This window comes from Pinus tabuliformis, chromosome 5_2 (genome assembly GCF_031772625.1).
Source record: "Pinus tabuliformis cultivar Carrire ecotype Pingquan chromosome 5_2, CPIR1, whole genome shotgun sequence".
Lineage (NCBI taxonomy): Eukaryota > Viridiplantae > Streptophyta > Pinopsida > Pinales > Pinaceae > Pinus > Pinus tabuliformis.
The window spans coordinates 215230502-215302590 of record NC_142306.1 but is presented as its reverse complement, the minus strand read 5'-3'; positions in this window follow the sequence as shown (position 1 = coordinate 215302590).

Genomic DNA, 72089 nt, shown 5'->3' with positions numbered 1-72089 from the left:
CACTACTCCAACACACTGTAAAACTGCGCAAATCTCAAGGAATGAATTCCTTCTGCATGCAAGAGATTTTATTATTGGAAAATTCTTGCAACTGATAGTACACTGTCCCTACCTTTAATCTCAACTGGGTCTTTGTCTGAACTGACATGCGCGACTTATTTGCGAGAGAATATTCAGTTATCTAGAGTACACTAGTTTCATGAATGCATGCATTAACTGACTGAACTCACAATTAGTTCCTCAAACTGTTTGGAATTAATTTAACTGGACTTAACTCAATTAACTAAGATAACTAATTAAAACTAAAATACAACTCATCCTTATCTCCTTAATTAAGGGATAACTTCCTTAATTTAAGGGATAATTGTTGTATGACTTTACAAAGACTTCTAGCTTGAATTTCTCCAACTAATTAACTCAAGATGAATTAATTAATTATTTTTCAAGCAGTTAGTGAGACTAAATTCGAATTTTAATTCTCAATTTTAATTCAAGGACACATCAAAATTGGAATATTCTTGTTGCCACATTTCAACAACTGGTTACACCCCACTACTGCAGGTTACACCCCACTATAGTAAGTTACACCCCACTACAGTAAGTTACACCCCAATGATGCTGGTTACACCTCATTGCTAATAGTTACACCTCTCTGTTTCTGGTTACACCTCATTGTTGTTGGTTACACCCTACTGTATCTGATCTCCCACTAATTCCTCCATCAGTTAAAACTAGTTTAACTGAATTTAACTCAGTTAGACTGAATTAAATAATTTCAACTCAAAATTAACTCAACTAGTGCTCCTAATTGTAGGATACACTCTACATGACTCTAGTTAGACCCTCAACTCGAATTAACTAAGCTAACTAAGTCAAATTAACTTAGTTAACTATTACAAGTTTTCATGAGATGTGGAATTACAATTTAATTCAAGGACAATTTAAATTAGGATTTTCTTGTTGCATTTTCAATACTCCCCCTCAACAAGAAAAGGATTATCTGCTACCTCGATCTGCTTCTATGAAACTTAAATTTGCATCTTGAAAATGCCTTTGTCAAAATACCTAAATCGTGCCCCTCAGTAGGAATGTACTCTAGCAACATGATTCTCCTCTGCACACAATCTCGTGGATGGTGATACCGAATGTTGATATGCTTGGACCGATTATGAAAAAATGGATTCTTAGAGAGTTTGATACAAATCTAATTGTCACAGTAAATCACTGTAGGATCCATATGCTAACCAAATAACCCAACAAGGATCTTCCTCATCCATATAGCCTCACAAGCTGCTTAACTAGCAACCATGTACTCTGCTTCTGCAGAACTGAGTGCAACTGTTCTCTACTTCCTGCTGTACTAAGAAACTGCTGCTGACCCAATACTGAATATTCCCCTTGATGTGCTCTTCATGTTGGATGGACTTCCTGCCCAATCTGCATCTGTGAAGCCTTGAAGCTTCACTCCCTTTGTCCATTTGTACCAAAGAACAAACTGGGTGGTGCCTCTGAGGTATCTCAACACATGTTTAGCTGCCTTCCAATAAACTTTGGTTGGATTAACCATGTCTTGAATAATTTGGTTAACTGCAAAACACATGTTTGGTCATGTGTTCACCAAATACATAAGTGAACCCACAAGATGTCTATTAATAATATCCTCCACTACTTCACCTGAAGTAGCATCTTCCTTCCTCCAAATACCTACTAAAGGAGTCTCCATGGGTTTGTTGCTCTCCATGTGGAACTTCTTCAATATCTCGTTGGCATACTTTCCCTGAGAGACAAAAAGTTCCCCATCTCCTTGCCATACTTCCATACCAAGAAAGTAATGCAAGAACCCCCCAAGCCCTTCATCTCAAATTCTCTTAAAAAATCCTCTTTGCAAGATTTTATCAGATTCTCATCACTTGTTAGAATCAAATCATCGACATATAATACTATAATCAATAATTTACCTTCAACCACAATATGGGAAAGTTTCGCATCTCCTTCACTTTTGGTGAAGCCCAACCCAGTGAAATAACTATCAATCCCGGTGTACCAAGCATGGGGTGCTTGTTTTAGTCCATACAACGATTGCTTGAGTCTGCACACATGTGACTCTCTGTTGAAGGTATCAAATCCTTCCGACTGCTTAATATACACCTCTTCCTCAATCATACCATTGAGGAATGTTGTCTTCACATCCATCTGATGTATCTGCATTGATAGTGCTAGAATAGATCTGATTGAAGAGTACCTTGCTACTCGAGCAAAGGTCTCATCATAATCAATTCCCTCCACCTGAGAAAATCCTCTGGCCACAAATCTGGCCTTGTGTTTCTCCACACTCCCATATGTTGCTTACTTTACCTTGTAAAGCCATCTGGAACTCACCACTAACTTGTCTGTTGGTCTTGGGACTAGTTCCCAAAGACTGTTTCTAATAATGGATTCATACTCCTCAACCATGGCATCAACCCATACTAGTTGATGCACTGCTTCCTCGAATGAGGATGGCTCAACCTCTATACTCTCGCTCATCAGGGCCACGTAGCCAGTGTACCAATCTGGTGACTTCCTTTGGCTACGTTGTGATGTGGGTGCTCCCACATTCTCTCTAGCATCATGCATCAATCTGTCAGCCTCTCTAGTGCGCTTCCTTCCATCTCTAGAAGTCTCTGCATGAGTGTGTGTGCTTCCACTCTTTGCTCCTCTATATGTGGTTGCTTCGCATCATCCTAAGGTTCCTCCTTTGGAGCTAAAATCTCCTCATCTGCACATAACTAAATCTCCTTCTCAAGGGAACATCTCATGGCCTTCTCTTCATTGAACTTCACATCTCTACGAACCACTGTCATCCTATTGGATGGAAGGTACACCCAATAGGTGTGAGTTGTATCAGTGTACCCCAAAAATATGAGCAAACTCAGTTGTTGGCTCTATATTTTTCTGTGCATCCTTGGTAACATGATAGTAGAATGATGAACCAACGATCATGAAGTGTGCCACATCTGGTTTCTTACCTAAAAAATATTCTTCTGGTGTACTCATCCCGAGAATTTGAGGAGGGTTGTTCTGCAAATAAACAATTGTGTTGCATGCTTGAGCCCACAAGTGCAGTGGTAGGCCCTGATCATGTAACATCACTTGTGCAACTCCCACAATACTTTTGTTCTTCCTTTCAGCCACCCCATTCTTCTGTGGGTTATGAGGTGCTATTAAGTCTTGTCGAATGCCTTCTGATGCACATAAGTTATTGAATTCATTCAACACATATTCTCCACCGTTATCACTTCAAAGGTCCTTAACTTTCCTGTCAATATCTTTCTCGACAAGTGCTTTAAATTCAAAAAATTTAGCGAACTTTTGATCTTTCTTCTGCATGAAGAAAATCCAACATTTATGAGAAAAATCATCAACAAATATTACATAATACCTATGCTTGGCCATGGAGGCTATCAAAAATGGTCCACACACATTTGGGTGAACTCAATCAAGGATTGCTTGTGCTCATTTGTCTTTATCTTGAAAGGAAGCTTTAGTGTACTTCCCCATTGTACACCCCTTGCATGTGTCTCTCTACTCTAGTGTACCCTTGGGAAGTCCTGTAGAAAGTTGTTACATGATCTTCAAAGTTTCATGGTTCAAGTGACCCAATATTCTATGCCACAACTCACCGATGTCTCAGCTTTGCAACTTCTCTACTTTAGTGCTTAAAGCAACGCAGTTTTCTACATCCAATTTTTAGAGGTTCTTCGCCTGAACCCCGGTCTGCTTCACCTGTCCTGAACCTATGTGACGAAGGAAAGCCTTTCTCTTCCTAAATATCACATTTTAACCACGATCCTCCAACATGGAAACCGAAACGAAATTCTTCTTCAAAATTGGAACATGCATGACATATTTTAATGTGACAGGAGTACAAGACTCCCTTTGAAGGGTAACAATACGATGTCGGCTGCGTTATACCTCCCATTATCTCCTAGCTCAAAATGCACCTGGAGGTCCTTCTCCTCCAAGTCAATGAATAAATATTTTTTTTTGGTCATATGGAATAAGGCTCCACTATTTAGGTACCACACAGTACCCATCATCAATGTCACCATGCAAGAAATGAGGGTGAAATCCAACTCGAATTGTGAAGAAAGAGCTTCACCTACCGATCCTCCCGAGGGATTCTTACCGGCCTTCTTTTGCGGACACTTTGTGGCATAGTGTCCCAGCTCATGACAGTGAAAATATTTAATCTTCGACAAGTCCTTCATCTTGCCTCCCTTATTTGAATCTGATTTCGAATGGGATGACTTCCTCTTCCCTTTCTTCGCATTTCCAACTAAGGCACAGTTCTCCTCATCATCTTGCTTGGATGAGGATCCATCTCTGGTCTTCCGCTGAATCTCTTCTTGTACCAAGTCATACCACAATTTATCCCACTCTGGTAGCTTCTCCCTCCTATTAATTGAGTCTGGGTAACTGTGGTAGCTCTTAGGAAGGCCTCGAAGTGCTAGGCTCACATATCGTCTTCAACAACTATAACACTGAAACTTTCAAGCTCATCTTGACATTGAGTGAACTTAGTCATGTACTTTGGTATTGAGTCGCCCTTCTCCATCTTGATCTTTCTGAGCTTGTCCTTTAGTTCCAATTCTCGTGGTCACTATTATTTTGAAACATATTTGTCAAGGCATTCCACATTGCAAATGGAGTTTCCTTACTGTGGAGGTTTGAGACAATATGATCTCGAACTCCTTCTGGGATAATCCTTCTCGCCTTTGCCACACACTTTCTCCACTCTGCCAAATCCTAAGGATCAACTGGCTAAGGAAATATCTTTGTTTATGAATTCCTTAAGCATGTTTTCTTCCAACACTACCTTCATCATGTCCTTCCAAGAAATATAGTTCGAACTGCCCTCAAGGGCATATTCGAGTCTCAATCCGTAGACGACATCCTATTGGCTCTACAGTATGATACTGCAAATTCGATTTCTCTTGCAAAAGACAAACTCATATTATATTCTTTGATAGTGATTTCAGCTTTGATACCATGTAGAAATTCCTTGTAGATTCAAACTGCTAATAGTAATTTACTAAAACAAGTTAATCTACTCTACTCATCACCAGAAACAATAAACGATCGAAGAAATCACGAAGCATATAAGAGAAACACTTCAATCACACATAACATAATGATTTTCTTTGGAAATCCACAACTAAAACCCCATGCTATCTATATATTACATTAATAAAAAATATGAGAAGATTACAATGCTTTTCTCAAGCCCAAGCAACCTCTGCACTATCTCTATCTATCTCACTGCTTCCCGCACAAGCTCAAGCCAATACTTAGCCAATTTTGTTTCCTTCCAAGCTCCTATTTCCTTGTGTTGTTCCCTTGGGACTTAGCCCATATTTAATTGGGAAATCCCACAATTATGAATTTTGCAATCCTCATAGGCATTTTGTTGATTGCATGAAACACCTATACAATTCAAATGATTATACAAAAGATAGTACATTGTCTCTGAACTTTAATCTCAACTTGGTCTTTCTCTGATTTGGCATACATGAGTTAATTATGAGTGAATCTTCAGTTTACTAATCAGTGTTGGTTACACCCCACTACTGTAGGTTACACCCCACTATCGCAGGTTACACCCCACTATCGAAGGTTACACCCCACTATAGTAAGTTACACCCCACTATAGTAAGTCACACCCCACTACAGTAAGTTACACCCCACTGATGATGGTTACACCTCACTGTTGCTAGTTACACACCATTGTTTTTTATCTCCCACTAATTCCTCCATGATTTGGAACTAGTTTAACTGAGTTCAACTTAGTTAGACTGAATTAAATAATTACAACTGAAAATAAACTCAACAAGTGCTTCTAATTGTAGGAGACACTCTACATGACTCTAGTTAGACCCTCAACTCGAATTAACTAAGCTAACTAAGTTAAATTAACTTAGTTAACTATTACAAGTCATCATGAGATATGGAATTACAATTTAATTCCTAATTTAATTCAAGCACAAATTAAACTAGGATTTTCTTGTTTCATTTTCAATAGTCAGAGCGTGTGGGTCCCTCAAGGCATTCAACTGTTGGTAAGTCAATTAGCCCTGCGACCCTTTGTGACATGTTTCAATCTATTATGGATCATATGGAAGCCTATGGCATGATGAGAAAGGAAGAGCATGAAGTTGTCATCATCACTCTCAATCAGTTGCATTACTTTCAATGCCACGTCAGAGAAAGAATTGTAGTGGTTTGGCGAGGGTAAAATTTGCTAGCAGAAAAGGTTGATAAGCTCGAAACATGGCTTCCTCACTTCGAGCAACATATCAACTGCCCATATTTCCCTCCTCCCCCTTTAGGGACTCAGCCGAATAATAGAGCGTTAATTACTTCCGATGATTGAATATGGTAATTGGTTTCCTTCTGGTTTTGTATGTCTTTTAGTGATTTTGGCCTGCTGGACTTTGTATTACTGGTATGCCTCTCTTTTTGTTTCTTTGTAATATGGTAATATCAATGGTCAATAAACCTAGTCGGGTTGAGACCATTTTCATTTTGACATCTATGTACTCGTCTTCTTTTAATGAATGAATAAAAACTTGACTTACAAAAAAAGTACTTTTTAAATTTTAAAATATTTTCATAAATCACACACGCACACAAACATAATTTGTTAAAAATAAAAATTATTAAAACATATTAACATAATGAACTTTTCTAAACGTTTTATGACGATACATTTATGCCAAGAAAACCAACACTAATCAGTTTGAAATCCTCATCAAATTTCTATAGCTTCATATCAATTTTCTATAACTTCATTTGAATTTTACAGAGTAATATGTTTTATGGAAACCTTAGGAAACATATAACATGGATATGATAAGAAAAAATGTTTTTGATATTTTATAGGAAATTTAAAAGGACATTCCCTTGCATATCAGTACATTGGATAAAAAAGTAATTTTGATATTTTATAGGAAATTAAAAAAGACATTCCCTTGGTTGCATATCAGTACATTGGATAAAAAATATTTTTGATATTTTATAGGAAATTAATAAAGACATTCCCTTGATTGCATAGAAGTGCATTAAATGATTTAAAAAAAACTAGCCTAACATCTATTAAAGCTTCCTTAGATAACATATGAATGTATGAATAACTTTCACATCCTCATATTGCTCTCTGGACCATATTTTCCTTTGCCACATTTCTAGATGAAAGACCTTAAAGGCAATTGTTCCATTGAGCTAGTCCACAAAGGCTTTTGAATCCCCAATACTTTAACATACTTCTAGAAGGAAATTTTTAAATATTTTCATAAATCATTCATTCATATATATATATAATTTATTAATTTTTTTAATTAAAAATATAAATTATTAAAACATATTAACATAATGAAATTTTCAAAAGGTTTTATGACGATTAGAAATAAAAAAATTTATGCAAAGAAAACCAACACTAATCGTTTCAAAACAATGATCAAATTTCTATAACTTCATATCAAATTTCCTTAACTTTATATCAAATTTCCTTAAATCCATTTGAATTTTATAGAGTAATATGTTTTATTGAAACTTTAGGAAACATATAACATGGATATGATAAGGAAAAAATATTTTTGATATTTTATAGGAAATTTAAAAGGACATTCCCTTGGTTGCATATCTGGATAAAAAAGTATTTTTGATATTTTATAGGAAATTAAAAAAGACATTCCCTTGGTTGCATAGAAGTGCATTGAATGATTTAAAAAAACTAGCCTAGCATCTAACAAAGCTTCCTTAGATAACATATGAATGTATGAATAACTTTCACATCCTCATATTGCTCTCTGTGTGACATATTTTCTTTTGCCACAATTCTAAATGAAGGACCTTAAACGCAATTGTTCCATTGAACTAGTCCACGAGGGCTTTTGAATCCCCAATACTTTAACATATTTCCAAAGGGCAATTCTCATTACACACCACATAGAAAGGAATTAAAATTTGTGCCTTAGCCAATACTTAATTTGTATTTACACATTAGATCATAAAAGAAGAAAATGACTATACCCACACCACAAACCTTCCTGCCACTACTACCCACCATCAGAGAATCCCCATACTATAACACTAAGACACTCAATTTCAAATTCTGGCTAATTGTTTGACCAATATCATTAAACAAATCTACTCTAAAACCCTCATTGAAATTTCTATAACTTCATTCAAATTTTGCAGATTCATATTACAAGTGACAATATAATTGAAAAATAAGAATCCTTATGCGATGTATCCAGAAGATAATCTAAACAATAATGAAACTCATAAAAACCTCAAAGACAAGATGACAATACATTGTTCCACTAAAACTTTAAAAAACATACAATATAAACATAATAAGAAAATTTTGCAAAACCTCAATTTTTACCAATTTTTTACCAATCCTGACTGATTCTTCAAGCAATATCATTAAACATATTTGATTTAAAACCCTCATTCAAATTCCGTAACTTTGTTCAAATTCTACAAATTCTTATACCCACCTCAATTTTTCAAATCCTGACTTATTATTCAACCAATATCATTAAACAAATTTGATTTAAAACCCTCATTAAAATTCCGTAACTTCATTCAAATTCTGCAAATTCATATAACCACGGACAAGTACATTGTTCCATTGAAATCTAGAAATCAGAAGTTTCATTTCATTTAATTACTGCACACGAATAAGACTACTTGCCAATGAAGCATTTCTATGAAACCATGTAAATCAAACTGAATGGGACAAAATGATAAAAATAATCCACATAAATCCTTATATTAAAATCCAAAGACATGAGAGCATTGTATCAACACACAAAAAGTTGTGTATGAGAGCATTTGTCAAACCTAGCATTCATACAAAACACCATGAAAAATCCAAAGACTTCATTCCACTGGAATGACAAAATGTCTGAACATAACAAAATTTTCCACTGGGTAAACATTTTTCTGACGTAAGATTCAGAGAAAAAGACTTAGGACCAGATCATATGACCGTGCAAAGTTTTAATTTCATATGAAAAACCATGAAAGGTGGAGAGAAGGTTATCTGATCTTGTGCTGCATTTCCACTGGACAACCTCCAGGCTTGGCTACCTTCATCGGACGTCGTCCACTCTTTGGTATCCAAATTCAAAAATCTCATCTTCCACCCCCGAGTCTTTGGAATAATTGTGACGTTCTGTTCTCCATCGTACGCCGCTGCTACCTCCTCGTAGGGTGGCTCACGTATTGAAGTAGCCAACGTCTCCGTAGTCAACAGATTCCATATCCCAGTATTGGGAGTTGCCTGCCATAACCCTAACAAAGTAGCGTAAAGCCTTACAATATATTTATACCCGAAAATGATACCTAACATAAACACTTGGCTCTTGTGAACCAGCAGCTTAACGGGTTGCACCTTATACATTACCATGCGTAATTGCCACCGCCTGCGTAATTGCCACCGCCCCAACGGTAAAAACATTTGTTCAGGAGCGAACAGGGCGGTCTCTGTATTATAAGTAGCCAGAATAGCTCGATTTACTGACATGAAGAAAATGGTGTCGCCAACTGCGGTGGAGTGGAATGGTCCCCTGAAAAATCTGAAGTTGATATCTGGGCACGACCTTACAATCCATTTGTCTGTAGATGAGCTGTAAACAAGAGCGTGCACCATATTCGATCTCAGTTCTCCCCACACCATCACTTTAAATTGGGCGGCGTCTACAACCAGGTGGATGGACACCGACGACTGCACAACCTTACTAGGTGCGGAGTTGTTCTTGTTCTGCCCTAGTTTTTTCTTCAAACTCGATTGGAGCCCAAGGCGCGGGCTGACCTTTGTATCCGGCAGCAGTCTGATGTGTTGCGTTAAGAGACTAATGACCATAATTTTTCCTTCGGTGCTTACGAAAAGCATAAGCCCATCCGCGGCTGCCTGGAGACGCCAACATTTAGTGCGATCTAAGTGAAAGAGAGCCGGAGCCGGGATGAAATACCACTTGCTAGGGTTTTTGTTGAAGAGACCAAAGTCGTAGGGATTCTTGGGATCGCTGGTGAGAGCAATCCATGACTCCCGGTTTCTTTGGTCGTACAACAATTGGAATATCTTGCAGGATGAAATGGTGTGGTGCCAAGCGCGACAAGTAGCCCGAGCGTTCAAGAGGTCGCTGATGGACATGCGAGACAGAATGTCTTGCACAATGTCTTCTGGTAGACGGTCCAAAAAGCATTCCGTTGATTCATCTTCGGGCCGCAGTTTCTTGACAGGGTTACTGATCTGCACCTCATGAAGTTGATGGGGGAGTTTTTGATCAACTGTGCGTTCGCAAATCCTAGGGCTTTTAGGGTTCCTGCGAATCGATCTGCTGCAGAATCTCCCATCACTATTAGTTCTCACATTCTTGTCTTTTTGCCCGTCATCTTGAATCTCAGTAATCCCAATGCCAGTTCTCATCTTTCAGATTCAAATGGTTGCAGCCTTAACCCCTAGCGAGAGAAGCCAGCGAAACCATAAATCAACTTCAAGATCAAGCGAAACCATAAATCACCACTAGGTATCGATTTACTTACACAAACATGTTTATATCAAGGCTTTGGCATAAAAAATAGGTTAGATGGGCAATAGGGTGATCTCCTTCCGGAATTGCCGGATGTTTTAAACAGTATTGATTTGACTATGTCAATGGTTTTGGACGCTGTATTTATTATTTATATTGGTTTAAGGTGTGGGATTAAAGGATAATAATTTAGTTTTAGTTAAAATTATTATTATTTTTTTTTAATTTGGTTTGAGAAACTGTCTATTTAATCAGTCAAAATCATCTAGGATCACACTTTGTTTGGGCCATACCACAATTAAGTTGACTAGATTTTTTATTTTTTTAGCATGTCTCCACGCTAATACTTGGGCAACAACCTTAGTGAGGTTTGATTTTGAGTAGTCTTACTAAGGAGACCTATCCTCAATTGGTTGTGCTCGTTTATTTGATAAAAACTATTGTTTAATTTAATAAAAATGACTTAGTGTATATAGACCAGACAAAGTTTTTCACTGGAATCCGGTAAAACAATTTCAAAAAAGATTGTGATTTTTTGTTATTTAAAATGTTTTTTTGAATACATAAATAGATTCATCACCTTAGGAAACCACTAGGGCACTCCAAATATACAAATTAGACAACTTAAAGTAGAGTTTTTAAAAATTTCTACAGAATTTTAGTTACAATTAACCAAAAAATTTGTCATGAGTTTTTTGTGTATAAATTCAACTACACTAATAAAAATTATATCAACTATAAAAAAAATGAATTCTTATTTTTTAATATATATATATATATATATAATTTTAAAATAATTTAAATTATTATTATTTTTAAATATTTTAATTACAAATAAAACCATTTAAATAACTTAGGATAATATATTTTTTAAACTCTCTTTTCTATATAAATAATCATAATTTTACATATTACTATTTCTTTAATGGAAGATGAAATAGTCTCTAAATTTCCCTCCAAATTTATTAATTGATAACAATTTACATATTTTATGATATTATTGTGCAAATTTTAAATTTCAAATGAAAAATGCTGAGAAGGTTATCTGATATTGGGGTGCAGTTCCATAGGACAACCTCCAGGGTTGGGTGTTTTCATCATTAAATATCCACATTCAGAAATGTCACCTTCGAGCCTGCTTTTTTGTTGTTGGAATAATTGTCACGTTGTTCTCTCAGACTCCATATGATGAAAACTGTAAACTGTGTGTAGTCAAAATCTTCTGTTACTCACCAACGGGATTTGTCTGCCATAAACCCATGAAAGCACAGGAGTGCACTCCAGTAAAATTATGATGGGGAATGAGATGTAACAGAAATACTTGCCTCTTGTAAATCATCAACTTAATGTTCTGCACCCCTTCCAATATCAATCGCAAAATTCTTTCTTCAACAACGAACATGCCGGTTTTTATGTGATAACTCACCAACATAGACCAATTTAATTATTAAAAAAATATAAAAAAAGGTCTTAGTCTAGAAGGCTAACCATTTGGTAAAGAAAAAATGGTTTTCCCTATATAATTTTGACAAACGTTTCGAGGAATTCTTTGGAAATTTAACTTACAGCTGTTATGTTTTAAAATTTTTGGTGTTTTAGATATTTTTGAAAGTCTTCAATTTATTTCCATTATTAATATTTTTTTTATAATATCAAATTAAAAATATAAAAAAAATTAGGTACTACCAAGGTTCTTGGGTATGGTGAATCCATTTTTACCATTACAAAAATTTAAATATTCCAAATATCCAATTTAAAAAAAAAACACAAAAACAAAAGAACACCCCCGTTTTCAACTAGAAAATGATAGTAATGCCTAAATTGCTGTACAATTAAAACAAATAAAAAGCTGATTTATTTATGAATATTCATTTTTTTCTTCTTTTCTTATAAATAAATGAGAAAAGAAATAATATTTTAATGACATACAATAAGTATGACCAAGCTTTAGTCCCCCTTCCCCCGGTAAGTCTCCGAGACTATCAATATCCCCAAAGAAATATATATAAATTTTGATGGTTTTTTTTTTTTAATAACTGTTTTTAAGATTTTTTTTTTATTAAGAAAGTATACATGGTTATGTTAATTGTAGAGGAGATTTGAAAATCGATCGGAACATAGCAATACTAAAATCCCACTCCAAGAACTAGCTAAAGTAGGGCGAAATTGAATAATGACTCTAAGTATTACGGTTTCTTAGTATGATTACATGTTTCAAATAAGTTTTTAACTACTCAAAATACAAAATTAGGATTTGGAACATAATGACTATTTACATGAATGTGTACATTCAAAGAATTTACTTTTAACTAAAACCAAAAGAGTGACTATAAAATAAGTGTGATTATCCACTTATCCCATGCCCTCATGACCCTTATTCATCAAATAATCTGAACAAGATTGAAGATTTTCCAAGAAGAACAAGAGAGCCACTGCCGTGGCGGTAGTCCCTGCCGGGGTCTGCCATAACAACAGAATACAAAGGCTATGTGCAACATGTCTATACACTCTATATAATTATCATATGTCTAATTATTAACGTTATTCATCAAAATTAGATTACCAACAATATTTCCTATGTAGAAATTCTAGTAATTCATGCTCATAAGTTCACTCTATTACTGAGCATATTAAGAGATCCAGAATTTTGACAATCTCTCCTCAAAAATGTGAGCTGTAACTCAAATATACTCCATAATCATTGCGCAATAACCATCCAGTTGCTGAGACTTATTGATTTTTATACAATAATGAACTGACAAGGAGGGATGTTGGCACTAGAACCGAGAAAGAAAGAAATGGCAGGGCAGGGGACTTTTATTGCTAAGATTAATGGCGTGCATCGCTGGCTTGCATTACTCACTTGGGATTGCTCGTTGGTGCGAATCTATTGCTAGCTGCTTGAGTTTCTATTCCATATCTAGTTGAGCGAGCATCTTGCACAGTAGTATCCCTTCCATTTGGTAACCTTTTCAAATGAGCTGCATAGGAAGATTTATATTCCGCATTGCATTCCTTCTATTTCGAGCATTTACTGCTGGGATCTACCATAACAACAGAATCCAAAGGCTCTATGCAACATGTCTATACACTCAATATAATTATCATATGTCCAATTATTAACATTATTCATCAAAATTAGATTACCAACAAGATTTCCTATGTAGAAATTCTAGTAATTCATGCTCATAAGTTCACTCTATTACTGAGCATATTAAGAGATTCAGAAATTTGACAATATCTCCTCAAAATTGTGAGCTGTAACTCAAATATACTCCATAATCATTGTGCAATACCCATCCAGTTACTGAGACTTATTGATTTTTATACAATAATGAACTGACAAGGAGGGACGTTGGCGCTGGAACCGAGAAAGAAAGAAATGGCAGGGCAGGGGACTTTTATTGCTAAGATTAATGGCGTGCATCGCTAGCTTGCATTACTCACTTGGGATTGCTCGCTGGTGCGCATCTATTGCTAGCTGGTAGGCTGGCTGCTTGAGTTTCTATTCCATATCTAGTTGAGCCAGCATCTTGCGTAGTAGTATCCCTTCCATTTGGTAACCCTTTCAAATGAGCTGCATAGGAAGATTTATATTCTGCGTTGCATTCCTTCTATTTCGAGCATTTACCCGTAAGGAACCACATTACCTACAATGGCAGCTCCCTTCAAATTAAAGAAGCATAACCTCGTATCAAATCTAAATTAAGTCATTATTTTTAAATCTATGAAATCAAAAAATAAAACAAAATTCCTTAAAGTTTTGTAATCCAAGCAAGTAAATACGAACAAATGTGAAGATGATAATATCACATTTCTTATATCTGTCAAAAGGACTCTGCCACGTTTCATATATTTTTCATGCAGTTCGACGTAAAAGAGCATGTTGTTCACTTTTATTCGAGTCTGGTTCATAAATCTCTCTGCTTCTACGTAAGTGCTGTCGTTTGCTGCACTTCATCCCTGCTTTATTGTTATCTGTCTGTAAATGGACTCCATCAATGCCCCTCACCTTCTTGAGGTCGGCTTATGGCAGCTATAGAGGCCGAAGTTAGAGAGGTTGCATATCCAGTTTACCGAGTGAAGGAAGAAGGCATAAGCAGGCGCGTGACGGTTAACCCACCACCGCAGAGAATTGCTTAAACCCGGTAAACGATGAATTCTTGGTCTATCCTATACCTATAGTGTGTGGTCTGGTTGATGCCAGTAAACTGATAATTCCCATCCCCTATTTTTGAAAAACTTGTTCTCACAACAGGTTTCTGGGTCATCGAGTGCAGGGAATTTTTCTTTGTGATAAACTCGGGCTATCCATGAATTCTTGTTTGTCAGAGCCGTGTTATTAAATTGACCCTGTTCCGTATCATGCAGAAAATTGCACCTCTCTGTAAGGACAATTTCCCCCCAAAAAGAACTTACATGGCCTGGTCTTGTGAAATCTCTGCAAATTCACCAATCCGGCAATGTTTGACCCCCAACCCCCAAACACAGTCGGTCTTCGGAGCTCCTTCGCACCATGTGCAAAGCTACAATTGTCATTGAAGGTGCACGTCCCGGTCTCGAACGTCGTGCAGAGCTTGGTCTTCTGTAGGGAACTCGTGGTAGAGGGGCGGGGCTTGGGAATACATCCCGCCTGCGGATTCGGAGAGCCGAATGGGAAAGCAGGCTGGAGAGGCGGGGATTCGAAGGTTTTCACTCTTTTCTGCGGCGGTTCTGAGGGTAAATTGAGCTGGTGAGCTCTGGGCTTGGCGGAATTGTTGACATTGTCCCACACATGGTCAGGGGTGGGATTACACCCCTGCATCGGCGGAGAAACGGGCTCGTACTCTGGCTCTTCCAATGGTCACCCATCAAGGTTCATTTCTGTGAGAGACACAACTTTTAAAAAGAGCGGTTATTGCGAGAGCTTTATGGCAGATTACGATGGAAACGCTGATGATATTTTGATGTGGAGAAGCTCATTCGACTAGATTTCCCCTCATATACGACGACGAAAAGTATAATGAGAATTAGAAAGAAGTGTGTGCAGCATGGCGATATCGGCTTCTTCGATTTTCAAGGGCCATTTACGCGCAGGTGTGTACTACTTCCCTGGTTTTAATGGTAGCTCATCACTACATATTGTTTACCCTGCCTTTCGTTTCTGCATAGAATACAATTCATTTCATTAACAATAAGGTTGTAGATTAAGGAATATAAAGCTGCTACACTCTACATCCCAAAACGCTGTTTCATGCATTCTTTTCTTTAGCATTTGAAATTACAAATAAATCTTAGCTGACAAAAAACTGATATGATATGACTTTTTAGGAGAATGAGAGCTTGCGAAGATGGAAAGAGCAACTCCTGGGTAGGTCAGTATGAAAGTCTGGTATAGGACTCTTGTCCAAATTATGTATATTGATAAAGATTCTAGCTTATTCACTGAAACAAGAAATGTTGTATCAAATAATTTTCATATTTGTACCGGTTCTCATGTTGCTTACCTTGTTTGCCTTGTCTTCTGTGGTGCAGGCGCAGATGAAAGGAGTCTCCATTTCTGCCACTCCTCCATTGCTGCCACTCCTGCCATTGCAGACTTCGGCTGACAACGAAAACATTTACTGGCTCTGAAGCCTATCCAACAACAGTCTCACCAGAAACCTTCCTCCGCAGACGGTAAAGACTAATTTCATATTGTGTTTGGTGGCAAGAAGTTGAGAGGCGGTGGTAGCCAACTACCTAAGACGTGGCAGACGGTGGTAGCCAGCTGCTTGAGAGGTGAGAGGTGGCAGCTATATAATAAACTTTGCATAAAGTGCCAACAGAGATGTTCCCAGCGCCTAAGTTTCATGTTTGTCACCACAATTTTCCAGATTTTGCATAAAATATAACTTGTCACCACATATTTACATTGGTATAAGCGAAGCCTGCAATAAGAGGTCCTTTCTTGCCCAGCCAAAAACCTTCGTTAAAATTTTGATAGACAAAAATTGTCATTCTAAAACATTGGTTAAACAACGATAACGCAAAAAAAACATGGTCAACGAATGAATTAATGCGGGGTCAACGATCTATCGATCGCTATAGTCCATGCTCTGCCGTAAGCAGGGACTAATAAAGGGTTATAAGTTTGTAAGATTTTGGTTCAATTCCTTAAAAATGTGAATACATTCACTCAAAGATTTCAATAGTCATTAATTTGGTTCAACATGGAGTGAAGATGCAATATCTAGAAAAGTATCTTCAATAGCCACTAATTTGGTTCAACCTGGAGTGAAGATACGATATCTACATCTTACTTTTCTAGTTGGAAAGATATTTATTATTCTTGAGACTCCAGTAGCCTATAACGTTGTGAGTTTTTGAAATATCTACCATAGAGAAAATGAGAAATATTTAAGTAAACAACTACAACTAAAATGCCTTTAGCTTGCTCCATCAAAAAAATCCCAAAGTATATAGAAATTCAAAGGGGACATAATCAAGTAACTAACAAACTTATCTATATATATATATATATATAGAGAGAGAGAGAGAGAGATATATATATATATAATTTCAAGTATTAATAATAATCGTAATCAAAGAAACCTTATAGAAATATAAAGTGGACATGGCAATTTGACTAAACCTAACAATATTATAAAATATACTAGCATAATCATGTAAATTAATTTTTTGGTTAATATTGGTAAGCATTTTAAGCATCAATCTATTATAAGAATCAAAACACTTATTTCATGGTACATTTCACATTGCTATGATTAAAAAAAATCATTAAAATGGATATTGTTACAATACCATGGGCCAATACCATGGTTTATCAATATTACATTCCCAAAAAAACACAAGTCATTTCATATGACATTTAATCAATATAATTAAAAGGGTAAAAAGTGCATAACTACTTTGGAGATAAATGTGAATCTTCAATTTGTGACTATTGATAATAATATTTTAGGATGTTATGGAAATTAAATCACTACCATCAACCTAATAATTTGTTGTGGCCACCAACAACCCCCCTCTTTGTTTGGTATTAGCAATAACACCAAGCAAATGGGGACCCTTAATAAAAAATCCAAAAAAAACATTTTATGAAATTTTTTGTATTCAACTCCTTAAAATTGTATCGCATCGCGAGAAGAGAATAAAACATTTTCTTATGAGCATAATAAACTGCAAAGAAGAGACGCGAAATTCATCGCATCGCATACATTATGAAGCGCTCTTAAATGAAAAATCTTAAGAAATCTCCGACGGCCGATATGCGACGTCGCATATCGCAACATCGCGTAAGCAGCACACAATGATTGAATGACTAAGCGCGATCTGCGATGCTGCAATGCTGCGATGAATGCGATTTGCAATAAATGTGATCATGAATTTCTGCGATGACACATCTTGATGACGCGATCCGCGATGCTGCGATGCGAGTCGCAGAAATCACCCATCGCAAATTTTCCTCGGCGCAGTATTCAAGGAAAGCTGTCCGTAAACCAAAATTGGGCGCGTGCCTTAAAAGAAATTAATGAATGTACGCCAAAGTATTCAAGAAGGACAGTTTTGTGTTTTTCGAAGAGTCAGTTCGCTATGGGTGTCATGATTTTATACATTCGTAAGAGCTTAAAGCTTTCATGTCAATCTTTATTATCATTACTCTTTTCCTTTGCGTAAACTGTAAGACATGAAATAACATGAAGCAATGTGCAAGAAACATCTAAGGAAAAGGGGAAAGCGTCAATGCTCGGAGAACAGAGAAGAGATGCCTTCATAAACGGACGCCGCATGCAACAGGACCACAGATTCTAGAGTATCACTCAACAGATGCTGATGTCAATAGGCCATCCAACGCTCAGAGTCAAAAGTGCACAAAAGCAACATGTTTACAAAAGATCCTGAAGCTTATGCCCGGTAAAGGAAAAAAGGTGCTAAAGAAGGAAAACACACCAAAAAAGCCTGGAACAAAGAACGGAGGTAGTTTTTGATGCGCGATTAGCGCCTAGCGCTAATCACGCATCGCTAAGAAAATTGTTTAGAGAGCAAAGTCCCTAACTTGTTCAGTCATTCGCAAGGCCGGAAACTGAAATAGCAAAAGCAGAATCAGTTTGAGAGAAATTTGGGTTATTACCAAGTATACACGCAGTGAATACACTCAGCCAGAGGAAGATTCTCGAAAATATCTTCTAGTTTACCAGAAAGTGGTGCCAGTGCGTGTTATTTCTATTTTCGTAGCTCAAACGAAAGCAGAAGGCAACCAGCCGACTCTTCCCAAGCGAATGTTGCATGCTTGCAGCACTAAGGAGCAAATACAGAAATGGTTAGGAATTAGATTCAATTTTTAGAAATAGTTTTGCTTTAGCAGAAGGGCGGTCATTTAAAACCGTATCCTAAATTTATGTAATTAAGTTAATTAGTTAGCAGTATTTAAACCCTTCTCAGGCATTTGGAGAAGGGTCCAGAAATTTGTCAAAAACATTGTCCTTAGAACATGCACTTTTGCACCCTCGGAGGGGGTTTTGATGAATGGATGGATCAAGGTTTATTAATGTTTGCATTTGATATCTGCTACTGATGTTGCACTTCTGTACTCTTAGTAGATGTTAGAGCAAGGAGAGATAAATCATTGTTGCTTGAAGCTTATGAGTGGAACCAGTCATAAATGGTACTTTTATCTCTTGACTGTTTCTGTTTATATTCTTAAAGTGATATACAGTTTTTAGTTGTTTATATGTTACTGCATGAATGTGTGAGTTACCATTTGGCACTTTTGTACGGTGGAGTCATTTATTTATGTTTGATATATGAATAACTTATTATGCGATATGCTGTTCACAACTGTTTTGCCTAACTTTTTATGCAAAGTGGTTTATCTTAATTGATTTCTATTCTTATGATAGCTGAATGATCTTTATTACCAGTTATTGTTTGAAATCTCTTTAGATCGCATAGTAGAAGAAATACACCCCGGGTTAGCGTAGATTAGGTGTGTTGTTCCTCATTAGATTACAATAGCATAGAGTTAGTTTAAAAGTTTGAATTAAATTAGCTTTAAGTACTCTTAGATCAGCATCATCCAACTCTGCACACACACACACCCTTAAATTGGGAAACTGGTCCCATTATCCCCAGTCAGACCCGCTATACCAAACGGATAAGGAGCTGCCAACCAAGGTCCGGACCGGGTGGGTATCCCCCTTGTTGTCGACCCGATTTTCGGGGCTTCAACATATTTGGCGCTAGAAGGAGGGCCCGAACTATGAATGGCACCTAAATCAAAATCTAAATACCATTCTGAGAGTAAATCGTCCTCATCAACTCCCCCGACTTCCCCAGTACGTTTAAATCCAGAGTCAGAAGTCGCTCGAGTATTAACCGCTGCTACATACCCTAATATTTCAGACCAATCTACCATTGAACCCCCTGAAGTTCAAACTCTGATTCGCAAACTCCAGGGATTTTCTATTTCTACACAGAGGTCTGATAAATCTCAAAGAAACGTGACTTCGCAGTACAATCCTACTCATCCCCTGACCAGATTAAAGAGTGAAAAATTTGGCATCCAGCCAACTGAATTCCCTCTCCCCACCAGGAAAAGAGCAAGGAAAACACCACAAGAGTCTGATAGTGAGACTCTTTCATCTACATCGTCCATTTCAACTCCCTCACCGCGAAGTCAGCCACCCACATCTTCATTCCAAACCACCCCTTCCATCTTCCACAACCCCTCTTCTTCAATCATCTAAGATCATAATATCTTCATCTTCCCAGCCTCAGGGATCATCCTCTGCACTTTCATTTACTAGCAGCTCAACGATGGCCCAGTCTCCATGGAACAATCCTGGGGCAGTTTTAATGCCTCCACCCCTGAGCCAAATACCGACCCATCCTGAGAAATGGCTACCCAAATTCAATCCAGAAGCAGGCATGCTAGCTGAAGAGCACATTAACAATTTCATGCTTTCTGTCAATCTCAACGGAGTTACCAACGAGGATGCTGTTGTCCGGCTTTTTCCCTATACAATGCAAGGAACAGCCGGGTCATGGTACTTTTCATTACCCTCCGGGTCTATCACAAGTTGGGACATTTTTCAAAGTCAATTCCTTACCAAGTTTGGTGATGACAAATCAACGGCAACGTTAATCAATGACCTATCCAATCTTAAAGCTGAGGCTAGAGAACCCATCAAAGATTTCAATTTACGGTTCAATAAGATCCTCAACAAAATTCCCACTGCTTCCCAACCCAGCGAAGAAGTACGATGTGAATGGTATATTACGGCCTTACCATCAAACTTAGCAATCTTCGTGGATAGGGCAAATAAAACAACCTTAGTTGAAAACCTGACAGAGGCGATAGCAGTAGAGAAACGCGTAGTAGCCCTGGAAAAGAGATCTGCGATAGAGTTCATGCAAATCTAAAAGAGTCACCTTCAAGGAAGACTCCAAGAAGAAACAAACGAAAGACCCTTTCGATTTGGAAGGATTGCAAAAAGTATTAAAGACCATGTCCAATGAGATGATTGACATAAAAAAACAAGTAGCAGAAACTTCTTCAAAAAATCCCTACAGAGCTTTTAAAAGAGGCCCTTCAATGGATGTTAAACCACCCAACGCTATCTCAAATGTCGAATCCGAAGAAGAGAGTACCACTGAAGGGAAAACTGATGACGAAGAAGTTGTGGAACTACAAGGAATGTGGGATTTCATCCTCCCATAAGAAGAAGATCAAGAAGCATTTCCGGTTAGCACACGAAGCAAAAATAAACTTGATCCTCCCCAAACTACCCCTAAGCAGAAGGGCGCAAGCCCTGCAGCAAAAGATAAAGTCGCAACAAAGAAAATGACCGCTAAAGCGACTCAATCTAGCCCAGTCCAACCAGATCAAACAACTCCATCAAGAACACTGATAGTGTCGGATGAAATGGAATACAATATTATTGATGACATGAAAAAGACTAGGGCTAATATCACTCTTTATGAATTGAGCAAATTGAAACATCAACAAAAGATAATGATGAAAGAATTACATGGCGTGCCTACTACATCTTTGCCTACAGCTGTAGCTTCCCACAACATGGGAAGACCTCCAACCAACACGATTAGTAAGATTGATCCAAATCACATCGCTTTGATTGGAGGAAGATCAAGGTCTCACACTCCCCCTTTTCTTCTCACTTATGAAATTTTCAATAAAAATGTGCAAAATTGTTTGGTAGATTCTGGTGCTTCAACGAATATTTTACCCAGATCAATATGTGCCAAGTTGAATGTTCAACCACAAAAATCCACAGTGCGCATAGTTCAGCTTGATCGATCTCAAGTCGAAGTGATTGGTGAACTTAATCAAGTAACCATAAGATTGTCGTCCAACCCGAAGGTATGTCAGGTTATTGACATTCTAGTAGCTGATATCCCAGAATTCTATGGCTTGATTCTTAGCAGGGATTGGTCCGAAAAACTCCATGGATACTTTTCAACCGACTGGTCGCACATGTGGTTACCCTACAATGGTAAACCGAATCAAATAAAGGTTGAACGAGAGTTACACCAGAAGTACATAGTAACGGAATTGGAGGGAGAAAATGAAGCAATAGCATATAACAACAGTATCATAGGCAATTACTCGGTAGATTCTTTCCTCGGCAATTTCAATGCTCATACATCACCTTACTTAGAAAATTCAGTTTTGTCCCAATTCGAAAATTTTTCCCAAACTGATAATTCAAAGTGTGTTAATTTTGTAGATAAACCTGTAAATACATCTTTGTTTTGGAAATTATATTTTGATGGCTCTAAATCTAACGAAGGAGCAGGAGCAGGATGCGTTCTGATTAGTCCAGAAGGAAATAAGACCATGCTTACGTGCAGACTTGAATTCGATTGCACAAACAATACATCAGAATATGAGGCCTTGGTGCAAGGCCTATACAAAGCAATCGAGTTGAACGTCAAGTATCTTCAAGTCTTCGGAGACTCTGAGATTGTCGTCAAACAGGTACGTAACACCATACATTGCCTATCAGGTCATTTGAAACACTATCAATCTTTAGTACAAGATCTGACTGAGCATTTCATAGCATTCAATATTTCGTCAATCCCAAGACTCCAAAACTCAAGCGCAGACCTTTTAGCTAACGTAGCCTCTAGACTTATTCCCTCCGAAGATTTTAGTCCAGATAGATTCTCAATAGAATTAATCTTTAGACCGTCCATCCCTGACAACATTACAAATTGGAGAGTATTCAATGACGATCCTGATATTGTAAATTTCCTCACTTCTGAAGGATCCTACTCCAATCAAATAATTGACGAAGACCATCACGATCGACAAATACAACAAGATAGCACTGATAATGCTATACCTAAATCGGTGGTTAAGTTGGAAGACTTATACGATTTGAAAAGTCGGTTTAAAAGGTCTACCAATTCTAAGCTCTACAGTTCAACTCTGAACTACGAATTAGTAAACCTAGGAACTGATGATAAACCACAAAACGTTAATCTAGGCCACGGCCTAGCCCCTGATGAAAAACTAGCGTATATTCGTCTTTTGAGACAATACAAAAATGTTTTTTCCTGGAATTACGATGAGCTGAAGACATACGACACTTCTATAATTCAACATACTATCCCTATGATTGACAATGAAAAACCTGTCCAACAGAAACTCAGAAAAATCCACCCCAATTTAGAAAATCAGATAAAAACTGAGCTAAATAAGTTATTAAAAGCCAGAATAATTTTCCCCGTCAGACATTCCAAATGGGTCTCCAATATGGTACCCGTTAGAAAGAAAAATGGAGATATTAGAATCTGCATCGATTTTCGGAATCTCAATAAAGCCTGTCAAAAAGACAATTTTCCCCTCCCACCTATGGAGCAGATATTACAGGCAGTAGCAGGCTCAGAACTAATGTCTTTTTTGGATGGATTTTCAGGATACAATCAAGTGCTGGTACATCCCGATGATCAGTTAAAAATCACATTCCGAACTAAATGGGGCACATACGCATATCAGAAGATGCCATTTGGTTTGATCAATGCCGGCGCTACATTTCAGAGAGCCATGGACATCGCATTCAAGGGTTTAGTCAACAAATCTGTAGTAATTCATTTGGATGATATAACAGTGTACTCCAAGAAGCGAAGCGACCATCTCAAAGACTTGAAACAAATCTTTCAACGATGTTTAAGGTATGGGATTTCACTTAACCCAAAGAAATATTTTTTCGCATTAAGTGAAGGAAAACTTCTAGGATTCATAGTGTCAAAATCTAGTATTCACATTGAGCCTAACAGAATCAAAGAAATTTTTGAAATATCCCTACCTCATAATAAAAAAGCCATGCAATCTTTCCTTGGTCAAATCAATTTTGTGAAGAGATTTGTCCCAGATTTTTCACGAATTGTTTCTCCTTTGCAAACCATGATTAAAAAGAATTCAAATTGTAAATGGGGTCAAGATGAGCATGAAGCATTCAACCTGATCAAACAAGCTATCATTAACGCTCCATCTTTAGCAACCCCGAGTTTTTCAGAATCTTTTATCTTATACACATTTGCCTCAGAGAAATCATATGCTGCGATTCTAACTCAAGCAAATCAAGAGAAAGCGGAAGCTCCAATCGCATTTTTTAGCTCGAATTTACAAGGTGCTGAACTCAACTATTCAGACATGGAGAAACAGGCATATGCTATTTTCAAAGCGGTCAAATATTTCAGACCTTTCTTACTTAAAACCCATACTAAGGTCATAGTACCGTTTCCAGCGGTAAGAAATCTTCTAGTACAGAAGGATGTGGGTGAAAAAAGAGAAAATTGGATCACTGCTTTACAAGAATACGACCTTGAGATCAAACCAGCAAGCATTGTAAGAGGTCAAGGCTTCTGCAAAATGTTGGCTGGAGCATCGCAAATTCCTGAAAATTCATCTGAAGAGGTACAAATGTATGAGGTAAGCCTAAACGATGCAGAATCATTATATGCTGACACCATTTATTATCTTAAGAACGGGTATGCTCCATCACACCTGGATCACACTAAGAAAAGAGCTCTGAGATTGAAAGCTAAACAATATCAGCTCAAAAATGATGTTCTGTTTAAAATGAATTACGATTCTGTTCTTCTTAGGTGTCTTGAGAAAACTGAAGCCGAAAAGGTTTTGCAGGAACTCCACGATGGACCAGCAGGCAGACACTATGCTGGAGATGCTACTGCACATAAAATCTTACGTGCAAGATATTATTAGCCCACGTTGTTCCAAGACTCACACAGTTACGTGAGGAAATGCCAAGTCTTCCAAACTACTGCAAGGAGACAAAAGAAACCATCCATACCACTACAGCCGGTAAACATCGAGCAACCATTCAGTCAGTGGGGCTTGGACATAATAGGTGAGATCGTTCCTCACTCTTCTAAGCAGCATAGATACATCCTCACGGAAACAGATTATTTTACTAAATGGGTAGAAGCAGTTCCTCTCAAGACAGCTAATTCTGAAAATATTATTGAATTCATAGATCAATTTATAATCACTAGGTTTGGATTGCCAACGGCTTTAATGTTTGATAATGCATCATACTTTTCTGGAAATGCAATGACTGAGTTTGCACTTAAAAGAGGGTTCAAACTAAGTTTTTGTTAAGTTGAAATTAGTACCTGGGGATATTCATTATCATTTATATCCTGTATTCCTATAACCCTTATACATCATAACCCTATTCCCTTTCATTTCCATACATATTCCCTATTTTCATTAACCCTATTACCCCTAAGTATTTTTCTTTAAGAGCTTAGAAAGACCAAACTGGGACAACTTTCAACCTGCACATACAACTCAAAGCATTAGTGGTGGTGATAATTTTAAATATGACCCCAATGGTCATTTTAAAATTATAAAGATATGTTATACAAGTCAAACAAACCTCATGCGCTATATGGAAATCAAAAGTTATTATATATCATACCAACATATACCATAGTTCAAAAATGTGAATGCGCTAAAGTCATATCACCCAACGCGCATATGATATAAGGTTTAAGGTATGAACAACATATGGTTATGAGACGACCGCATGATATGATATATAACAATGGTATGATATGAGAAGGGTTATATAACAATGCGTATGGTATGATATGGTGGACGACTGCATACAAACCAACATTGCAACATTAACGACCGCATGCAAACCAACATTGAAACATTACGGCGGGTGGTTGAAATATCATTGCATGCGACTCATTGCAACACAAGCAATGGTTATATATCATTGCAAGCGCATGACGGTGGGCATAATGGTAAAACAACCGTAATAAATAAAACAAACCACCACCGGCCAGCACACAGGTACGAGCTTAACACGGTGGCACGATAACTTATGGTCATTGGACAGTATACGGTGCAGGGGTTCATGCGTATGAGAACAATGATTCGGCCATCCTCATGACACAGTCGGGCAACTGGTCAAACAGGACGGCCATGTAAACCACACATTGCAAACACCAATGGACACAAAGTGCAGTACAGCCCCTGAAACGGTCATGAACCGACTAAGCTCATCGTTGTTCAAACAATAATCCTGCGCTGTTCAAACAATAATCTTCATCGCCGAGTAGCTCAGAAAAATGGTGTTTGAAGCCGCAGCCTGGTGAAAAAAAGAGTGAACTGAGTTGGGTGAATTTAAAGAAGAAAATCGTCCCGTGTTTGACGTTCAGAGATAGCAAATTTTTGGGGATTAAATCAGTCAATTGCGTAGTTGAACAAATATTTGGAGTGCCAGATATTCCTCAAAGCGCTCGTTGATCTAAGGCATTTGTTTGCATTGAACAGGGAATTAAAACAATGCTGTTGCTGAGAGCAGAGTCAAACAGAGGTTAATAAAGTTAGAATTAAGTTGATTGAAAGGAGGAAGAAGCAATGTCAGGCAGAGTAGAGCCAAAATTCCAGATAGAGAGCTAGGGGAAGGAAACTATAGAAAAACTTTACCAGGAAGGGATGATAAGTTTCCTACAAAAATTTGATGGCCACTCTGAACAAATAACCAGGGATTTTATAAACAATTTCAGTCAAGACCAGACACGGGTGGGAGATGTCATTATTCCTGTAACCCAGGAATATCTTTCCCAAGCTTTAGATCTACCCATGATAGGTGAGAAGTATTACAAATGCCTACACTTCAAGGAGAAAGCTTGGACTTTCTTTCTTGAGAAGAACCGGAAAGGGACATTTGATAGAAAAAACGGGATACCCAGGGAATGGTTTAATGAACCATGGGGTGAGTTGGTTTTGGTTATACAAAAGTTTTTGACCTGTGATAGAGGGTATAGTGTGGCTCACTTGTATCATGTCAGACTTCTGCAACATATAAAAGGGGAGGATAGGATTAACTTGCCTTATTTCCTATATAGGAGCCTTTTGAGAATGATTGAAACAGTCAAACATGAACATAGGCCTAAAGCAGGACAGATATACCACCAAGGATTAATCAAAATCCTAGTTGAGTATCAGGTGAGATCACAGGGCATAGTGTGGCGAGAATTCATGTCTAAAAATCAATTCATTGAACAGGTTAATGAGGTACAGGATAAAACAGAGCAGGAAAATAGAGGATTGATGAACTCACCCTTGTATCCTAGAACAAGAGCCAAACAACAGAACATCATGGCCATGCAAGAAAATGAAACATCTGTTATGTCTATTCCTAGATGATTTAGGAATAAGAGTCCCATTTATTTAGACAAGGAAGTAGAAACATATTCCCCAAGACAGCAAGTAGAGAATGATATTGCACAAGAGGTATTTGAGAAGGATTCTTCATATGATGATGCAGCAGCAACATCACTAATGAAAACAACACAAGATTTTGAGAGAGAAATCAATTTGGGAAGAATTAGGGATTTAACTGACCAATTGGAAATTAGAAAAATCTTGGAGAAACAATTAAAAGAAGAAAACAAGGCAAATAAGAAAGATAATGCTAAATTGGTTAAGGCAAATGAAAAATTGAATGAAGAATTGGGGAGGCTGAAAAGGAAAAATGATCTGCTTTCTAAGCAAGCATTTAAATGGCTGAAGTAAAAGAACATGTGGCAGGCAAAATATGAAAAACAAAATGTCAAGGCAGCTTTGTTTAGGGAGAGACATGATACAGGTCTGGATTGTTTGGCCAGGGCAGCACAACAGGAAGCATCTACAGGTACAACATCTACTACAAAAAGACGAAGGTCAAAGAGGAGCAAGCAAGCATGGGGACATGCTTGATGATAAGCAAGGGAGAGATGTTGGGCCTTAGTTTTGGTCTTATTTTTGCTCAAAGAAACTTACTTATCCATCTATTTTCCATCCATTTTCCCTTCATTTATCCCATTTTGATGTATATTTGATATCCATTCAGGTATTTAATTTTAATTTTTCAATTTCTAAAGTTTTTATGAAAATTTGGTTTTTAGTGCAAAATTGGCAGATTCAGAAATTCCCGTAATAGCTCTACGGTTGATATGGTTGCAGGAAATTTGGGAATGAATGGAATGCATGGATGGACAGCTTGGGAACTAGGACTAAGCCAGCAATGCTTAGTTCGAACAGAACAAGCTTTATTAGGCCCATTTGGTGCTAGTCAACCATGACTAGTCATGCAGGAATCCCATAGAAATAGGGCAGTTTTGAGATTTCATAGGAATGGTCATATTTCTTGGGATGGGGATAATGAATTCGACTTAGATAGGTGGATGAGAGTAGATGGGTTTGTTTGAGTGAATATAGATCAGTTTGTTCATGAGACTTCTTATTTAAAGCCAAAACTTTGATGGCTTATGTATTGATTTTGTGATATACTTTTATGCTGTGACATCTTTGGATTGAGGAGTTAATTTGAAGACTTGTGTCATTATTATTTTGCTGTTCAATGCTATGGATGTGTGACTGAATTTAAGCTTCTGATATCACCTCTCAAAGTGTGCAAGGCAAGGGTGGAGGGCCCCCATTCCAAGCTAAGTACACTTCCTTGTTAACTAGTTTCATTTCCTTGTAATCTGGTTGATTGTAGCACTAGTTTTTCAAAGCTTTATTTCAGTTTTCTCTATGGTATATTCATAGTGATTGATTTCATTAGTTAATAGCTTATTCATCACTTTATTGAGTTGGAAAAACAGGTGTTCAAGTTGGGCATCCCTTCTGCTAAAGTGATGAATCAAAACTAGTTTCTCTTGTTTACATGTAAGTAGTTTTTTTCATTGAGATTTGGATATTGAGATGAATGAATTATGATGGAATATATTATGTGTCTCTTAAGTTAAGAGCTTCTTTCATTAGTAATTTATCCATCTTAAGCTTTTGGTTTCAACCTCTGATTCATTAAGTGATAATTGAGGTGAAGATGGACTTCTTGAGGTCAAGAACCCTTTCAATATTTTTCTCTTTTTAAGCTGATTGAATTAGAGTTATAGAATGTATTACTTTTAGCTTTTGAATAACTTATCTTACAAGGTTTGATTATATCTGATCTTCACATATAGTGAACTTGCCTCAAAGCATAAACAACTCGGATTGATAAGAAATAATTGTGTTAATTTAGGTCCACAAATTAGCTCAATAATAGGCTTCGACGTTATGTGGCCCTTCTGCGGACCCCTCTTCCATGTGTCGTATTGTTTTTAGTTGTCATTGTGTGCTCGAGCTCCACCCTACCACATTGTCCCGCCCTTTTCCCTCTCGATGCATTGAAACTGTTGCAGTGATTTGATCTCGGCTCACAACATAAACGTTGACCCACCATGCCACACGATCCCAAGAATAAAATATCAGGACTTTTATACCCAACATTATAAGCTACCATCGGGGAATAAACATTATCACCCAACTTTATCATCGGGTAATGTGTCCTTTCCTCGGTCACAATGTCAGACTGAGGTTAGCGTTCACTTAGCTTATTAAGTGTTTCCATGTTGCTCCTACCCACGGTTCTTGTAATCTTTTCCATGGGTCCCTCTATACCCTCCATTCCTTGGTTAAACACATATATTAAATTATAAAATATTAAAGGGGGTCCTCTACCGAGTTATGTCGAATGCTAAGAAAATGGTCCGAGTGCGCCATGCCATCTCACAAAACAAATCCTGACAGGATTTTCCCAACCTCCGTTCGAAGTCTTTAGGGTAGCAAAAATTTGGGGTCCATCTGAAAATTATACAATGCTTAGCCCTCAACAACTTGGATTCCTCCTGCTTGAGAACTTAGTCATCACACCTGACCATAGGGTTGAAAAGGGTTTAAGCCATTTCCTATATGGTACTAAGATTCCTCCCTCGTGCACACATATGAATATGTATATATAATAGTTGTGTAGCTCTTTCAGAGCTATCCTTGTTAAGCTGGTCAAGAATTGGACATGGATATTAAACCATATATATATATATATATATATATATATATATTCTATATCTTATGAGCTTATAATTTAGAATTTAAGGTTTAATAACTAAATACTTTCAATCAAGAAATCATTTAATTAACATAGTTATTGATTCAGATTGGATCTTTATATTGTTTTTCATCCTTCTTGATGCTTTCAGAGTGGATAAGTGGAGGAATCAACTCTCAGGACCATTTTTACTAGCAGGGCTTAGTTTGCAAATTGGGGTTTGAAACCTTCTAGGAGAGTTTTGAGGTATCAAATGATGTTTTTTGGGGTTAAAAATTTGGCGCTTTAGCACCACTCCTTTTTTCTATATTCTACACATAGTGATCGTTCCAACGACACAAGAATCGTGTCAATGGGAGTCTATATGCAAAATTTATGCCACTTAGAAGTTGACCTTCCTCTTTCACTGCCATAATTCTAGAGGATACCACATCAACCCCATTATTAATGGAAAATGGGCTAACCATGCGATTTTGATGAAGAATATTCTAGAAGATTCTATATTATAACTATGGTTAAGAGTTGAGGCAGCCAAACCTAACCACTATTAATCTATCAAACTATGTTATAAGTGGGCCACTAGGAGGAAAAGGTTTTCCACTATTTCGAGCCCATAGTTGAGAAAATCTAGCCGAGAGAGATAGGAGATACAATACACGGAGAGAATTTATGCGTTGTAGTAGCCCACAAGCCACATGTCATACTTCTTTGTCCTCATAGACATTTTATATTTGGATAAAGAGAGCAAAATAGTTTCACATTCTAGCTAGGTTTTTCTCCCGAAAGGGTTTTCAATGTCACATCTTGTGTCAAATGTGTGTGTGAGATTTTATTTTGTTATTCTTTATTTTCTGCATAATTTTTAATTTACATGCATGCATTATTAATAATATTCTATAGATCCATAAATCTAAAAAGAAAAAGAACTGTAATAGTGTAGGATTTTAGATTTGATATATATTTGTATCAAAACTATTGCGACAAACTATCTAGTGGAATATCCACACAAGTTTACAGATCATATTAGTATCAGAGCAAGTTTCTCTGGGCATATTGTGGATATTTGCAGGGGATCCAGATTAGCTAGGCCAAAATTTGTAAAACCATAATCAAGTCCAACAATTATGTGAATAACCCTCATGTTGTTGGAAAGGGGAGGTTTTCGCAGTTGGAAAAATAAGTCACAGATATAAATAAAATGTGAATCTCCTCATGGCAACTTTGAGCAATAATCTTATAATAGCCATAGAAGATGGGAGTTCAAATGTAGAGGGAAAATCATAAGGGGGAACAAGAAATTGGGAAGAAATGGAGAAACATCTAAAGGAAGAAGCTGAAAAACATCAACCCAATTTGAGTATTGTGAATCAATCATAGCCCCTATTTAAAATGGAATAAAACGTATATATCAAGCTATACCACAGTGAGATGGACATTCTGAAGCTAAATAATTTGTTGTAGCAACTAGAAGTGTATTTCAGCATACATCAAATTGAGGAAGAATAGAAGATTTCATCTGTGTGAATGAAATTATAGGGCCATGCCCTAACTTGGTGGGAAATTCACATAGAGACCTTAAGGTTGGGAGGAGAATATCCATTGAATAAGTTGGAGGACTTCAAAACCCTCATAAAGTCACATTTTACCCTATTTGATATGTAGAGGATTAGTTGATCCAGTGGCACTACTTCAAGAAAAAGTTAGGGAAAAATGAACAACAAGATACCACAGAGTTCAGAAAGATGACCATAATGTTGGGTATCTCCCCAAAGAACCCATATGTATTGATCAAATATTTGGGGTGTCTACACCACCATATCCGAGGGAAAGTGATGTTGTTCAAGCCAAAATCGATGGGCGAGGCTTGTGTACAAGCACAATACTTGGAGAAGTTAGGCCTAAAGAAAGTGCAATAAAAAGGATTGAAGCAAAAGGAGAAACATGACACTTCTAAGGAGTAGAAGAAGCAGAAAGGGGGAAAGATAGAAAGAAAGTAGCTAAAACACACTAGTGAAAAGGTCCCAATAACAACTGCAACATTGATGACCATATAGAGGAGAAGTGTTGGAAGTTGCATCCTGAGGTTAACTTGAAGAACAAAAGGAAAGGAAATAAGAAGAAGAATCTCATGGCCACTGATTTGAGCAACCAAGTTGAAAAAAGCTTAGATGTGGATGAGAAGATAGTCTATATGTCAGCACCGAAGGAGGGGAATCTAAGTAGCCTTCAGCAACACGAATAGAAATAAATGGTAGACTCTTTCATATAAAGAGACAGGTCAAGAATACCAAGATTGGTACATTTTTCGAATCAGGATAGCAAGTGAATCTCATTGCAGAAAAGCTAGTCAAGAAATTAGGATTGGAAGTTCATGATCATCCAAGCCCATATCCACTAGGATGGGTAAAAGGTACCAAAAAAGTGCAAAACTAGATTTTCCATCAATGTTGATTTTATTAATGAAGTAGAACTAGATGTGGTTCCCCTTAATGTATGTGGAGTCGTGTTTGGGAGTCCCTAAAAGTACATGCATGATGTAATATTGATGAAAATATCCAACTAATATCATCTCATCAAGGATGGAAAATCATACACTATCAATGTGCACAAGGGAAAGTAAAAAATATCACTGGTCAGTTTCAACCAAGACAAGAAATTGATAATCTCCAACAAGAAGTATGTTTTCCTTTTTTCAAGGGAAAATTAGTATGTAGAACATTCAATAAAAGGCAAGGAATCCTTAGAGTCATGTACTAAGAAACAAAAATGACAACTAGAAGACTTGTTACACGCATACATGGATGTGTTATGAGAGAATAAATGGTTAACACCTAAGAGGGAAGTGGAGCACGAGATTCAACTATTGTTGGAATTTCCATTGCCAAACATTGGGTTGTACAGACAGTCTGTTATAGAAGCTATTGAGGTGAACAAACAATTTCCACAACTACTAGAACAAGGTGTCATTAGATCAAGCACATCTTCATGTGGGTCACCCATCATCCTTGTGCAAAAGAAGGAAGGGACTTGGTAGACATGTATATATTATAACATGTTGAAAAAAATCACGCTCAAGAACACGTACCCCTACCCAGGATAGATGATCAGATGGATCAATTGTAGCAAGAAAAGTACTTAACCAAGTTGGGCTTAAAGTCTATATATCACCAAGTTCGAGCTAAAGAAGAAGATATGTGGAAGATCGCCTTCAAAACTAGGAAAGTTTTGTATGAGTGGTTAGTCATGTCATTTGGCCTATGCAATGTGCCATCTACATTTATGATATTAATGAATGACATATTGTGCCCTTTTATAGGTTCATTTTTTACTGTCTATTTGGATGATATACTAGTATACAATGCTACCTGGGAGGAGCACATCTCACATTTGACATAGGTGCTAGAGACATTAAAGAAGCACCAACTGCTAGAAAATCTCAAGAAGTGTGAGTTTATAGAGCAGCCTTTGGTGTATCTTGGGTATGTGATAGGTGGAGGAGAGCTGAAGATAGGTCTTGCCAAGATGGAGGCGATCATGAAATGACTGGTACCTACTAATGTTTTTGAGTTTAGGAGTTTCATTGGGGAAACATAATACATGGGGAAATTCATAGCCTCGTTTTTAGTAATAGAAACACTACTCCACTCCATAATAGCAGGTGGTAAGAGTTTCCAGTTGGGAAAGGGTTAGCAGAGGGATTTCAAGGAGCTAAAAAGGAATATTAGTCCAACACTAGTTCTGGCATTAGCAAACTTACAACAACCCTTTGAAGTGGATATAGGTATAAGTGGGTCTGGTATAGGAGTGGTCTTGATGTAGGGAGGAAGGCTTGAATGCTACCATTTTGAAGTATATCATGGGAAAATTCTTAACTACCCTACCTATGAAAAGGAGCTCTATGCCTTGGTTCAATTTATGAAGAAGTGGAAGCACTATTTGATGGGAAATGAGACAATAATCCACATAGATCACCAACCACTACAACACCTACAAGCGTGATCCAGGTGGATATTAATGGCCACCCACAAATTCCACTTGAACCCCCACCATTGCTTCTTTCTGTTTTTCAATTTCCTTAATTGTAGCACAATTTACTATTTTTAGCAGTTTTTCGGGTCCTAAACTACCGGAGCCGTTTTGAGGCCCTAAATGATGTTTCTTTTGAAATCTACCACCAATTATTTTCTCTCTAAAATCGTCTTTTCCATCGTAGTTGTCAAAGAGATCTTTCCAACAGGCTATCATGCGCATCAAATGAAGATAATATGACCAAGTCACAACCCCAGGAAGTTGGTTGTCCAACTCACCCCAATGGGGCCCATAAACTCTTGGTGTTACATCTCCTCAGGTTAGGGTTTTGGTTGTTTAGGGTTTGCTCTTATTGTTCAATAATAAGAAGGCCCTTGAGCCTCATTGTAAGGCAGTTCAGAGGCATGTAGCCACCACATCTCTTCCTAGAGATAAGCTACCATCGCCCTAGTTGGTTTATTTCCATCCCTGTTTGTAAGCATATTTCAGTATTTTACATTAATGAAATGAAGTATTATTTCTGCTGCATCTCTGTGTTTATGGTTATCTCTGTGATTTATTCCGTTCTTGTTTAAATTCGGATCAGTGGTATCGGAGCGGTCTACTTTTTTTCTCTATTTTTCTTTGCATGTCCCCAACGAGGTCGAGATATAAGGAGTTTGGGCTTGAACTGGTCGAACCTTTGCAAGACTAGCCTCACAAATCCCGATGGCCTCTCATGGTGGATGAAAAGAAAGACGAGAGGGTAGGAGATCCTATCAAAATCTTGCTCGAAGAAGCCCTCGAGTGACAAAGGAACACGATGACGGACAACTTTGCCCAGATCCTTCAGCGGCTACCTAGGGGCGATGCATCGGCTTCCAATAGCTACTCTGGAAACACCACACCATTTAAGGTACAAGTTAATTTTGAAATCCCCATATTTAAGGGTCAGATAGATGCAGATGCTGTCGATAAATGGTTAAATGTGCTAGAGGGTTATTTTCTATTCATGATTTTTCTAGTCGGGAAAAGATTATTTTCGCTCTTCTCAAAGCAGCCCCCCACGTCAAGGATTGGTGGGAAACCTTCTACGAGCAGAAGGATGAAAGTACAGGCTCACTATTTTCAACCGCACCCACTTGGAATTTATTCTGGGATGCCATCAAGGAGTAGTACTACCCTGTCGGAAGCTATGAGGATCAATACATAAAGTGGACCACCTTGCGGTAGGGAAGGGACCAAGACATGCCAGAGTTTACCAATATTTTCCATACCCTTTGCACAAAGTTGGGTATCAAGGATACGGAGTAGAATTTGGTACGCAAATACCACAACTGCCTGCACAAGTACATCCAGGAAGAAATAGAATTCTTGAACATCTCCTCGCTCGACACGATATACCGATATGCCGTCAAGGTTGAACAAAAGTTTAAACAGAAGAAGTGAGACTTTGGCTCTGCAAATCCAAAGCAAGGGAAAGGTGCCCCCAAACTTCAGAACAAAGGACAAAGCCAAGGTGAGGCAGCCCAAGACAACCTGCCAAAGCTGCAAGAAAAGAATAGCACCGCAAAGCCGAAAAAGGACACGAGAAAGTGGTGTGAGTTCCATAAGAGCTCCACTCACAACACAAGTGAGTGTCCGACCAAGCAGTCACTAGTGGCCGAGCTAAAGGTTTTAGAGTCAGATGCATGTTCCGACTCTGAGTCAGAACTCGATAAGGGAAATGACAAATGGAAGTAGATTATCGATGCGGATCCCAACGCCACCGTTGCCACCACGAAGATCTATAAGGAGGAACTTGAAGATCCAGAGGAGGAGGAGCGTCTCTTCCACTCCCAGATGTGGGTAAAGGGCTCCCATTTATAGTTCATTGTCGATAGCGAGAGCCAAAAGAAACTCATTTTGGCAGAGGTCATGAAGCGGCTGGGCTTACCGACCACAACACATCCACAACCGTACACCATTGGGTGGCTTCACCAAGGACGGGATCTTCATGTGAGCCACTAGTGTCGCCTTCCATACAACATCAAGCCCTTCACGGATGAGCTAGTGTGTGACATTTCTCCCCTTGAAGTTTGTGATGTATTATTAGGACAACCATACTTGTGGAAGTGACATGCTATGTATGAATCAAGGCCCCGTGCTGTTATTGTTACTCTGGGAAATAAGTTTTATAGGATACTAGAGGTAGCACTGCCTACCGCCATCTCTTTGGTTACTGCAAAACAATGCAGTAAGCTCATTTCCAAAACCGAGAAATTTGTTTTCCTGATGATACGCCCTCAAGGAAAGAAGAAGACGGTGGCCACGACCTCCAGACAAGGCCCCTATGCATGAAAAATAAAAATGGACAAGGTCGTGGAGGAGTACGAGGACATCTTCACCTCCCTTGCAAGGGTTCCTCTGCACTGTCAGGTCAAGCACTCAATCGATCTGACCCCAGGTGCGCCACTACCCAATGGACAAATCTATCGGCGTTCTGTTTTGGAGAACGATGAAATCAAGAGGCAGATTAAGGAATTGCTGCAAAAAGGTCACATTCGTCTGAGTTCATCACCCTGTGGGAGCCCAATCGTGTTGGTACAGAAGAAGGATGGGACTTGGAGACTCTGTATTGACTATTGGGTGCTAAACAAGATAATAGGGGGTGCATGTGGATCCAACCAAGATCCAAGTCATTCAGGATTGGCCATCTCTAACCACTCTGACAGAGCTTCGCAGCTTTCTAGGTCTTGCCAACTTCTACCGCAGGTTCGTGTTGGGGTTTTCTCATATCACTTAGCCCTTGATTCAAGTCACCGAGGGAGGAGCGAAAGAAAAATTCTTTTGGTTTCAATCTCAACAGAAGCCATTCACAGAGTTGAAATATCGCCTCTACTCGACACTAGTTCTTGCATTACCAGACTTGCAACAACCATTTGAGGTCGAGACAAATGCCTCTGACTATGCTATTGGGGCAGTCCTTACTCAACACGAGCATCCAGTGGCATACCACAATGAGACACTTTTAGACACAGTCTGGTAGTATCCCACTTATGACAAAGAGATGTATTCCATTGTGCAGGCCTGCCGACAATGGAAGCATTACATTTTGGGGAAGGAAACAGTCATCCACACAGACCATCGACCCCTGTAGTTCATACAGACCCAAGGGAAATTGCAGAATGATCACCATCAGAAGTGGTCCACATACCTACAACAGTTCCATTTGAATATCAAGTATAAGAAGGGCAACATCAATAATGTTGCAGATTGCCTTAGTCAACAACCGATTATGGCGTTAACCACCGTGCTCAACTCTTGTGGGCATGAGACTTTTGATTGGACACTTCTTTACAAAAGCGACCCAGAATTCGGACACACATATTGGACACTCTTGGAGGGTCAACATGTTCCAAATTTTCACCTCCAGGATGCCGTGTCATGCCACCTGGGTCACCTTTGTGTTCCTTCAAGCGAGCGTGCCAAGATGATTTAGGAAGCACACTACAGTCGGGCTGTTGGGCATTTCAGGGTTGAGAAAATGGTGGCAGTATTGCAAAAGTATTTCTATTGGCCGACTCTTCGATAGGATGTTGGGAAGTACATCAGATCATGCACTGCCTGCGCCATTGCCAAACTGACCATCAAGAAGCAAGGCCTCTATACCCCGCTGCCTACCCCTAGTCGACCTTGGGAATCCATCTCCATGGATTACATGTCAGGCCTTCCTTCCACGAAGCATGGAAATGACTGTGTTTTTGTGGTCATCAACAGGTTCTCGAACATGGCCATTATGGCGGCTTGCAAGAAGAATATCACAACAGAAGCCACTGCTAAACTCTTCCTTGAACGAGTGGGGGTACACTTTGGGATCCCACAGTCTATCATCTCAAATCAAGACAACAAGTTCCTCAGTACATTTTGGTCCAGTCTCTGGTCGATGCTGGACACCAAACTCACTAAGTCCACAACCTTCCATCCTCAAATTGATGGCCAGACAGAGGTTGTCAATAGGATGATCATACACATTCTGTGTATGTACAACTCAAAGCATCCATGCACATGGGACGAGAGTCTCCCCTATGTTCAACAAAGCTACAACCGGGCTCTCCATAGCTCGACTGGCCACAACCCTTTTTAGGTGGGCTTTGGACTCCAGCCACTATGTCCCATTGATGTGGCCATGCCATTTGCAGCTACTCAAACAGATTCGGCTCATGTCTAGTCCAAAAAAGATAAGGAAAACAAATTCATTGATCACATCCAACATATTCGCCAGCAGGTCCATGACATTCTAGAGAAATCAAATGCCAAGTACAAGCAGCGACATGATCAACATCGGGTGCCACACAAGTTTTAGGTGGAGGACAAAGTCTGGTTGCATTTGCAAAAGGAACGCCTTACCGGAGCCTATCGAAAACTCAGACCACTCCGATATGGTCCTTACACCATTTCCAAGGCTGTGGGAAACAATGCATTTGAGCTCACTATTCCCCCATTCCTTGGCAGCATCCAGTGTTCAATGTGGACCGCCTTCGGCCATACTTTCCACCATTACTAGACACATCCGGCATTGCAGAACAACTCACACCCATAGAGTTAAATCCAGATTGCATGGAACAAGCTGCAACTGATTGGATCATGGATACACAGATCAAGCACACTCACTAGCAGAATATCCAACTGTATCGAGTTGTCAAAGCATGCCAACTCCTTCACCAGGGCAAGTGGTTCACAAAGGACCAAGTTTAGCAGAAGTTCCCTCATCTCATGGAGGAACTCAATGCAATTGGGACCATTTCTTCCTAAGGGGAGAGGAATGATCCAGGTGGATATTGGTGGTCACCTACCAATTCCACTTGGACCCCACCATTTCTTCTTTCCATTTTTTAGTTTCCTTAATTGTAGCACATTTTACTATTTTTAGCATTTCTTTGGGTCCTAAACTTCCGGAGCTGTTTTGAGGCCCTAAATGATGTTTTTTTGGAAATATACCACTAGTGATTTTCTCTCTAAAATTGTTTTTTCGTCGTAGTCCTCGGAGAGATATTTTCAATAGGCTATCATGCGCATCAAATGGAGATAATATGACCAAGTCGTGACCCCGGGAAGTTGGTTGTCCAAGTCACCCTAACGGGGCCCATAAACTCTTGGTGTTACATCTCCTCAGGTTAGGGTTTTGGTTTTTTAGGGTTTGATATTATTGTTCAATAATAAAAAGGCCCTTGAGCCTCATTGTAAGGTATTTTAGAGGCATATAACTGCCACATCTCTTTTTATAGATAAGCTACCATCGCCCTAGTTGGTTTATTTTCATTCATGTTTGTAAGCATATTTCAGTATTTTACATTAATGAAATGAAGTATTATTTCCACTGCATCTCTATGTTTATGGTTATCTCTGTAATTTGTTGCGTTCCTTTTTAAATCCGGATCAAAGCGCAAGATAAGCTATAAAAAACCAAACATTACAAGTGGATGGGGTTTCTACAACAATTTCATTTGGTGATCAAGTACAAGAAGGGTTTCATAAAAAAAGTTGGCTAACATGCTCTCAAGGCCACCCACATCAAAGATAACAACTTTGGGGACTCTTATTCACATGGATTTATTCACCCATGATGCATACGAAGAGCCATATTCAGAGGATAAAGATTTCAAGGAGGTGTTTCAGTACTTACTGTTATATGAAATTTATACCTACGGATAAGTATATCTTCCCTAAGTGGGTAGTTACACTTAGAACAATTGAAGTAAAGATGTTTAACTTTTTCCTACAATAAATAAATAAGATAAAAGAACCTACTTGTGATCCTTCGTTTCCTTTGATCTCCTTTGATTTGCTCCCGTCGCTCCCTCTCAAACTGAATTTGCTCAATTGGTACCTACCATCATAAACAGAAGACGACAACAATTAAAGCATATGATCTATTTATTGTAAGCAAATGGAATCAAAAACATTTGAACATACATTCATCATAGACATAGACAAAAGTATTGGAAAAGGAACAAACAAATTTATTGATTGATAGAAGGAGAAGTTACACCCATTGTTGTTCAATCTTGTGTCACGCATCTAGCTTATTCCAAGCCCTCATCACACCAATAGCAACATCAATCCAACAACATAACATTACTTTTACAATGATTTCAAGTCTCTAAACCAACAATATTTCTCTATAATATCCAAGCTCTTTGGCTCTATGATGGGAGGCCAATTTATAGATGAATGCAAGTGGTTTTGTCATTCATATGGCACTGAATGGTTTTCCATACTTGGATGATTAGTTTCCATGCTCAAAGGGATGAGAGGATAGAGGATTAGATTATCCAAGGCTATCCTAAGTCGAGATCATCTTGATAGGATAGGAGCTGGGTTCCTTCTAGAAGGCTATAGGAAGGAGGAATATACTCAAGATCCAATGAACATTTCAAGGATTCTCGCCCATCGCAGGCATGAGTGGGCTTAGGTTTTCTGCAACGCAACCTTGAATGGGGCTACCTGCTTTGCAGAGCACTTACCCTTGACCAGGGGTGCACTGGTGACCCAAGGAAGCACTTTATCTAGGTTTGAAGTCAGGAAACTCTCATGGATGAAAGCACTCAATGAGGTGGCGTGTATAGGGTATGTAGCAACTGAATTAGGGTTTGATAGACCCTGTTTACATTGATCTGATCGTTGAGAGTGATGTGACCAAATAGACCTATAACAAATTCCCCCTAAAGCATGAAGTCAAAAATGATAATGTTGAGTGATATGCTTTATGATGTGATGAGGAGGATCTGAAGCAGACGGTGACCTGCATCAATTACAATACATAATATCATGATATCTTTGAATTTTTCATGAATTGCTAAGGGAAGGCATACCCATGCTCAACAGATAAAATTTTCATTACATGTACATAAATCAGATAGTAGTCTACATATATAGATCCATGATAAGATGACTATCTGTGTAAAGCCATCGTACAGATGATTTAGTACTCTCCTGAAATCACAATCCGGATGGATGAAAATCTGGAGTCCTCTATCTCATCCAATCATTTGATCATGTACGAGTCTAACCATGTGAAAATGTGATCTGAAGTCGAACATGGGAAGACACCATCTGATTACTAGCCAATGATGTAAGCTATTAAAAAACGCGAGAGAAATCACCAATAATGATAATGATTCTCAAGGTAATATAATACATTCTGCATGGTGTGAATATATGTTTTGATGTCAAAAACCATACAAAGTCTTTCGGTCAAAGGCCTGTGATGTTAACCTGTCGTCAGAAGTGAGAAACTTGCCATTGATGTATGTAAGACTCAATACATAATTTGTTATATGGAATTTATACCTACGGATAAGTATATCTTCCCTAAGTGGGTAGTTACACTTAGAACAACTGAAGTAAATATGTTTAACCTTTTCCTACAATAAAAAAATAAGATAAAAGAACCTACTTGTAATCCTTCACTTCCTTTGATCTCCTTTGAGTTGCTCTCGTCGCTCCCGCTCAAACTGAATTCGCTCAATTGGTACCTTCCAACATAAGCAGAAGACGACAAAAATAAAAGCATATGATCTATTTATTATAAACAAATAGAATCAAGAATATTTGAACATACCTTCATCATAGATTTAGTCAAAAGTATTGGAAAAGGAACAAACAACTTTATTTCAGTTGTTCTAAGTGTAACTACCCACTTAAGGAAGATATACTTATATGTAGGTATAAATTCCATATAACAAATTGGCGACTCCACTAGGGAACGACCATCATTCCTGGTAGTTATCCCTTGTCTTAGCAACACTAGTAGACTTTTCTTGAGTTCGTTTACCTATATTCAGTCATTTTGAAGCTTGTTTGGTCAAAATGTGTGCTTATTTGTGTGATGATAGTGCTCTCTAGCATCAACACACTGTTTTTCTTAACACAGTGCACGAAAAACTAGCCTTAGCCTAGAGACAGTGCTCTGTAACACATTATCTCCCACTCAGGGCTGTGCTGGTCCCTGTCAAGCCAAAAACCCATCTTTTTTCTTGATTTTTTCCAAACTGTTTCACATTTTGCTTGCTGAATGGTCAATGTTTCTCTTTCCTTGAAGTCCAAATTAGCATTTCTTTTCCATGCCCACTTTGGATTTGTTTTTTCAATGTTTGTTTATGTTTTATTTATCATTTTCAAATCAATCCCAAAGTTAGCTTACATTGATTAGTCTTTACTTTTCTGAAAAAGAATTGTCATAAGGTCTTCATTTCTTTGAAAAAGAATCTGTCGTAAAGTCTTCGTTTCTTGTGAAAAGCATTGATTGATCGTTTGTGCATTTAGTTTCTTTATGTTCATCTAAACATTAAAGGAATGAAAAGAAAAACATGCATAATGCATTTAGAAGTTTGTGTGTGCTTATAGGAATGGTATAAGGAAAGTTGCATTAGATGTGCTCTATGCTCTTTGTTTAAAGATTTTGATTGCTCTATCCCTTTTAGTTACAGTTTCCATTGTTTAAATCAAATGAAAATAATGTTTCCCATCTTAGTTGCATTCTATGAGTTTTAGAAACATCACGCGGTGAACCTGAAAGGCAAAATTTTAAACAAGATCAACTAAAATTTATCTCAATTAAGCTAATAGAGCATTGTAACTTAATGCATAACATTTAGAGGTCTAGGCTAGAGACGTATTCCGGCGTCGTTAAACATAGCAGCTGTCACTAACAGTCTGTGATACATTCCAAGTGTGATACCTCATTCCATGTACATAAGTATATCGTAGCTCGTCCACATAATGTCGGGTATATCATGAGGTGTTATACTACAAAAAGTATAAGGGAATGCTCTCACTATGTGATTTCGCATTAGATAGCGCTAACATGGATTGGGCCTCCACGTACTTTCAGGTATATTTGGGAGGAGTACATTAGGTTTCTATCCATCCATAGGTAACCGATTCAGCCGCCTTGTATACTGTGATACACTGAAAACGACATTCAGGGAGATTACCTGCACGTATGTTAAGTCCTTGGCTCCTTTGAGGTAGTATATTGTAGTTCACAGTTACTTCGTAATTCTTTTGCCTAGATTACCCTCTTTTTGTTTATTTCTTTTTATAATAAAATCAATGAAAAATCGTGGAAGAAAATCAACCTTTACCCCATCGTTTGCATAGGACAGCGAGTAAACCACCTTTACCGCTTGAAGCTACAGCTAGTCGGTGAAAGCGGTCTTGTTTAACTGAGTCCAGTACATCACAAACTTCTGGTTCTTCATCTGATTTACTAGAGTCACCTATACCGGTATGTACTATGAATCCAGTTACTCCTACTATTACTGGTTTATCTGCTACTGAAGTGGAACCTTTACAATTACCTGAGGACACTGAAAGTGAACTTAGTGAAACAGTAACTGAAGTTTTCCAACAAGAAGTTGATCCTCAACTAGAATTTGTTCAAGAAATTCTTCCTAAACACGTTGTTCTTTTACCAGAACACTTGGATTCCAAAGTTGAACAACCAGATGTTGTTCCCGTACCTTAAAACGATCGACCAGTTTACCCTCAGACATCTGCAACCGTTGAGACTTCTCCTTTACCGCAGAGTCAAACACTAGAAATTTATTACAGACCTGACGGCGAAATCCTTCTAGCCGGTTTGATTGCTATTGAAGAGGAATTTGAAGAAGAAACTTCACCTAGAACTCCAACTTTTTTTGGACCAGGGCTTTATCTTTATCCTTCTTTTCCTCGGTTAACTTATACTGCTCCTCTTGATATTTTTTACTTTCAAACTCCCATAGATTCATTAGGACATTTATTGGGTCATTTGACTATGGCTAAAACAGCATCCCATAGTGTATCATCTATTACAACTACGACATCATCTACTGTTGCTACTTTTTCGATGTTTACCATAACACCTGAGTCACATCTCTATGGTGGTCCGTCCATCCCACTGGGTTACCAATCATTATCTGGAACTCACTCCGGTGTTTCTTCTAGTCCATGATCTTCACCCATGTCATCCACGAGAATTTTACTTGGTTCTTCACTTATGGATACTGAACAATTTGATCCATCAAGTCAATATCAAGCTGGTCCATCTGGTTACCATCCAATGTATCGGCTTAACACTGGATTACCCACACCACAAACCTTCCTGCCACTACTACCCACCATCAGAGAATCCCCATACTATAACACTAAGACACTTCAAATTCTGGCTAATTGTTTGACCAATATCATTAAACAAATCTACTCTAAAACCCTCATTGAAATTTCTACAACTTCACTCAAATTTTGCAGATTCATATTACAAGTGACAGTACATTGTTCCACTAAAACCTTAAAAAACATACAATATAAACATAATAAGAAAATTTTGCAAAACCTCAATTTTTACAATTCCTGACTGATTCTTCAACCAATATCATTAAACAAATTTGATTTAAAATCCTCATTCAAATTCTGTAACTTCATTCAAATTCTACAAATTCTTATACCCACCTTAATTTTTTCAAATCCTGACTTATTGTTCAACCAATATCATTAAACAAATTTGGTTTAAAACCCTCATTAAAATTCTGTAACTTCATTCAAATCCTACAAATTCATATAACCACGGACAAGTACATTGTTCCATTGAAATCTAGAAATTAGAAATTTCATTTCATTTAATTACTAAACACGAATAAGACTACTTGCCAATGAAGCATTTCTATGAAACCATGTAAATCAAAGACTACTACTTGCCACTGAAGCATTTCTATGAAACCATGTAAATCAAACTGAAGTGGACAAAATGATAAAAATAATCCACATAAATCGTTATATTAAAATCCAAAGACATGAGAGCATTGTATCAACACACAAAAAGTTGTGTATGAGAGCATTTTTCAAACCTAGCATTCATACAAAACACCATGAAAAATCCAAAGACTTCATTCCACTGGAATGACAAAATGTCTGAACATAACAAAATTTGCCAATGGGTAAACATTTTTCTGACGTAAGATTCAGAGAAAAAGACTTAGGACCAGATCATATGACCGTGCAAAATTTTAATTTCATATGAAAAGCCATGAAAGGTGCAGAGAAGGTTATCTGATCTTGTGCTGCATAGGTTATCTGATCTTGTGCTGCATTTCCACTGGACAACCTCCAGGCTTGGCTACCTTCATCGGACGTCGTCCACTCTTTGGTATCCAAATTCAAAAATCTTATCTTCCACCCCCGAGTCTTTGGAATAACTGTGACGGTCTGTTCTCCATCGTACGCCGCTGCTACCTCCTCGTAGGGTGGCTCACATATTGAAGTAGCCAACGTCTCCGTAGTCAACAGATTCCATATCCCAGTATTGGGAGTTGCCTGCCATAACCCCAACAAAGTAGCGTAAAGCCCTGCAATATATGTATACCCGAAGATGATACCTAACAGAAACACTTGGCTCTTGTGAACCAGCAGCTTAACGGGTTGCACCTTATCCATTTCCGTGCGTAATTGCCACCGCCCCACCAGTAAATTCATTTGTTCAAGAGCGAACAGGGCGGTCTCTGTATTATAAGTAGCCAGAATAGATCGATTTACTGACACGAAGAAAATGGTGTCGCCAACTGCTGTGGAGTGGAATGGTCCCCTGAAAAATCTGAAGTTGATATCTGGGCACGACCTTACAATCCATTTGTCTGTAGATGAGCTGTAAACAAGAGCGTGCACCATAGTCGATCTCAGTTCTCCCCACACCATCACTTTAAATTGGGCGGCGTCTACAACCAGGTGGATGGACACCGACGACTGCACAACCTTACTAGGTGCGGAGTTGTTCTTGTTCTGCCCTAGTTTTTTCTTCAAACTCGATTGGAGCCCAAGGCGCGGGCTGAGCTTTGTATCCGGCAGCAGTCTGATGTGTTTCGTTAAGTGATTAATCACCATAATTTTTCCTTCGGTGCTTACGAAAAGCATAAGCCCATCGGCGGCTGCCTGGAGACGCCAACATTTAGTGCGATCTAAGTGAAAGAGAGCCGGGATGAAATACCACTTGCTAGGGTTTTTGTTGAAGAGACCAAAGTCGTAGGGATTCTTGGGATCGCTGGTGAGAGCAATCCATGACTCCCGGTTTCTTTGGTCGTACAAACATTGGAATATCTTGCAGGATGAAATGGTGTGGTGCCAAGCGCGACAAGTAGCCCGAGCTTTCAAGAGGTCGCTGATGGACATGCGAGACAGAATGTCTTGCATAATGTCTTCTGGTATACGGTCCAAAAAGCATTCCGTTGATTCGTCTTCGGGCCGCAGTTTCTTGACAGGGTTACTGATTTGCACCTCATGAGGTTGATGGGGGAGTTTTTGATCAACTGTGCGTTCGCAAATCCTAGGTCTTTTAGGGTTCCTGCGAATCGATCTGCTGCAGAATCTCCCATCACTATTAGTTCTCACATTCTTGTCTTTTTGCCCGTCATCTTGATTCTCAGTAATCCCAATGCTACTTCTCATCTTTCAGATTCAAATGGTTGCAGCCTTAACCCCTAGCGAGAGAAACAATATCATGAATCAGAAGCCAGAACTTCAAGATCAAGCGAAACCACAAATCACCACTAGGTATCGATTTACTTACACGAACATGTTTATATCAAGGCTTTGGCATAAAAAATAGGTTAGATGGGCAATAGGGTGAGTCTCCTTCCGGAATTGCCGGATGTTTTATTATGATAATATGTTTTTAAACATTATTGATTTGACTATGTCAATGGTTTTTGACGGTGTATTTATTATTTATATTGGTTTAAGGTGTGGGATTAAAGGATAATAATTTAGTTTTAGTTAAAATTATTATTATTATTTTTTAATTTGGCTTGAGAAACTGTCTATTTAATCAGTCAAAATTATCTGGGATCACACCTTGTTTGGGCCATACCACAATTAAGTTGACTAGATTTTTTATTTTTTTAGCATGTTTCCACGCTAATACTTGGGCAACAACCTTAGTGAGGTTTGATTTTGGGTAGTCTTACTAAGGAGACCTATCCTGAATTGGTTGTGCTCGTTTATTTGATAAAAACTATTGTTTAATTTAATAAAAATGACTTAGTGTATATAGACCAAACAAAGTTTTTCACTGGAATCCGGTAAAACAATTTCAAAAAAATTGTGATTTTTTGTTATTTAAAATGTTTTTTTGAATACATAAATGGATTTATCACCTTAGGAAACCACTCGGGCACTCCAAATATACAAATTAGACAACTTAAAGTAGAGTTTTTAAAAATTTCTACAGAATTTTAGTTACAATTAACAAAAAAATTTGTCATAAGTTTTTTTTGTGTATAAATTCAACTACACTACTAAAAATTTTGTCAACTATAAAAAAAAATTTTGAATTTTTATTTTTTAATATATATATAAAATTAATTAGTTAATTCTAAAATAATTTAAATTATTATATTTTTAAATATTTTAATTACAAATAAAAAAAATTGAATTTTTATTTTTTAATATAAAATAATTTAAATTATTATATTTTTAGATATTTTAATTACAAATAAAACCATTTAAATAACGTAGGGATAATATATTTTTTAAACTCTCTTTTCTATATAAATAATCATAATTTTACATATTACTATTTCTTTAATGAAGAGATGAAATAGTCTCTAAATTTCCCTCCAAATTTATTAATTGATAACAATTTATATATTTTATGATATTATTGTGCAAATTTTAAATTTCAAATGAAAAATGCTGAGAAGGTTATCTGATATTGGGGTGCACTTCCATAGGACAACCTTCAGGGTTGGGTGTTTTCATCATTAAATATCCACATTCAGAAATGTCACCTTCGAGCCTGCTTTTTTGTTGTTGGAATAATTGTCACGTTGTTCTCTCAGACTCCATTGTTATACCTCATATGATGAAAACTGTAAACTGTGTGTAGTCAAAATCTTCTGTTACTCCAGAGGAGTGCACTCCAGTAAAATTATGACGAGGAATGAGATGTAACAGAAATACTTGGCTCTTGTAAATCATCAACTTAATGTTCTGCACCCCTTCCAATATCAATCGCAAAATTCTTTCTTCAACAACGAACATGCCGGTTTTTATGCCGGTTTTTATGTGATAACTCACCAACATAGACCAATTTAATTATTAAAAAAAATTAAAAAAAAATACTCTAGAAGGCTAACCATTTGGTAAAGAAAAAATGGTTTTCCCTATATAATTTTGACAAACCTTTCGAGGAATTCTTTGGAAATTTAACTTACAGCTGTCATGTTTTAAAATTTTTGGTGTTCTAGATATTTTTGAAAGTCTTCAATTTATTTCCATTATTAATATTTTTTTTTATAATATCAAATTAAAAATATAAAAAAAAATAGGTACTACCAAGGTTCTTGGGTATGGTGAATCCATTTTTACCATTACAAAAATTTAAATATTCCAAATATCCAATTTAAAACACCTCCGTTTTCAACTAGAAAATGATAGTAATGCCTAAATTGCTGTACAATTAAAACAAATAAAAAGCTGATTTATTTATGAATATTCATTTTTTTTCTTCTTTTCGTATAAATAAATGAGAAAAGAAATAATATTTTAATTACATACAAGCTTTAGTCCCCGTTCACCCGGTAAGTCGCCGTTAATTGTAGAGGAGATTTGAAAATCGATCGGAACATAGCAATACTGAAATCCCACTCCAAGAACTAGCTAAAGTAGGGCGAAATTGAAAAATGACTCTAAGTATTACGGTTTCTTAGTATGATTACATGTTTCAAATAAGTTTTTAACTACTCAAAATACAAAATTAGGATTTGGAACATAATGACTATTTACATGAATGTGTACATTCAAAGAATTTACTTTTAACTAAAACCAAAAGAGTGACTATAAAATAAGTGTGATTATCCACTTATCCCATGCCCTCATGACCCTTATTCATCAAATAATCTGAACAAGATTGAAGATTTTCCAAGAAGAACAAGGGAGCCACTGCCGTGGCGGTAGTCCCTGCCGGGGTCTGCCATAACAACAGAATACAAAGGCTATGTGCAACATGTCTATACACTCTATATAATTATCATATGTCCAATTATTAACGTTATTCATCAAAATTAGATTACCAACAATATTTCCTATGTAGAAATTCTAGTAATTCATGCTCATAAGTTCACTCTATTACTAAGCATATTAAGAGATTCAGAATTTTGACAATCTCTCCTAAAAAATGTGAGCTGTAACTCAAATATACTCCATAATCATTGTGCAATACCCATCCAGTTACTGAGCCTTATTGATTTTTATACAATAATGAACTGACAAGGAGGGACGTTGGTGCTGGAACCGAGAAAGAAAGAAATGGCAGGGCAGGGGACTTTTATTGCTAATATTAATGGCGTGCATCGCTGGCTTGCATTACTCACTTGGGATTGCTTGCTGGTGCGAATCTATTGCTAGCTAGTAGGCTGGCTGCTTGAGTTTCTATTCCATATCTAGTTGAGCCAGCATCTTGCGCAGTAGTATCCCTTCCATTTGGTAACCTTTTCAAATGAGCTGCATAGGAAGATTTATATTCTGCGTTGCATTCCTTCTATTTCGAGCATTTACTGCCGGGGTCTGCCATAACACAGAATACAAAGGCTCTGTGCAACATGTTTATACACCCAATATAATTATCATACGTCCAATTATTAACGTTATTCATCAAAATTAGATTACCAACAAGATTTCCTATGTAGAAATTCTAGTAATTCATGCTCATAAGTTCACTCTATTACTAAGCATATTAAGAGATTCAGAATTTTGACAATCTCTCATAAAAAATGTGAGTTGTAACTCAAATATACTCCATAATCACTGTGCAATACCCATCCATTACTGAGACTTATTGATTTTTATACAATAATGAACTGACAAGGAGGGACGTTGGCGTTGGAACCGAGAAAGAAAGAAATGGCAGGGCAGGGGACTTTTATTCCTAAGATTAATGGCGTGCATCGCTGGCTTGCATTACTCACTTGGGATTGCTCGCTGGTGCGCATCTATTGCTAGCTGGTAGGCTGGTTGCTTGAGTTTCTATTCCATATCTAGTTGAGCCAGCATCTTGTGCAGTAGTATCCCTTCCATTTGGTAACCTTTTCAAATGAGTTGCATAGGAAGATTTATATTCCGCGTTGCATTCCTTCTATTTCGAGCATTTACCCGTAAGGAACCAAATTACCTACAATGGCAGCTCCCTTCAAATTAAAGAAGCATAACCTCGTATTAAATCTAAATTAAGTCATTATTTTTAAATATATGAAATCAAAAAATAAAACAAAATTCCTTAAAGTTTTGTAATCCAAGCAAGTAAATACGAACAAATGTGAAGATGATAATATCACATTTCTTATATCTGTCAAAAGGACTCTGCCACATGTCATATATTTTTCATGCAGTTCGACGTAAAAGAGCATGTTGTTCACTTTTATTCGAGTTTGGTTCATAAATATCTCTGCTTATGCGTAAGCGCTGTCGTTTGCTGCACTTCGTCCCTGCTTTATTATTATCTGTCTGTAAATGGACTCCATCAACGCCCCTCACCTTCTCGAGGTCGGCTTATGGTGGCTATAGAGGCCGAAGTTAGAGAGGTTGCATATCTAGTTTACCGAGTGAAAGAAGAAGGCATAAGGAGGGGCGTGACAATTAACCCACCACCGCAAAGAATTTCTTAAACCTGGTAAACGATGAATTCTTGGTCTATCCTATACCTATAGTGTGTGGTCTGGTTGATGCCAGTAAAATGATAATTCCCATCCCATATTTTTAAAAAACTTGTTGTCACAACAGGTTTCTGCGTCATCGAGTGCAGGGAATTTTTCCTTGTGATAAACTCGAGCTATCCATGAATTCTCGTTTGTGAGAGCCGTGTTATTAAATTGACCCTGTTCCGTATCATGCAGAAAATTGCACCTCTCTCTGTAAGGACAATTCCCCCCCCAAAAAGAACTTACATGGCCTGGTCTTGTGAAATCTCTGCAAATTCACCAATCCGGCAATGTTTGACCCCCAACCCCCTAACGCAGTCCGCTATGTTGCCAGGAAACGTGGGTGCGGGGACGGGGACGAGAACGGGGACGAGGACGGGGACGACATTTTTGGAAACAGGGTGCGTGGGTTCGTCGGGTAATATAATAATATTAAATTTTAATAATTAAATTTTATAAATTATAAATTTATAATTAATAACATATATGAAATTTGAATTTGTATATTTTTTCAACTTTAAACAAGAAAACTTTAATGATAATCATTTAAACATGCACATCATTGAACATTCAACATTGACATTGAAATTTCAAAATTTATCACCAAAAAACTGTTCTTTTGAATCTTTTCTGTGTAACCATGACACTGTGACAGCTATGTGAGAGATCTCAAGGCTACTACTAACACTGAAAATTCAAAATACATACTAGGATAAATGCTAGACTCGGCGATTTTGGTGAAACTTGGGACAGATTTTGTCACACAGAGGCTTTAAAATAACTATGTAGCTTAGGTTCATTTGCAAGGATGCCTATCAATGAATCAGGCTGTGGTCGTAGAGTCCCTTCCTCCTACACAACCAAGGAGTGTTAACATTTCTGCCTCCTGCTCTAATTTCAAGACAACTTCTCTCCTTATTGAAATTGCTCATTCTGGCTGGAGCTTGAGCTTGTAACTTTGCTTTGAATGTTTAGTCTCCCCCATATAAAAACACAATTTTTTCATAGGAGATTCTTTTCAACCTGATAGTGGTCTAGAATTTTCTTGATGTCTAATCATCCACCTGCCCCATGTATGGTGTGCTTTGTGGTAAAGCAATCCCAAAAACAGTAGCAGCCTTACACTTCCACAAAAAACGCTTATCAATGTTTGTTTCCCAATAAAATGCACAACAGCCATCTGATGGCTTGAGGGATAGTTTGTCTTTGAGTGCGAAGCTCTGCCTGAATATTAATTATCTAAACATAAAACATCTTCGTAGTTTTTAGAGATTACTTGGTGTACAAGTCTGTAGAGACCATATATGATTTAGGCATATTTTCCTAGTTTTAATCTTAACATGATGTTATCAGAATGCTGTGAGAAATTGGTAGATTTTGATACTTAATTTAGCCATTGTCCAAAATGGCCCTTCGCCATTTAACAACATCAGCTGATTACAGCTTATGGCTGGTCTCAATCCTACTTTCTATTTGACCAAAAATGTCTGAACCTGTATGTGTGCATTTACAGTTTATAATTTGATGGTTATTTGGCTCGAGAATGAATGTTTCATTCCAAATTGATTTACAAGAATTCTTAAAAAACAAGACTTGTAAAAAACTTAAAAAACCAGGTGTGGGTACCCGTGCAACACAGGTTTTGATGGTAAGGACCGTGGAACAATGTTTCATTCCAAATTGATTTACAAGAATTGATTTAGGGTTTTTTAGGTTTTGTTATAAGTTTTACCTTTGTTATAAGTTATTTTTTAAATTTCAATAAAAAAAAATTATTTGAAAATTAAATTTTTAATATAGTTTTTTTTATGAATAACCCAAAGAACACGAAGAACCCGAAGAACCTGAAGAACCCAAGAACCCAAGCACCCGAAGAACCCAAGAACCCAAGAACCCGTTAGAGGAAAAGAACCCAATTTTTTTTTGAAGAACCCAGTTCTTTTGGGTTCGTTTGGGAAGAACCCATACCTGAATCCGGTACTTGGGTGCGGGAACCCGGGACGGGTTCGAGAACCCCACCCCCGGGTGCGGTTACCCGTGCAACACAGGCAGTCGGTCTTCGGAGCTCCTCCGCACCATGTGCAAAGCTACAATTGTCGTTGAAGGTGCACGTCCCGACCTCGAACGTCGCGCAGAGCTTGGTCTTCTGTAGGGAACTCGTGGCAGAGGGGCGGGGCTTGGGAATAAATCCCGCCTGCAGATTCAGAGAGCCGAATGGGAAAGCAGGTTGGAGAGGCGGGGCTTCGAAGGTTTTCACTCTTTTTTGCGGCGGTTCTGAGGGTAAATTGAGCTGGTGAGCTCTGGGCTTGGCGGAATTGTTGACATTGTCCCACACATGGTCAGGGGTGGGATTAGACCCCTGCGCCAACGGAGAAATGGGCTCGTACTCTGGCTCTTCCAATGGTCACCCATCAAGGTTCATTTCTGCGAGAGACACAACTTTTAAAAAGAGTGGTTATTGCGAGAGCTTTGTGGCAGATTACGATGGAAACACTGATGATATTTTGATGTGGAGAAGCTCATTCGACCAGATTGCCCCTCATATACGACGACGAAAAGTATAATGAGAATAAGAAAGAAGTGTGTGCAGCATGGCAGTATCGGCTTCTTCGATTTTCAAGGGCCATTTGCGCGCAGGTGTGTACTACTTCCCTGGTTTTAATGGTAGCCCATCACTACATATTGTTTACCCTGCCTTTCGTTTCTGCATAGAATACAATTCATTTCATTAACAATAAGATTGTAGATTAACGAATATAAAGCTGCTACACTCTGCATCCCAAAATGTTGTTTCATGCATTCTTTTCTTTAGCATTTGAAATTACAAATATATCTTAGCCGACAAAAAACTGATATGATATGACTTTTTAGGAGAACGAGAGCTTACGAAGATGGAAAGAGCAACTCCTGGGCAGGTCAGTCTGAAAGTCTGGTATAAGACTCTTGTCCAAATTATGTATATTGATAAAGATTCTAGCTTATTCACTGAAACAAGAAATGTTGTATCAAATAATTTTCATATTTGTACTGGTTCTCATGTTGCTTACCTTGTTTGCCTTGTCTTCTATGGTGCAGTGCTTGCCTTGTCTTCTGTTGTGTAGGCGCAGATGAAAGGAGTCTCCATTTCTGCCACTCCTCCATTGCTTCCACTCCTGCCATTGCAGACTTCAACTGACAATGAAAACATTTACTGGCTCTGAAGCCTATCCAACAACAGTCTCACCGGAAACCTTCCTCCACAGATGGTAAAGACTAATTTCATATTGTGTTTGGTGGCAAGAAGTTGAGAGGCGGTGGTAGCCAACTACTTGAGACGTGGCAGATGGTGGTAGCTAGCTGCCTGAGAGGTGAGAGGTGGCAGCTATATAATAAACTTTGCATAAAGCGCCAACAGAGATGTTCCCAGCGCCTAAGTTTCATGTTTGTCACCATAATTTTCCAGATTTTTCATAAAATATAACTTGTCACCACATATTTACATTGGTATAAGCAAAGCCTGCAATAAGAGGTCCTTTCTTGCCCAGCCAAAAACCTTCGTTAAAATTTTGATAGACGAAAATTGTCATTCTAAAACATTGGTTAAACGATGATAACGCAAAAAAAAAACATGGTCAACGAATGAATTAATGCGGGGTCAAGGATCTATCGATCGCTATAGTCCCTACTCTATCGTAGGCAAAGACTAATAAAGAGTTATAAGTTTGTAAGATTTTTGGTTCAATTCCTTAAAAATGTGAATACATTCACTCAAAGATTTCAATAGTCATTAATTTGGTTCAACATGGAGTGAAGATGCAATATCTAGAAAAGTATCTTCAATAGCCACTAATTTGGTTCAACCTGGAGTGAAGATACAATATCTACATCTTACTTTTCTAGTTGGCAGGATATTTATTATTCTTGAGACTCCCGTAGCCATAACGTTGTGACTTTTTGAAATATCTACCATAGAGAAAATGAGAAATATTTAAGTAAACAACTACAACTAAAATGCCTTTAGCTTGCTCCATCAAAAAAATCCCAGAGTATATAGAAATTCAAAGGGGACATAATCAAGTAACTAACAAACTTTTATATATATATATAATTTCAAGTATTAATAATAATAGTAATCAAAGAAGCCTTATAGAAATATAAAGTGGACATAGCAATTTGACTAAACCTAATAATATTATAAAATATACTAGCATAATCATGTAAATTAATTTTTTATTTAATATTGGTAAGCATCAATCTATTATAAGAATCAAAACACTTATTTCATGGTACATTTCACATTACTATGATTAAAAAAAATCATTAAAATGGATATTGCTACAATACCATGGGCCAATACCATGGTTTATCAATATTACATTCCCAAAAAAACACAAGTCATTTCATATGACATTTCAATATAATTAAAAGGGTAAAAAGTGCATAACTACTTTGGAGATAAATGTGAATCTTCAATTTGTGGCTATTGATAATAATATTTTAGAATGTTATGGAAATTAAATCACTACCATCAACCTAATAATTATTGATAATTGTCGAAGGCTTCTTATTTCAACTTAAAGTATTTTTATTTTTTTAATTGAGGGCCTAGATTGATTCTCAAGGGAATATGATTACATATGCTTAGTCTTAATGTTTATCAACCACTGTAGTGTATTAAAGAGTTTGTTAGGTTGCATTGGCTTTTAATACATTTAAAAAATTAGGTTCATGCCATGTGGCTACTGCCCACCAATTTCCTAGGGATTTGAGATTATTCTAATTCTAATAATTCTTCCATGATAAGTTCCTTATTATTATTTATAACATTCATTTATATATAAGCAAATTTCATTTAGTAAAATGGTTCATTACTTGTAATGTGCCACGTGACTCCCCACCCACCAATTTCCTAGGTATTTGAGATTATTCCAATTTTAATAAGCTCCTCATTATTATTTATAACATTCATTTATAATTCCTTTTTTTTTCTTAAGTTAAAGTTGACCCATAACCTTTTTATACATGGTTAATTAGGTAAATATGTGCATTAGTAAGACATTCTTCATGTGGCAATAATTTTTTTTGGTTATATTTATGAATCCTTTAGCTATATCAACCACATTAATATTTTTAATATGGTTGTACTAGTTAAATTAAAACGATATAATTATAAGGTTTAATTTACTATACATATTCTAAACCCTATGTATTTGAACCTATGAACTCTTAAAATGAAACACAATTTATTTATATATAAGCAAATTCCATTTAGCAAAATGGTCATTACTTTTAATAAATTAAAAAAAAAAATTTGTGCCACGTGACTCCCCACCCACCAATTTCCTAGGTATTTGAGATTATTCCAATTTTAATAAGCTCCTCATTATTATTTATAACATTCATTTATAATTTCGTTTTTTTTTCTTAAGTTAAAGTTGACTCATAACCTTTTTATACATGGTTAATCAGGTAAATGTGTGGATTAGTAAGGCATTCTTCGTGTTGCAATAGTTTTCTTTTGTTATATTTATGAATCCTTCACTATATCAACCACATTAATATTTTTAACGTGGTTGTACTAGTTAAATTAAAACGATGATATAATTTTAAGGTTTAATTTACTATACATATTCTAAACCCTATGTATTTGAACCTATGAACTCTTAAAATGAAACACATTCGTTTAATCTCTACAAAAGCACACATACTCTACTTGTCACTCAAGTTGTAGTTAATGATTAAATATATTAGTGTAACTTAAATATAAGATGCTTGATGATTAAGAGCATGCATTTCCTTGTAATAGATTACAAGTTCAAAACCAAAGTATGTATGCCTTCATTGTGCATATGTAGGACTCTTGCCTCATAAACAAGGGGGTCTCATTCACCAATTTGGTGTATGACTTGGTTGTGGCTTTAAAATTCAATTGTAACACACCCCTTACTATTCCTAGCTTGTACTAAGGGTATAAGAAGGAGGCAGTTACTTTGATGACCCAACCTATAATGTCTAGTTATGGAAATGGGACCTAATTTTTTTGATCTTTTTCAACATCCTCATAAATTAAAACAAATGATATTGTCGCATTAGTCTCATTGAGAACTTTCCAACAATACAAAATTTTCCTAAATCAACTCCCGGATCAAAAAGTATGACCAATTAAAAACTAACCTATTAGATAATGCCCCATCACTCTAGACTGCCACATGCAACTTACGTGATCTCCATGTGCGCATCCCTTCCCTAATCCACCCCACAACTACTAACATGTTCATGCTTGGTTCCACATCATCCCCTTTCCATGGTTCGTAAAGCTCGATCAAAAAGTATGACCAATTAAAAACTAGCCTATTAGATAATGCCCCATCACTCTACACTGCCACATGCAACTTAAGTGATCTCCATGTGCGCATCCCTTCCCTAATCCACCCCACAACTACTAACATGTTCATGCTTGGTTCCACATCATCCCCTTTCCATGGTTCGTAAAGCTCTCTCTCTCCCTATATATAGTACGCGACGTGGACCCCTCTACAGCCACATCACCCCAACAATAAAATTGCAACAGGATTGCACCTAGCCCTAATAGAAAATGCTAGGGTATAGGCTTCGACGTTATGTGGCCCTTCTGTGGACCCCTCTTCCATGTGTCGTATCGTTTTTAGTTGTCATTGTGTGCTCGAGCTCCACCCTACCACATTGTCCCGCCCTTTTCCCTCTCGATGCATTGAAATCGTTGTAGTGATTTGATCTCGGCTCACAACATAAACGTTGACCCACCATGCCACACGATCCCAAGAATAAAATATCAGGACTTTTATACCCAACATTATAAGCTACCATCGGGGAATAAACATTATCACCCAACTTTATCATCGGGTAATGTGTCCTTTCCTCGGTCACAATGTCAGACTGATGTTAGCGTTCACTTAGCTTATTAAGTGTTTCCATGTTGCTCCTACCCACGGTTCTTGTAAGCTTTTCCGTGGGTCCCTCTATACCCTCCATTCCTTGGTTAAACACATATATTACATTATAAAATATTTAAGGGGGTCCCTACCGATTTATGTCGAATGCTAAGAAAATGGTCCGAGTGCGCCATGCCATCTCACAAAACAAATCCTGACAGGATTTTCCCAGCCTCCGTTCGAAGTCTTTAGGGTAGCAAAAATTTGGGGTCCATCTGAAAATTATACATTGCTTAGCCCTAAACAACTTGGATTCCTCCTGCTTGAGAACTTAGTCATCACACCTGACCATAGGGTTGAAAAGGGTTTAAGCCATTTCCTATATGGTACTAAGATTCCTCCCTCGTGCGCACATATGAATATGTATATATAATAGTTGTGTAGCTCTTTCAGAGCTATCCTTGTTAAGCTGGTCAAGAATTAATAGTTGTGTAGCTCTTTCAGAGCTATCCTTGTTAAGCTGGTCAAGAATTGGACATGGACATTAAACCATATATATATATATATATATATATATATACATAATATTCTATCTCTTATGAGTTTATAATTTAGAATTTAAGGTTTAATAACTAAATACTTTCAATCAAGAAATCATTTAATTAACATAGTTATTGATTCAGATTGGATCTTTATATTGTTTTTCATCCTTCTTGATGCTTTCAGAGTGGATATGTGGAGGAATCAACTCTCAGGACCATTTTTACTAGTAGGGCTTAGTTTGCAAATTGGGGTTTGAAACCTTCTAGGAGAGTTTTGAGGTATCAAATGATGTTTTTTGGGGTTAAAAATTTGGCGCTTTAGCACCACTCCTTTTTTCTATATTCTACACATAGTGATCGTTCCAACGACACAAGAATCGTGTCAATGGGAGTCTATATGCAAAATTTATGCCACTTAGAAGTTGACCTTCCTCTTTCACCACCATAATTCTAGAGGATACCACATCAACCCCATTATTAATGGAAAATGGGCTAACCATGCGATTTTGATGAAGAATATTCTAGAAGATTCTATATTATAACTATGGTTAAGAGTTGAGGCAGCCAAACCTAATCACTATTAATCTATCAAACTATGTTATAAGTGGTCCACTAGGAGGAAAATGTTTTCCACTATTTCGAGCCCATATTTGAGAAAATCTAGCCGAGAGAGATAGGAGATACAATACACGGAGAGAATTTATGCGTTGTAGTAGCCCACAAGCCACATGTCATACTTCTTTGTCCTCATAGACATTTTATATTTGGATAAAGAGAGCAAAATAGTCTCACATTCTAGCTAGGTTTTTCTCCCGAAAGGGTTTTCAATGTCACATCTTGTGTCAAATGTGTGTATGAGATTTTATTTTGTTATTCTCTATTTTCTGCATAATTTTTAATTCACATGCATGCATTATTAATAATATTCTATAGATCCATAAATCTAAAAAGAAAAAGAACTGTAATAGTGTAGGATTTTAGATTTGATATATATTTGTATCAGAACTATTGTGACAAACTATCTAGTGGAATATCCACGAAAGTTTACAGATCATATTAGTATCAGAGCAAGTTTCTCTGGGCATATTGTGGATATTTGCAGGGGATCCAGATTAGCTAGGCCAAAATTTGTAAAACCATAATCATGTCCAACAAATATGTGAATAACCCTCATGTTGTTGGAAAGGGGAGGTTTTCGCAGTTGGAAAAATAAGTCACAGATATAAATAAAATGTGAATCTCCTCATGGCAACTTTGAGCAATAATCTTATAATAGCCATAGAAGATGGGAGTTCAAATGTAGAGGGAAAATCATAAGGGGGAACAAGAAATTGGGAAGAAATGGAGAAACATCTAAAGGAAGAAGCTGAAAAACATCAACCCAATTTGAGTATTGTGAATCAATCATAGCCCCTGTTTAAAATGGAATCAAACGTATATATCAAGCTATACCACAATGAGATGGACACTCTGAAGCTAAATAATTTGTTGTAGCAACTAGAAGTGTTTTTCAGCATACATCAAATTGAGGAAGAATAGAAGATTTCATCTGTGTGAATGAAATTATAGCGCCATGCCCTAACTTGGTGGGAAATTCACATAGAGACCTTAAGGTTGGGAGGAGAATATCCATTGAATAAGTTGGAGGACTTCAAAACCCTCATAAAGTCACATTTTACCCGATTGGATATGTAGAGGATTAGTTGATCCAGTGGCACTACTTAAGGAAAAAGTTAGGGAACAATGAACAACAAGATACCACAGAGTTCAGAAAGATGACCATAATGTTGGGTATCTCCCCAAAGAACCCATATGTATTGATCAAATATTTGGGGGGTCTACACCACCATATCCGAGGGAAAGTGATGTTCTTCAAGCCAAAATCGATGGGCGAGGCTTGTGTACAAGCACAATACTTGGAGAAGATAGGCCTAAAGAAAGTGCAATAAAAAGGATTGAAGCAAAAGGAGAAACATGACACTTCTAAGGAGTAGAAGAAGCAGAAAGGGGGAAAGATAGAAAGAAAGTAGCTAAAACACACTAGTGAAAAGGTCCCAATAACAACTGCAACATTGATTACCATATAGAGGAGAAGTGTTGGAAGTTGCATCCTGAGGTTAACTTGAAGAACAAAAGGAAAGGCAATAAGAAGAAGAATCTCATGGCCACTGATTTGAGCAACCAAGTTGAAAAAAGCTTAGTTGTGGATGAGAAGATTGTCTATATGTCAGCACCGAAGGAGGGGAGTCTAAGTAGCCTTCAGCAACACGAATAGAAATAAATGGTAGACTCTTTCATATAAAGAGACAGGTCAGGAATACCAAGATTGGTACATTTTTCAAATCAGGATAGTAAGTGAATCTCATTTCAGAAAAGATAGTCAAGAAATTAGGATTGGAAGTTCATGATCATCCAAGCCCATATCCACTAGGATGGGTAAAAGGTACCAAAATAGTGCAAAACTAGATTTTCCATCAATGTTGATTTTATTAATGAAGTAGAACTAGATGTGGTTCCCCTTGATGTATGTGGAGTCGTGTTTGGGAGTCCCTAAAAGTACATGCATGATGTAATATTGATGAAAATATCCAACTAATATCATCTCATCAAGGATGGAAAATCATACACTATCAATGTGCACAAGGGAAAGTAAAAAATATCACTGGTCAGTTTCAACCAAGACAAGAAATTGATAATTTCCAACAAGAAGTATGTTTTCCTTTTTTCAAGGGAAAATTAGTATGTAGAAAATTCAATAAAAGGCAAGGAATCGTTAGAGTCATGTACTAAGAAACAAAAATGACAACTGGAAGACTTGTTACATGCATACATGGATGTGTTATGAGAGACTAAATGGTTAACACCTAAGAGGGAAGTGGAGCACGAGATTTAACTATTGTTGGAATTTCCATTGCCAAACATTGGGTTGTACAGACAGTCTGTTATAGAAGCTATTGAGGTGAACAAACAATTTCCACAACTACTAGAACAAGGTGTCATTAGATCAAGCACATCTTCATGTGGGTCACCCATCATCCTTGTGCAAAAGAAGGAAGGGACTTGGCAGACATGTATATATTATAACATGTTGAAAAAAATCACGCTCAAGAACACGTACCCCTACCCAGGATAGATGATCAGATGGATCAATTGTAGCAAGAAAAGTACTTAACCAAGTTGGGCTTAAAGTCTATATATCACCAAGTTCGAGCTAAAGAAGAAGATATGTGGAAGATCGCCTTCAAAACTAGGAAAGTTTTGTATGAGTGGTTAGTCATGTCATTTGGCCTATGCAATGTGCCATCTACATTTATGATATTAATGAATGACATATTGTGCCCTTTTATAGGTTCATTTTTTACTGTCTATTTGGATGATATACTAGTATACAATGCTACCTGGGAGGAGCACATCACATTTGACGTAGGTGCTAGAGACATTAAAGAAGCACCAACTGCTAGAAAATCTCAAGAAGTGTGAGTTTATAGAGCAACCTTTGGTGTATCTTGGGTATGTGATAGGTGGAGGAGTGCTGAAGATAGGTCTTGCCAAGATGGAGGCCATCATGAAATGACTGGTGCCTACTAATGTTTTTGAGTTTAGGAGTTTCATTGGGGAAACATAATACATGGGGAAATTCATAGCCTCGTTTTTAGTAATAGAAACACTACTCCACTCCATAATAGCAGGTGGTAAGAGTTTCCAGTTGGGAAAGGGTTAGCAGAGGGATTTCGAGGAGCTAAAAAGGAATATTAGTCCAACACTAGTTCTGGCATTAGCAAACTTACAACAACCCTTTGAAGTGGATATAGGTATAAGTGGGTCTGGTATAGGAGTGGTCTTGATGTAGGGAGGAAGGCTTGAATGCTACCATTTTGAAGTATATCATGGGAAAATTCTTAACTACCCTACCTATGAAAAGGAGCTCTATGCCTTGGTTCAATCTATGAAGAAGTGGAAGCACTATCTGATGGGAAATGAGACAATAATCCACATAGATCACCAACCACTACAACACCTACAAGCATGATCCAGGTGGATATTAGTGGCCACCCACAAATTCCACTTGAACCCCCACCATTGCTTCTTTCTGTTTTTCAATTTCCTTAATTGTAGCACAATTTACTATTTTTAGCAGCTTTTCGGGTCCTAAACTTCTGGAGTCGTTTTGAGGCCGTAAATGATGTTTCTTTTGAAATCTACCACCAATGATTTTCTCTCTAAAATCGTCTTTTCCGTCGTAGTTGTCGAAGAGATCTTTCCAACAGGCTATCATGCGCATCAAATGAAGATAATATGACCAAGTCACAACCCCAGGAAGTTGGTTGTCCAACTCACCCCAATGGGGCCCATAAACTCTTGGTGTTACATCTCCTCAGGTTAGGGTTTTGGTTGTTTAGGGTTTGCTCTTATTGTTCAATAATAAGAAGGCCCTTGAGACTCATTGTAAGGCAGTTCAGAGGCATGTAGCCACCACATCTCTTCCTAGAGATAAGCTACCATCGCCCTAGTTGGTTTATTTCCATCCCTGTTTGTAAGCATATTTCAGTATTTTACATTAATGAAATGAAGTATTATTTCTGCTGCATCTCTGTGTTTATGGTTATCTCTGTGATTTGTTCCGTTCCTATTTAAATTTGGATCAGTGGTATCGGAGCGGTCTGCTTTTTTTCTCTGTTTTTCTTTGCATGTCCCAACAAGGTCGGGATATAAGGAGTTTGGGCTTGAACTGGTCGAACCTTAGCAAGACCAACCTCACAAATCCCGATGGCCTCTCATGGCGGATGAAAAGAAAGACGAGAGGGTAGGAGATCCTATCAAAATCTTGCTCGAAGAAGCCCTCGAGTGACAAAGGAACACGATGACAGACAACTTTGCCCAGATCCTTCAGCAGCTACCTAGGGGCGATGCATCGGCTTCCAATAGCTACTCTGGAAACACCACACCATTTAAGGTACAAGTTAATTTTGAAATCCCCATATTTAAGGGTCAGATAGACGCAGATGCTGTCGATAAATGGTTAAATGTGCTAGAGGGTTATTTTCTATTCATGATTTTTCTAGTCGGGAAAAGATTATTTTCGCTCTTCTCAAAGCAGCCCCCCACGTCAAGGATTGGTGGGAAACCTACTACGAGCAGAAGGATGAAAGTATAGGCTCACTATTTTCAAGCGCACCCACTTGGAATTTATTTTGGGATGCCATCAAGGAGTAGTACTACCCTGTCGAAAGCTAGGAGGATCAATACATAAAGTGGACCACGTTGCGGTAGGGAAGGGACCAAGACATGCCAGAGTTTACCAATATTTTCCATACCTTTTGCACAAAGTTGGGTATCAAGGATATGGAGTAGAATTTGGTACTCAAATACCGCAACTGCCTGCACAAGTACATCCAGGAAGAAATAGAATTCTTGAACATCTCCTCGCTCGGTATGACATACCGATATGCCATCAAGGTTGAGCAAAAGTTTAAACAGAAGAAGTGAGACTTTGGCTCTGCAAATCCAAAGCAAGGGAAAGGTGCCCCCAAACTTCAGAAAAAAGGACAAAGCCAAGGTGAGGCAGCCCAAGACAACCTGCCAAAGCTGCAAGAAAAGAATAGCACCGCAAAGCCAAAAAAGGACACGATAAATTGGTGTGAGTTCCATAAGAGCTCCACTCACAACACAAGTGAGTGTCCGGCCAAGCAGTCACTAGTGGCCGAGCTAAAGGTTTTAGAGTCATGCATGTTCCGACTCTGAGTTAGAACCCGATAAGGGGAATGACAAAGGGAAGTAGATTATCGATGCGGAGCCCAACGCCACCGTTGCCACCACGAAGATCTATAAGGAGGAACTTGAAGATCCAGAGGAGGAGGAGCATCTCTTCCACTCCCAGATGTGGGTAAAGGGCTCCCATTTATAGTTCATTGTCGATAGCGAGAGCCACAAGAAACTCATTTTGGCAGAGGTCATGAAGCGGCTGGGCTTACCGACCACAACACATCCACAACCATACACCATCGGGTGGCTTCACCAAGGACGGGATCTTCATGTGAGCCAGTAGTGTCGCCTTCCATACAACATCAAGCCCTTCACGGATGAGCTAGTGTGTGACATTTCTCCCCTTGAAGTTTGTGATGTATTATTAGGACAACCATACTTGTGGAAGTGACATGCTATGTATGAATCAAGGCCCCGTGCTATTATTGGTACTCTGGGAAATAAGTTTTATAGGATACTAGAGGTAGCACTGCCTACCGCCATCTCTTTGGTTACTGCAAAACAATGCAGTAAGCTCATTTCCAAAACCGGGAAATTTGTTTTCCTGATGATACGCCCTCAAGGAAAGAAGAAGACGGTGGCCACGACCTCCAGACAAGGCCCCTCCGCATGAAAAATAAAAATGGACAAGGTCGTGGAGGAGTACGAGGACATCTTCACCTCCCTTGCAGGGGTTCCTCTGCACTGTCAGGTCAAGCACTCCATCGATCTGACCCCAGGTGCGCCACTACCCAATGGACCAATCTATCGGCATTCTGTTTTGGAGAACGATGAAATCAAGAGGCAGATTAAGGAATTGCTACAAAAAGGTCACATTCGTCTGAGTTCATCACCCTGTGGGAGCCCGATCGTGTTGGTACAGAAGAAGGATGGGACTTGGAGACTCTGTATTGACTATTGGGTGTTGAACAAGATAACAGGGGGTGCATGTGTATCCAGCCAAGATCCAAGTCATTCAGGATTGCCATCTCTAACCACTCTGACAGAGCTTCGCAGCTTTCTAGGTCTTGCCAACTTCTACCGTAGGTTCGTGTTGGGGTTTTCTCATATCACTTAGCCCTTGAGTCAAGTCATCGAGGGAGGAGCGAAAGAAAAATTCTTTTGGTTTCAATCTCAATAGAAGGCATTCACAGAGTTGAAAGATCGCCTCTACTCGACACTAGTTCTTGCATTACCAGACTTACAACAACCATTTGAGGTCGAGACAAATGCCTCTGACTATGCTATTAGGGCAGTCCTTACTCAACACGAGCATCCAGTGGCATATCACAATGAGACACTTTTAGACACAGTCTGGTAGTATCCCACTTATGACAAAGATATGTATTCCATTGTGCAGGCCTGCCGACAATGGAAGCATTACATTTTGGGGAAGGAAACAGTCATCCACACAGACCATCGACCCCTGTAGTTCATACAGATCCAAGGGAAATTGCATAATGATCACCATCAGAAGTTGTCCACATACCTGCAATAGTTCCATTTGAATATCAAGTATAAGAAGGGCAACATCAATAATGTTTCAGATTTACTTAGTCAACCACCGATCATGGCGTTAACCACCATGCTCAACTCTTGTGGGCACGAGACTTTTGATTAGACACTTCTTTACAAAAGCGACCCAGAATTCAAACACACATATTGGACACTCTTGGAGGGTCAACATGTTCCAGATTTTCACCTCCAGGATGCCTTGTCATGCCACCTTGGTCACCTTTGTGTTCCTTCAAGCGAGCGTGCCAAGATGATTTAGGAAGCACACTAATGTCGGGCTGTTGGGTATTTCAGGGTTGAGAAAATGGTGGCAGTATTGCAGAAGTATTTCTATTGGCCGACTCTTCGATAGGATGTTGGGAAGTACATCAGATCATGCACTGCCTGCGCCATTGCCAAAATGACCATCAAGAAGCAAGGCCTCTATACCCCGCTACCTACCCCTAGTCGACCTTGGGAATCCATCTCCATGGATTACATGTCAGGCCTTCCTTCCACTAAGCATGGAAATGACTGTGTTTTTGTGGTCATCAACAGGTTCTCGAACATGGCTATTATGGCGGCTTGCAAGAAGAATATCACAACAGAAGCCACTGCTAAACACTTCTTTGAACGAGTGGGGGTACACTTTGGTATCCCACAGTCTATCATCTCAAATCAAGACAACAGGTTCCTCAGTACATTTTGGTCCAGTCTCTGGTCGATGCTGGACACCAAACTCACTAAGTCCACAACCTTCCATCCTCAAATTGATGGCCAGACAGAGGTTGTCAATAGGATGATCATACACATTCTGTGTATGTACAACTCAAAGCATCCATGCACATGGGACGAGAGTCTCCCCTATGTTCAACAAAGCTACAACCGGGCTCTCCACAGCTTGACTGGCCACAACCCTTTTTAGATGGGCTTTGGACTCCAGCCACTATGTCCCATTGATGTGGCCATGCCATTTGCAGCTACTCAAACAGATTCGGCTCATGTCCAGTCCAAAAAAGATAAGGAAAACAACTTCATTGATCACATCCAACATATTCGCCAGCAGGTCCATGACATTCTAGAGAAATCAAATGCCAAGTACAAGCAGCGACATGATCAACATCGGGTGCCACACAAGTTTTAGGTGGAGGACAAAGTTTGGTTGCATTTGCAAAAGGAACACCTTACCGGAGCCTATCGGAAACTCAAACCACTCCAATATGGTCCTTACACCATTTCCAAGGCTGTGGGAAACAATGCATTTGAGCTCACTATTCCCCCATTCCTTGGCAGCATCCAGTGTTCAATGTGGACCGCCTTCGGCCATACTTTCCACCATTACTAGACACATCCGGCATTGCAGAACAACTCACACCCAGAGAGTTAAATCCAGATTGCATGGAACAAGCTGCAACTGATTGGATCATGGATACACAAATCAAGCACACTCACTAGCAGAATATCCAACTGTATCGAGTTGTCAAAGCATGCCAACTCCTTCACCAGGGCAAGTGGTTCACCAAGGACCAAGTTCAGCAGAAGTTCCCTCATCTCATGGAGGAACTCAATGCAATTGGGACCATTTCTTCCTAAGGGGAGAGGAATGATCCAGGTGGATATTGGTGGTCACCTACCAATTCCACTTGGACCCCACCATTTCTTCTTTCCATTTTTTAGTTTCCTTAATTGTAGCACATTTTACTATTTTTAGCAGTTTTTTGGGTCCTAAACTTCCGGAGCTGTTTTGAGGCCCTAAATGATGTTTTTTTGGAAATATACCGCTAGTGATTTTCTCTCTAAAATTGTTTTTTTGTCGTAGTCCTCGGAGAGATATTTCCAATAGGCTATCATGCGCATCAAATGGAGATAATATGACCAAGTCGTGACCCCGGGAAGTTGGCTTTCCAAGTCACCCCAACGAGGCCCATAAACTCTTGGCGTTACATCTCCTCAGGTTAGGGTTTTGGTTTTTTAGTGTTTGATATTATTGTTCAATAATAAAAAGGCCCTTGAGCCTCATTGTAAGGTAGTTTAGAGGCATGTAGCCGCCACATCTCTTTTTAGAGATAAGCTACCACCGCCCTAGTTGGTTTATTTCCATTCATGTTTGTAAGCATATTTCAGTATTTTACATTAATGAAATGAAGTATTATTTCCACTGCATCTCTATGTTTATGGTTATCTCTGTAATTTTTTGCGTTCCTGTTTAAATCTGGATCAAAGCGCAAGATAAGCTATAAAAAACCAAACATTACAAGTGGATGGGGTTTCTACAACAATTTCATTTGGTGATCAAGTACAAGAAGGGTTTCATAAAAAAAGTTGGCTAACATGCTCTCAAGGCCACCCACATCAAAGATAACAACTTTGAGGACTCTTATTCACATGGATTTATTCACCCATGATGCATACGAAGAGCCATATTCAGAGGATAAAGATTTGAATCCATCTCCATGGATTACATGTCAGGCCTTCCTTCCACTAAGCATGGAAATGATTGTGTTTTTGTGGTCATCGACATGTTCTCGAACATGGCCATTATGGTGGCTTGCAAGAAGAATATCACAGCAGAAGCCACTGCTAAACTCTTCTTTGAACGAGTGTGGGTACACTTTGGGATCCCATAGTCTATCATCTCAAATCAGGACAACAGGTTCCTCAATACATTTTGGTCCAGTATCTGGTCGATGCTGGACACCAAACTCACTAAGTCCACAGCCTTCCATCCTCAAATTGATGGCCAGAAAGAGGTTGTCAATAGGATGATCATACACATTCTGTGCATGTACAACTCAAAGCATCCACGCACATGGGACGAGAGTCTCCCCTATGTTCAACAAAGTTACAACCGGGCTCTCCACAGCTCGACTAGCCACAACCCTTTTTAGGTTGGCTTTGGACTCTAGCCACTATGTCCCATTGATGTGGCCATGCCATTTGCAGCTACTCAAACAGATTCAGCTCATGTCCAGTCCAAAAAAGATAAGGAAAACAACTTCATTGAGCACATCCAACATATTCGCCAGTAGGTCCATGACATTCTAGAGAAATCAAATGCCAAGTACAAGCAGCGACATGATCAACATCGGGTGCCACACAAGTTTTAGGTGGGCGACAAAGTCTGGTTGCATTTGCAAAAGGAACGCCTTACCGGAGCCTATCGGAAACTCAGACCACTCCGATATGGTCCTTACACCATTTCCAAGGCTGTGGGAAATAATGCATTTGAGCTCACTATTCCCCTGTTCCTTGGCAGCATCCAGTGTTCAATGTGGACCGCGTTCGGCCATACTTTCCACCATTACTAGACACATCCGGCATTGCTGAACAAATCACACCCACAGAGTTAAATCCAAATTGCATGGAACAAGCTGTAACTGATTGGATCATGGATACACAGATCAAGCACACTCACTAGCAGAATATCCAACTGTATCGAGTTGTCAAAGCAGGGCAACTCCTTCACCAGGGCAAGTGGTTCACCAAGGACCAAGTTCAGCAGAAGTTCCCTCATCTCATGTAGGAACTCAATGCAATTGGGACCATTGCTTCCTAAGGGGAGAGGAATGATCCAGGTGGATATTGGTGATCACCTACCAATTCCACTTGGACCCCACCATTTCTTCTTTCCATTTTTCAGTTTCCTTAATTGTAGCACAATTTACTATTTTTAGCAGTTTTTTGGGTCCTAAACTTCCGGAGCTGTTTTGAGGCCCTAAATGATGTTTTTTTGGAAATATACCGCTAGTGATTTTCTCTCTAAAATTGTTTTTTTCATCGTAGTCCTCAGAGAGATCTTTCCAATAGGCTATCATGCGCATCAAATGGAGATAATATGACCAAGTCGTGACCCCGGGAAGTTGGCTGTCTAAGTCACCCCAACGGGGCCCATAAACTCTTGGCGTTACATCTCCTCAGGTTAGGGTTTTGGTTTTTTAGGGTTTGATATTATTTTTCAATAATAAAAAGGCCCTTGAGCCTCATTGTAAGGTAGTTAGAGGCATGTAGCCGCCACATCTCTTTTCAGAAATAAGCTGCCATCGCCCTAGTTGGTTTATTTCCATTCCTGTTTGTAAGCATATTTCAGTATTTTACATTAATGAAATGAAGTATTATTTCCACTGCATCTCTATGTTTATGGTTGTCTCTGTAATTTATTGCGTTCCTGTTTAAATCCGGATCAAAGCACAAGGTAAGCTATAAAAAGCCAAACATTACAAGTGGATGGGGTTTCTACAACAATTTCATTTGGTGATCAAGTACAAGAAGGGTTTCATAAAAAAAGTTGGCTAACATGCTCTCAAGGCCACCCACATCAAAGAAAACAACTTTGGGGACTCTTATTCACATGGATTTATTCACCCATGATGCATACGAAGAGCCATATTCAGAGGATAAAGATTTCAAGGAGGTGTTTCAGTACTTACTGTTATATGAAATTTATACCTACAGATAAGTATATCTTCCCTAAGTGGGTAGTTACACTTAGAACAACTGAAGTAAATATGTTTAACCTTTTCCTACAATAAATAGATAAGATAAAAGAACCTACTTGTGATCCTTCGTTTCCTTTAATCTCCTTTGATTTGCTCCCGTCGCTCCCGCTCAAACTGAATTTGCTCAATTGGTACCTGCCAACATAAACAGAAGATGACAACAATTAAAGCATATGATCTATTTATTGTAAGCAAATGGAATCAACAACATTTGAGCATACATTCATCATAGATATAGACAAAAGTATTGGAAAAGGAACAAACAAATTTATTGATTGATAGAAGGAGAAGTTACACCCATTGTGGTTCGATCTCGTGTCACTCATCTAGCTTAGTCCAAGCCCTCATCACACCAATAGCAACATCAATCCAACAACATAACATTACTTTGACAATGATTTCAAGTCTCTAAACCAACAATATTTCTCTATAATATCCAAGCTCTTTGGCTCTATGATGGGAGGCCAATTTATAGATGAATGCAAGTGGTTTTGTCATTCATATGGCATTGAATGGTTTTCCATAATTGGATGATTAGTTTCCATGCTCAAAGGGATGAGAGGATAGAGGATTAGATGATCCAAGGCTATCCTAAGTCGAGATCATCTTGATATGATAGGAGCTAGGTTCCTTCTAGAAGGCTATAGAAAGGAGGAATATACTCAGGATCCAATGAACATTTCGAGGATTCTCGCCCATCGCAGGCTTGAGTGGGCTTAGGTGCTCTGCAACGCAACCTTGAATGGGGCTACCTACTTTGTAGAGCACTTACCCTTAACTAAGGGTGGACTAGTGACCCAAGGAAGCACTTTAGCAGGGTTTGAAGTCAGGAAACTCTCATGGATGAAAGCACTCAATGAGGTGGCATGTATAGGGCATGTAGCAACTGAATTAGGGTTTGATAGACCCTTTTTACATTGATCTGATCGTTGAGAGTGATGTGCCCAAATAGACCTATAACAAATTCCCCCTAAAGCATGAAGTCAAAAAAGATAATGTTGAGTGATATGCTTTATGACATGATGAGGAGGATCTCAAGCAGACTGTGACCTGCATCAATTACAATACATAATATCATGATATCTTTGAATTTTTCATGAATTGCTAAGGGAAGGCATACCCATGCTCAACAGATAAATTTTCATTACATGTACATAAATCAGATAGTAGTCTACATATATAGATCCATGATAAGATGACTATCTGTGTAAAGCCATCGTACAGATGATTTAGTACTCTCCTGAAATCACAATCCGGATGGATGAAACTAGATCTGGAGTCCTTTATCTCATCCAATCATTTGATCACGTACGAGTCTAACCATGTGAAAATGTGATCTGAAGTCGAACATGGTAAGACACCATCTGATTACTAGCCAATGATGTAAGCTATTAAAAAACGTGAGAGAAATCACCAATAATGATAATGATTCTCAAGGTAATATAATACATTCTGCATGGGGTGAATAGATGTTTTGATGTCAAAAACCATAAAAAGTCTTTCAGTCAAAGGCCTGTGATGTTAACCTGTCATCAGAAGTGAGAAACTTTCCATTGATGTATGTAAGACTCAATACAGAATTTGTTATATGGAATTTATACCTACGGATAAGTATATCTTCCATAAGTGGGTAGTTACACTTAGAACAATTGAAGTAAATATGTTTAAACTTTTCCTACAATAAAAAAATAAGATAAAAGAACCTACTTGTGATCCTTCACTTCCTTTGATCTCCTTTGAGTTGCTCTCGTCGCTCCCGCTCAATTGGTACCTGCCAACATAAGTAGAAGATGACAACAATAAAAGCATATGATCTATTTATTGTAAACAAATAGAATCGACAATATTTGAACATACATTCATCATAGATATAGTCATATGTATTGGAAAAGGAACAAACAACTTTATTTCAGTTGTTCTAAGTGTAACTACCCACTTAGGGAAGATATACTTATTTGTAGGTATAAATTCCATATAACAAATTGGCGACTCCACTAGGGAATGACCATCATTCCTGGTAGTTATCCCTTGTCTTAGCAACACCAGTAGACTTTGCTTGAGTTCGTTTACCTATATTCAGTCATTTTGAAGCTTGTTTGGTCAAAATGTGTGCTTATTTGTGTGATGATAGTGCTCTCTAGCATCAACACACTGTTGTTCTTAACACAGTGCACGAAAAAGTAGCCTTAGCCTAGAGACAGTGCTCTGTAACACATTAT